The sequence below is a fragment of the Mustela nivalis genome (genome assembly GCF_964662115.1).
Source record: "Mustela nivalis genome assembly, chromosome: 11".
Taxonomy (NCBI): domain Eukaryota; kingdom Metazoa; phylum Chordata; class Mammalia; order Carnivora; family Mustelidae; genus Mustela; species Mustela nivalis.
The window spans coordinates 54299793-54371881 of record NC_139030.1 but is presented as its reverse complement, the minus strand read 5'-3'; the positions used below and the strand labels follow the sequence as shown (position 1 = coordinate 54371881).

At 37.1% G+C, this 72089-nt stretch overlaps 1 long non-coding RNA gene across 1 annotated transcript; it reads right to left on the bottom strand.

Annotated features, from left to right (window-relative positions):
- Nucleotides 1-20965: 20965 nt before the first annotated feature.
- On the bottom strand, nt 20966-50819 carry LOC309844401. Its single transcript, XR_014300664.1, has 3 exons — nt 50744-50819; nt 34674-34751; nt 20966-21497 (listed from the first exon to the last, which is right to left on the bottom strand). It is a non-coding gene; the product is annotated as an uncharacterized lncRNA (long non-coding RNA).
- Nucleotides 50820-72089: the final 21270 nt, after the last annotated feature.

Sequence of the window (72089 nt, the reverse complement as noted above, 5' to 3'; positions counted from 1 at the left end):
GGCTTGATCCCAGGAACCTGAGACCATGACCTGAGCCGAAGGCAGAGGCTTAACCCACTGAGCCACCCAGCTGCCGCTGCCTTCTTAGTCTTTAGTTTCAGGAAACCTGTAGGACCCTAAAGATTGAGGCACAAGGCTGGCAGCACATACACAATCGCTGTAGAAACAGGCTAGATCCTATATTTCCTTAAAACCTCACCCACACCCCTACCCCGCAGCCCCTGTCTGGTGGGGAGTGGGTGTTGGAGTTTTTGAAGGCCTTAGCCTGCTGCAGTTTCCTTTGCCTTGCAAAGCAATAAAGTTATTTCCTTTTTATCCCAAATTCTGTCTCCATGTTATATTTTGGCCATGACACAGAGGTTAGTTTTCAACAACTAACTGGTATCTCCAGTCTAGAAGTAAATACTGAATGACTTCTGTCTTAGGATCCACAGGTTTCTTTGTTTCTGCCTTGGTCTGAATTCTTCCAGGATCAGACCTTGAAACAAAAATGTAAATTCAAGGGGTTTTTTTGGGAAGTGCAGGAAACACCAGTAGGTATGTAGGAGAAATATAATACACGAAAAAGAAGACTGTCATGTACATGCTATTAATCCCCTCAAAGACTGGAGCTTCATCCTACACAGAATAGCTGGCAAAGAATTATTTCACCTGAGGAGTTGGGGTACTGGGGTACTGATCCACCAACTTGAGAGGTTCTATGATATGCTTAGAAGAGAAAGGAAAATACACCAGTAAACCAATGACTCTCAAACATTCTGGAGTGAGCTGATTTCTCTGTTGATTTCTTCTCTGTGAATTAGTTAGGATCAGTAAGGCTTCTGGTATTCTGGGGGGTGGGGGTGGGGGTAAATCTTAGCATAAAGAAACGAAGATGTGGCAGTTCCTGGTCAACTAAAGTTCTTTCAGAGGGTGAAGGACAAGGGCAGAACAAATACTTCTGCCACAGTTTACAGCACCTTCATTTCAAAGTTTTTTTCCTTCCTTTTTTGGCTACAACAATTTACCTACACACAGGTACTGTCCTTGTTCTGGCCTAAGGCTTTTGTCAGTAAAAAGAGGCAGGTTCATAAGCTAATTTCCTTTACCTGTCCATCTGCTTCCCCCAATCCTCACCCCACCTCCACCTTCTGATCCTGAGGCCATCTACATTGTGGAAAGGAAAGGGGAAAAGGGTAAGAAGGACAGAGTGAAAGTTAAAAGAAATTTAAAGAAATATAGGTTAACATCTAAAAGTTGTATGTTGTCATCATCTTACACATCTACAGGGTTATCATGTGGAGAGTTATGTCTTCGGTGGACTCATTGTTAAAGAGCAGCCTAATTTCTCAGTGGCTTAACACAACACAGGTCCCTTTTTCACAGCACAGTCCATTGCAAGTTTGATGGGGGCACAGGAGGTAAAGACTCTTCACCGGGCATTCACTCAAGGACCCAGGCCCATTCCATCTTGTGGCTCTCTACTTCTGGGTGCTCATAGGTATTTTTCCTCATTTGTAAACTGTGGAAGAGTCTGGAGGATTATGTATGGGAGATTTTTAAGGACAAGGATGAAGTGGAGTTCATTACGTGGGCCTACATCCTGTTGGTTAAAATTCAGTCATGAGGTTGACAGAAAAATCCCATATACCTATTTAAAGGAAAAAGGGAGATATACCAGTAAATGACTAGGCAGTATTTGTCATGGTGTGCAAAATGATTTAAGAGTAAAACAATGAACTAGGAATATGAAAACATTATTTGTATTTCTCTACTTGCTATCTCTATGACTCCTAACCTAGTTACTTAATCTGTAGGCCTCACTTACTGACCTGGAAATAGTGACAATAATATGTGTTCCACTTTAGACTCCTAGACTGTGGGGATCCAAAAGGGCACCAGAAATTGCTGAGTTCAGCAACTTTCTCGAACTCCATGCTTGAGACCACCTGCCTCTCATTGCTTGGGCAACACCAGGATCTACTACCTGAACAATCTCTGGTTGTAGAAGGGCCTTGGGAATACTGCATTTTATAATTATTTCAAGAAGTTCTTCTCTTTACAAAAGTTTGAGACCCACTGACCTTGTTGAAATGTTTCATTTTACATTTAAGGACTTAAAAGCTCAGAGTAATGTGGGATAACTCCTCAGACAGTTTTAGTTAGTATGGACTAAGGCTGAAATCCCCAAGTCACAATCCCATGTTTTTCCCTATTTTTCCTAAAGCACTCTGTCCAGTGAGAATATTTTTGAGGATCAGATAATATAAATGCTTAAAAACATGTTTCCTTTGAACTATAGTTTATCGTATTAAAAATATTATTTAATTTTCTAGCCAATGGTCAGAAAACACTCTAGTGTTTAGCTAACTTTGAAAATATTATTCAACATTTATGAAAGATAAGAAAAATGTGGCAACATTGGTTTAGTTCTTGAACTTAAAAATTTCCCTATTATTTTAAAATCATTCTTCCATTTCTAGAAAGTACTCTAGATCAAAGCAGCCATGCTACAATGTGCTTCTCTAAGTCTAGTATCCACCTCTAGCCTGTCTTAACCAGACCTTCTCTAATCCCAAGTTTAAAGGTAGAGCTTGCTTTGAATACTTACACCTCCTGTCTATAGAATCTAAAACCTGACTTACGTCTGTGGTTGATCTTAGGTGGAAGATCTGCTGTTCAGTAGAACATTGTGGGCTTCTTATAGCTTCCTATACCTCCCCTGGGGCAAAGTATTTTGGTGTTTTTTTCCTACTCTTCTCCTATGGTACATGTGTTTCCTTCTACCTCTCCTCTGGAAGCAGTGCATTTTTGCCTGGGTCCTGGAAGTTGCTGGTGAGAGGGTCTGCTGCTTCCCACCCCAACAGTAGATGACTTTTCTTTCCTACTAGAGATGGGTCTAGTGAAGTGAGAAGAGCTTTGTGCCTGTTCCTCAGCAGCTGCTGCTCATCTCTGATACACTCCCTACACCTTTTCCTCTCATCTCAAATCTTTCTTGGGAACACTTGAAGAAGGCCCAGAGACTTATGATAAAGTATGAATTTTCCTTGTTTCTGGGACTCCTAGCTGTTTCAAGCTGTATTCTAGCTTATAGTTGGCCTTTAACAATTCATTAAAATTTTAGCTTACTTCTTTGACTTACTGTATGGTCTCCACCTTTCCCATACTCTTCTAAAGGTGAAATGTGTGTGTGTGTGTGTGTGTGTGTGTGTGTGCATGTGCACGCGTGTCCGCACGCCCATGACACCTCCTTGGAGAAGTTGTTACTCTGGAATTCCAGTTTGCTTCGTTGTTTTGTTAACTCAGCTCACTGATAGATTTATGAGAAGTTATAGTTTTGTAGCTTTTCCATATCTTTTGTGCTACAAATGTGAGATGAATGGTCTCTGTGGCAGAGCTCATGCACAATTTCCCTTATATCCTTTATTATTTCCCTTATATGCTTTATTATTCAGTTGTCAGAATGGCTCTGGAAAACACTTGGTTCTTGGAAGCTACCTATAGAATATAAGCATATGTATCATGACCACTCATATATCTAAAAAGTCAGCACTGTGGCTTATTTAGGAAGATTGTCCACTCCTTCTCCCTGTCCTCACCCTATACAAGTTGTTACAGGGGTCCTATTCTAGACCAGACCAATTCTCAATCATTGCATATCTCTGGGCATGGGGATCTGCTCTATGAGCTTTATGGTCTGCATTGTATAAACTGGGCTCAGAGAAGTAACATGTGGTCTACCTAGCTTTGCAATTACCCTGACTGGGTTCTAATTTCTGAAGCCAACACAGATATGCCCTAGATTAAGTCTAACCCCTTCAAGACCCAAAGCAGCCTCTGTAGCAACGGAGTACCTCATATAGTGTTGCCCAAGCCTTAGAAACATAAAAGAATTGATCTATTAAATTTGCTAGCCAACAATAGCAAGTACCCACAGACCCAGCCAGAGAGTTGGAGTAGGTTAGGCTGGTGAGTCATAAGACTGTGGCATATGAGGTAGTCACAACGTAGCCTAAGATTTTTAATCCTGGTGTGCATACTCTGCCCCTAAATGGCATAATCCCTTGGAGTGGAGGGAAGGGGTGTTGGGCCTAACCCCTTGACTTTATTATATGATCTTTGAGAGTCTCAGTTCCTCAAGGGTTGTTAAGAGTTCCTCATTATCATCATGAGGATGATAATAATAAATAATAAAATAAAATAATATTTATTATCTTATATAATAATAAATGAAAAATAAATTAATAATAAAAGCATTTAGCTCATAACATTATTTGAAGACAAAATGAGTTAGTCCCTGGGAAACATAAGTTAGAGTCTCTAGCATCCATTAAGTCCACAATAAATAAAATTTGGTGTCGCTAATAATTACTTCTTAAGCTTCTCATATTCTAGTTTCTGATAACTTGCTTTATTGCTACTTTCCTTCTGCTTTCTGATCTACTGTAATGACACATCTCTTCACCTTCTGTCCCTTCTAATTTTAAAAAATAAATTTCAGAAATAATTATCCATGAAGTTATTGATAATTATATTTATTCTTCAACTTTCTGTTTAAACCCTTGCTAGGACTGTTGTTAAGAAAATGAGTTGTAGGGACGCCTGGGTGGCTCAGTCAGTTAAGCTGCTGCCTTCGGCTTGGGTCATGATCCCAGAGTCTGGGATGAGTCCCACATCTGGCTCCTTACTCAGCGGAGAGCCTGCTTCTCTCCCTTTCTCTGCCTGCCACTCTGCCTGCTTGTGTGCTCTCTCTCTCTCTCTCTGACAAATAAATAAAATCTTAAAAAAAAAAGAAAAAGAAAATGAGTTGTAAAAATTGTGTATTTTGAAGGATGTGGAATGAGATATATATATAGCAAATATATATCATTTGTTTCATTTCAATGGAAAGTATCTTCTGTAAAGAATATTCTATAAATCTATTTTAAGTAATGAAATGTCTTAAAGCCAAGAAAAGACAAAAGATATTATCTTAAAAGCAATTTTATTAAATAGTAAAATCTGTTAAACTGCATAGTATTAAAATCAGATACTGGAAGCTGGAAGCTATGCAGATCCCAACATTATAGCTAAAAAAGAAAAGAAAAGAAACATTTGTGTCAGGCAAATAATAAATGAATTATAAATGAATGTTGAAGAATAAGGATAACAAAACACTCTCTGATACACAAAATGAGGTTGCAAATATCTCTATTTCTAAATTGATTCACTTATCAAAAATATTGCTCACCGCTACTCTTGTGTCTCTGAAATTTTCTTAGGAATTTTTGGTGCTATTATCACAGCAGAATCTGAGACAGAATAGGTGGGTCATTTCTGGAATGAATGAAATCACTTGGCAATTTCATATAATTCAATGACACATCACTTCTTCGTTCATTTATCAGACATATTGTATATGAAAGTTACAGACACTGTACTACGAGTGTAAAAAGAAGAGTGAGATACAGTCCAAAAAAAATCTCACACAAATAATGTGCACACCAGCAAATGAGTGAAGCGTCAATAAAAACATAGAAAGTGCTGTGGGAATTTGAATGATTCAGAAATACATTTGGGTTTCTATTGAAAGGCATGAGCACACTGAAATTAATTATCAGCACTGAATATTTTATTTCTTTTAATTATTAAGCAAGTCTGTTTTTATAACTGCCCTCTAAACAGGAATTAGACAATAAAATTTAAAATCAGACTTTATATACACGGACAGCTGAGAAAGGAGGTGGACTTGGTGAGAAACCAGTCTTCATGATTCCCAGTTAAGAGGCAACATGAAAAACAAACAAACAAACAAACAAACAAAAAACAACTGAGGAACTCTTTAAAAATAGAGTTTCGTTTCAGTATGCCTAGATGGATTTCTAAAAAAGCTTGGTCCTCAGTTCGTGATCATAGAAAACTGAGATTCTTTTGTAGAATCTGGAACTGCTGTATTAGATGACAGCAAATAGAATTTACTTTAAATGTTTCCAGTGAAGGTTTTCATGAGTTTCATGTGTAATATAAACATTAAAACATGCAGACTCATGAAAAAAGAAATAGCTCAACTCTTAGGATTGTTCCAGTAGTCAGTGAGAGTAAACGGCATTCAAAAGTCATAGGACTTTAGCTGAGAAAATGCTGCTTGTCACACATTTAAAATGCACACAACAGTAGAGGAAGTTGCAGGAAATTTAAGAGCTGAGGTTTGAAACAACGAGGGTTGTGTTTTAGCACAACGAAGGCATAGAGTATGAGCCAGACTTCTTCAGCCATTGAAACACTAGACAAGGAGAGGCCTGGGATCTTTAAGTGTGTAAAAGTAGTTTGTTTCGAGAAATGCTGTATTTCAAGACAAATTTAATCAGACATATTTAACTGGAAGAAATATCTTTACTTCTATTAATGTATTTAGAGATATTAAAATTCAAATTTTAGTTGCATCCTTTCTTGCTTGGATATTTGCTCTTAATTAAAATACTTTCTATCCCTTAATCCTTTCTATCCTTTAGTTTTTTGCTATATATGAAATTCTAAATCATGTAGAATTAGTGAGAATGTAAACTGTCTTTTATAATGGCTTTATTTTCATATTATTAAAATCTTATTAAAATGTAGAAATGTTAAAATATTAAGTGTCTGTAATATGTGATGCTAATATTAATTTTGGAGGGTTTAATTTTTGAAATGGATATTAATTGCTCTAAAGATTAAAGTGTTATTCTTTGATGTTTCTGGAATGTATTCATCCCTTGAGATATGCCATTACACACCTTTCTTTCCCAGAAATTTTGCATTTAGGAACATCAGAGTTTAATTAGCATAGTTGACTTTTTTTTTTCATTTATTACTCAACTTTAAAACATGTTCTGCCACTCCAACAAAATTTCTGTGGCTTTCACAGAAATATTGAAGATGCTTATTTAAAGGACACAATGAATTCAAAACATTTGTGTAATGTACTTATGATGTGCTCAACAATGACTTAGGAGTAACTCAGAAAACAAATTAAGTAAAACATTCCTACTTTTAAATAATTGGCAATATCAACAATAAGATGATTCTCATGAAATAATTAACAGAATGATTAATACTGATAAAAAAGAAGGAACACTGAAAGGAAAGACTCTTGCAGACTGGAATGTCTGGCAAACTGGGAAGTGAAACCCTGAAGAAAAGTAGTATAGATCAGAGCAGATATCCCAAAACAGGAAGATTTAGCAAGAGTTTTGTGAAGAGGGTTTATTTCTGGGATAGTGAGAAGTAGGTTACCATGTTGGATCAGTAATTTAGAGTCAAATTCTGGAGGGCCATAATGGAAGCCAACGGAGGAAAGAAGGAGAAGTTGATTAACAGAAAAAAATGCCACGTAAAGGTCAAGGAAAATTTGGACTGAGATGGGGCCACTGAATTAGGTGAACCTCAGAGTGAAGTTTCAAGAGAGCATTAAGAATCGAAGCCACATTATAGAAGTCTAAGAAGAAAAACAGTTATGATAAATGGTGGCAGCAGGAATAGCCCACTCATCTGAGGAAAAGGAAAATTAGGGTCAAGGAAAGTTGTAGAGTAAGTGTCTGTGTGTGTTCAGGATAGATAACACATTCTATAAAATGTGATCAAATGAAAATAAAATATCTAGCATGAATATATGGAATACGTTGTTTCTCAGACACAGTGAGTAAGTAGAATGATATGATTAATAGCATTAGATAAATTTAATGTGAATTCCTTTGACGCATATATGGTCTCATGTTTGAGGGATACATTTTTGATAGCTGGTAAAATTTAGATTCCTGTTTTCCTGCAACAGGTAATTGCCAGGAATGACTATGTGCCAGTCACGTGTGCAACGCTGAGCAGTGCTGGGAACGAATGGTACCATTGCTATCCTGTTAACCAGACAGTTCTGGGTAAGCATCCTTGTGCTCAGGTTCTGTGGGACGGAAGTGTGCGAAAACTCAGTTTCTATTCTTAGAATGTTGCATACCTGTTGTGTAGTGGATATTCGTTATTTTCAGTCAGTTTAGAATCTTTTTCCCATTTAGGAAAGACTCTTTGCTGACTTGGAGGTGGTTGATCAATAGCCTTTGAATTCCTGTACCCCACCTCCACCTACCACACGCACACACACACACACACGCACACACACACACACACCCCTAACACACAAGTTACCATCTGATCCATGTTTGCCAACCAGATATACCATAGCCCGTGATGGGTGATCAGGTCAAAATCGATAGGCATGTGACCAAGCCAGGGCAATCAGCGTGTCCCCAGGGCATTCACTATTGACAGCTACAGGAAAAGAGTATGGTTTTATTTTCTCTGAGATTGCTGGGCTGAAAGGACAAATAAACATCAGAGAAACATTCCTGGGAATGAAGCCCACTCCAAAAAAAGCAGAGCTGAGAGAGAGAGAAGGACAGAACCCTGAGGAAATCGGTGTGAGTTCCAGATGAGTCAGCGTCCTGTTTCTCAGGTGAGTCAGGGTGTTCCTTTCCTTTTCCTCAGTTGGTTGTCAGTCGCTACGTAAAGGGTTCTGCATCATACAATTAATGAGAATAATTGAACAAAAGAAAAACGTGTATGAGCACGTGTATGAGGCAACTATTGTTCCCTTCCCTGAATTTCTAGACTGCTTTAATTTCTATGGGAAATGCACACCTCACTTCCTCCCACGTGTTATGGCCTTTCATGTATTTATTTTTATTTCTGGTACGAGAACGTGAGCTTTGCGACAGCAGGGATTATTTCTGCTGTTTGTTTTCTGACATTCTGCTGTGTGGTAGACACTGGAACTGACTAGCCCTCAGTCATCCCAAGCTTTTCGCCCTTGTTCATCTATCCTGCAGAGATTGGCAAAGGCTAGACAGTCGCTTTCTTGGGCTCTCTGCTGCTAAGATTGAGAGTGTGTTTTGATTCTGCCTGTTGGGATGTAAGTTGAAATAACGTTGAGAAAAATGTTTTGTTTTCTGCAAAAAGATATGTTTCTGCCATTACTTCTTTCTTCATGCTTGAACAAGGATGTACAAAGATAGTTTTTTGAGCTATGGCAGCCGTATGGTGACAAGGAGGCATGCACATAAAGGAAACAAACAGCAGACTTGCTTAAAATAAAAATTGTACCATGCCTGAAACTACCTACATCCAAATTTCTTTTTACATGAGTAAGTTTAGAATACGTAGGCCCATGTTTATCTAGACCTTCCTTTAACAAGTTGGTGATTATGTACCAAACTTACCGTTTCTTAAATGACCCGTGAACTTCAATCTAGATATTAATGTCTATGAATTTGTAATTTTGAGGTTGGCAAAATTTAGTGTTGGAAAACACATAAGCATTAAAATCAGAGAACTTGGGCTGATTTCTATTCACTGCAGATTACTAATTGGATGATATGACCTTATAAAAGTCAATGATTATGAATTTCTGTTTCTTTTTATTATAGTAGAGATAAATTATATTCCTTAAGTACTTCACAGTTTCAGCATAAGGATTTAGTTGGAAAATGTATATGAATATATTTTATAAAATGTAAGTTGCTAAACAAATGTTAATTAGATATTTTTAATTTAATTTCTCTGTGCAGACCTATAGATATGTCTTATCCTTGCAATGGTAAGCAGCAGAGATCCTCTAAGAGAATATTATTAATTACTTATTTTGCATAGATAAACTTACTTATAAAGTAACATATTTAAGCAAAAATATATTTCACTGTATGAAAACCATGCACTATTTTGTTCGTAAATCATATACTATTATGACGACCTATTTATGGTCCTCCTCTACAATGACAAAGGGGCAAAGGAAATACCTGGAAATGTTTTATTTGTAATGTCATAAAACTCCAGATTCAGTGTGGTTATTTCAACAGAGCACAAGTGCTGACATTTTAAAGTTAAGCATTGAATGATTATAAACCTCACACTATTTTGATACTGTTACTTGAAAAGTAATATGGAAGAGTCCTTGACTATGTCTAGAATAAATACCTAAAGAATCTAATATTTGTGTAAAATTTCATAGGATCAGCTGTTTAAACAACAGCCTGATTAAATATCAATACATGTTTTGCAAGCATTGTAAATTTTACCCTATTATTATATCATAACATAATTTTCCACTAGTAAACAGATTTTCCTGAAAGCAACCAAATTATAGTGTACTGTGTCCTCATCCCAAAATGTAAGGGTATTCTACCAAAACACTCCAGGGAAAACAGCAAGCTTTCATCTGCCTTGTCTAATGTACCAAAGATCAGAAAGTTCTCCTGGTTGGTTTTAAAATAGCTTAATTCTAATCATGCAAGAGAATTTATGTCTTTTCTTAGTCTTATTATTTATAAAACTAAAACTCTTTCCACTATGCATTATCTAAGATAAATGACATTAATATAACAAAATACAAATTCCAAAAGAACACCACATTGATGGAAGCTTTTAGTCCTTTTTTTTTTTGTATTTGTATTCTAATTTTTTAATTTCCTTTTTCTATTATAAACATTTCTTAATTCTTTCAAATGTTATTATAAATGAAAAAGATTAACTTTGACTGTTGGAATTATAATTACCTAGTGCTAGTTACTTAGGGATGAATACATAATAATCAGAGTTGTTTGGGGTTTAGGGAACAGTGTGGTTTTCTTTTTTATTTAATTTGGTAAGATATGAAATAGTAATTTGAATATATTTAAGATGATAAGATCCTCCAAAGTGGAGTGTGTCTTATACCTCTTTTTAACTTTCTTACAATATTAAAACACTAGCCTGACAGCTAGTGGTGGGTCAATACTTGTTTGATGGACCTATATATCAACAACATTCAAAATTTTTCAGTACATCCCAAAGGAAAATCACAATTAAAACAGTAAAAATTTGCAACAGAAATATTCATAGAGTTTTTTGGTATTTTTTTCTTTTATCTTTATTTGACTTCAGAGAGATATCATTTTATAAGTATCTATTAGGAGTATACACTCTGAAATTTTATTCACTCAACCCTGGTTGATATAAATAGGTAAATGAATAAAGGAGTAAGCAGACATTTTAGGACAATGATAAAGAGTTGAGGATGAATTTTCTTCAATATTGATACTAAATTGAAAATCAATAGTGTTTTTGCCCAGAGAGAAACAAAATTAAATCAATTTCAAGACTAAATTGGTGGTGTTGTCTTTTTGTAGTTTTGTAGAACTGATTTGATTTTTATTCATAAAAGAAATTTCTTTTCATGTATTAAATTGTCTTTCAATACCCCCACTTCAATTATCCTAGTAATACTAGATGATTCAAAAGGTAAACCAACTTATTTCTAACCCAGTTAACTTTGAAGTATACATACTGTTAGAATTCTAAAGATAATATTTGCAGTGTATATTATTTTAAAGTAACATAAATATATTTTATAAAGTATGCATTTTGAAAATTGACTTGTTTTTGGACCATTCAGATGCTGTTCTTCAACAAATAGAAAAAAAAATAAAAGAAAGAAAGAAAGAAAGAAAGAAAAAGAAAAGAAAGTGAAAATAAATTAGTGTTCTCATTAGACTGCCAAGAATTCTCCTTATGGATCTATGCAATGCCTCTAATTTTTAATGGGTTGCTTTTATAGCTTTTGGAACGTTGCCATTGAATTTTCCCTTAATTTATTGTCAGACTATTTCTAGTAGATTTCTCTCAGTGGTTTGCTGAACTCTCCCCAGCAAGTTGCCCTGAAGTCACCTGAGCCATAGCCAGCAGAGGACTCTTATGACCCATGTCTGCAGGCTGTTGAGCTCAGTGCAGGGAATTGCTCCATCCTGACCACCAGAGCTCTCCCAGGTAAGGCCATTCCACTTCCAAAGAGTTACTGGACCTCTCCCAGCGCATTGGCAAACTCTGACTGCTGGACGGCTCCCAGTGAACTGGCAGAATATAATCAGTTGGCTGCTGCCATTGGAAATGTAGCCCACACTACTCAAAAGATGACACCTTTTTTTATGATGCAACTTGGTGATACAGGGGAAAAGAATGTAGTCATGGTTATAACCAACCAGTGTTTAGTGTAGAAAAAGTAATTGCTCACCCAAACCCCCAATACAACCCTTAAACCAGTTTCTAAATTAGAGCTCAGTTACAGATTTCCCACACATATTTCTTTTCCTACCCAGTTTTTTCTTTCTCCAGAGCATGTGTCTCAAGTTTAAGCCTACTGTTCTATCATTAAAATAGATTTTAATTGTTTCAGAGATTTTTCTTTTTACAAATAAGGAGTTAAAACCCATGAAGACTTCTACCATTATTCTTCTTACATTTTTTCTTAAGATTTTATTGATTTATTTGACATGAGAGAGAGATCACAAGTAGGCAGACAGGCAGGCAGAGGGAGAGAGAGGAGGAAGCAGGCTCCCCACTGAACAGAGAGCTAGATTCTAGGGTCCTGGGATCATGATCTGAGCCGAAGGAAGAGGCTTTAACCCCCTGAGGCACCCAGGCACCCCCCCCCCTTCTTACATTTTTTATAGATTCACTCATTATGATAATGGAATCTCCACAGTTTTATCTTAGTTTAATTAAAATGGTTTTTTAAAAGATTTATTTATTTATTTATTTTGGGGAGAAGGGGCAGAGGGAGAAGGAGACAGAAAAGTAGACTCTCTGCTGAGCTCAGAGCCCTATGTAGGGCTTGATCTCACAACCTTGAGATCATGACCTGAGCTGAAATCAAATGTCAGCTACTTAATCGACTGAGCCCTTGATTAAACTAATTTCTAACAAGCTTTTAAAAAGCATTAGTCAGGAATTTCTACCTATCCATTTTCTTACCCATCACTAGTACAATTACAAAACTCAGGAGATTAGCAGTAAGATAATATTATTAGTGAATTTATAGACCTTACTCAAAATTCATCAACCACCCCCGTAATATCTTCCAAGCTTAAGCTATTTTATTTAATTATTTAATTTTTTAATTTAAGCCCTTATAGAAGTAGGAACTGGAGCTGTGTGAAGTGATTTTTGCCACATTTACAAAGCATAAGAAGAATAGATGTACATTGGAAATTCTGACACTCAGTGATCTTATATAGTGAAGTACAATAAACAATATTTGAGCCAGAAATATATATGTTGTAGACCAACAAACTGTTTTTGTTAGTGTCATCAAAAAACCTTTTCTGGGGAAGTTGTCTCCTGGTTTGCTCCAGCTCACCTCCACAGTTCAGCAGTTTTACCTTGAACATAATGTTATTCTTCATAATCATATTGACTTAAATAGTTAATTATCACAATTTCCTCATTTGTTTTGTGGCTTCTAATTCTCCACTCTGTATAATCTTGAATATGTTATGTGACACCTTAGAGTCTCAGCTTCCTTATTTGGAGGATGGGAAATTTAATACACAGTTTGTAGGATTTCACTATGATTAAATGTGATAAACTATTTGAAGCACCTAATAGAGTCTAGCACATCAGAGGTTCAAGAAATATATTTTTCTTTTCCTTTCTATTCCCAAAGTGAAAAACTTAATATATGACAGCCAGTCCTACACATCAGCAAAAGAGACTAACTTTAGTGGCATGAATTGCAATCTACTCAAAAGCATCAGCTTTCAAAATGCCTGATTCCCCCTGAAGACTCATGCATTCTATACCCAAAATGCTTGTATTAAGACACACACGTTTTATCTGAGTTGGGGTGCAGGGGGACTAACATTAATTGATTATCATCTTTCAGTTGATGTAAGGATCCCTTATCTGGGAATGGGTCTTGGAGGAAAGTCTAAAGAGGGCAGGTTTGGAAGGGACTTCTGTGGATCCTCGGAGCAAAAAGGTGATCCTCTTAGGCCTGAGGACCTGGAAGAAGGGAAGATCTCTAAAGCCAAAGTAGAGACGCAGAAAGGATGAAAAAGAACCCAGATTAGATAATCAAACTTTTACATTTGTCTAGACAAAGAGTTGAGTATGACCCAAGTTACTATGTGCCTTTCTTTTCTTTTTCCTAAAAACAAAAGTCACTGTGTCTCTTAGTGGAAACAGATGCCTTCTCTAAGTGCTCTAAACTAGATTGGAGGGTGAGGCATAAGGTAGGATAGGACTAGGAAAAAAAGACAGCTGTGGAAAAGCACCATCTAACCCTGATCCAAGCATTAGGTTACAGGTAGTGTGACATGTTGACTCCCAAAACATTTCTTTCTCTCACTTACACTTTGTCATTCACTTGTCCGCTTTTCCAACTGGATTTTAAGAATTTTAGACACACTTGTCTCTATCTTCAGGGCATAGAATAATGCCTGGCACATAACAAGTTTGTTTGGATACTTATTTTTATGTGTCAATGTGACTGAGCCACTGGGTACCTAGACATTCGATCAAACATCTTTCTGGGTGTTTTTGTAATATTTTTTTGTTATTTGTTACTTTTGGATGAAATTAACATCTAAATTGGTAGCCTGAGTAAAGCAGATTGACCTCCCTAATGTGGGTGGGCCTCATCCAATCAGCTGAAGACTTGAATAGCTTGCAAAAAGGCTGACCCACCTTCCCTCTACCTGACTGCTTCTAACTGGGACATCTGCTTTTCCCTGCCTTTGGACTCGGACTAAACTGAAATTCTTTCTGGATCTGGAGACTGCTAACCTTTGGATTAAAGTCTCCAGTGTATGGAATTGCCCTGCTGATCTTGGGACTTGTCTATAGCCATACTCACATTAATCAAATCCTTATAACAAAGCTCTATCATCTATTCATCTATCTATTTATTTATCATCCACCTATCTACAATGTATTGGTTTGGTTTCTCTGGGGAACCCTAATTAATAGAGCAATCAATAATTTTGTGTAGTTATTTTTGAATAAATAAATGGGTGGGAAAGACATTGTTAGGCAAAGTAAATTCACTTCATCCACATAATGTGGGGTTTTGGACTAACTCTGATCCCCTTCAGCTATAACATTTTAAGATTCTAAAGCCTCAAGTCTTCTGCTTATTGTATTTTAAAATGACCAGAAAAAGGAACTACATAATTTTCTATACTGGTTGAGGAAAGGAAAACAAAACAAAAACAGAAACAAGTCTTTGCATTGATAGCAATGTCTATTTGTCACACAATGTGAGCAGACAGATATCACATTTTCATCTTAGAAAACTGTGAGTAAGTGCCCATTCTCTCATCTGACATACCTTCTTTATTTCATGGTATATATCTCCCTGCATCTCATTTTAGGTATTGCATTTCTTAAAAAGTAAATCTTTCTTTTTTTTTTTTTTTTAAGAACAATAGTGCAGTAGATTTTATATAATCTCTTGCACCAAAAACAAAGTGAAAAAATGTTCCAAAGTAAAATAGAAGTATTCTTGGTAACTATGGACATCCGTAGCTTATTTCATTTCCCAGATGTTGACTCCTACTCCGTAGACCAATAATCAAAGGTGATGAATTTTCTTCTCCAGGATGCTTATTTGCCACCTGAGGACCAAGAAGGTATAATCCAGGTAGAACCATAAAAGGGAAATACCTGAATTATATCTTATTGCTTAAAAAAGAACAACATATCTGGCCCTGCTTTGTCTCAGATATTGTTTTAAGAAATTTAACATGTAGGGACACCTGGGTGGCTCAGTCAGTTGAGCCTCCAATTTCGGCTCAGGTTGTGATCCCAGGGTCCTGGGATGGAGCCCCATTGCGGGCTCCCTGCTCAGTGGTAAGTCTACTGCTCCCTCTCCCACTCCCCCTGCTTGGTTCCCTCTCTTGCTGTGTCTTTCTTGGTCAAATAAGTAAATAAAATCTTTTTCTTTTATTTTTTTATTTATTTTCAGCATAACAGTATTCATTATTTTTGCACCACACCCAGTGCTCCATGCAATCCGTGCCCTCTATAATACCCACCACCTGGTACCCCAACCTCCCACCCCCTGCCCCTTCAAAACTCTCAGATTATTTTTTCAGAGTGCATAGTCTCTCATGGTTCACCTCCCCTTCCAATTTACCCCAACTCCCTTCTTCTCTCTAACTCCCCATGTCCTCCATGCTATTTGTTATGCTCCACAAGTAAGTGAAACCATATGATAATTAACTCTCTCTACTTGACTTATTTCACTCAGCATAATCTCTTCCAGTCCCGTCCATGTTGCTACAAAAGTTGGGTATTTGTCCTTTCTGATGGAGGCATAATACTCCATAGTGTATATGGGCCACATCTTCCTTATCCATTCATCTGTTGAAGGGCATCTTGGTTCTTTCCACAGTTTGGCAACCGTGGCCATTGCTGCTATAAACATTGGGGTACAGATGGCCCTTCTTTTCACTACATCTGTATCTTTGGGGTAAATACCCAGGAGTGCAATTGCAGGTTCATAGCGAATCTCTATTTTTAATTTCTTGAGGAATCTTCACACTGCGCTTCAAAGAGGCTGCACCAACTTGTATTCCCACCAACAGTGTAAGAGGGTTCCCCTTTCTCCACATCCCGTCCAACACATATTGTTTCCTGTCTTGCTAATTTTGGCCATTCTAACTGGTGTAAGGTGATATCTCAATGTGGTTTTAATTTGAGTCTCCCTGAGGGCTAGTGATGATGAACATTTTTTCATGTGTCTGATAGCCATTTGTATGTCTTCACTTGGGGAAGTGTCTGTTCATATCTTCTGCCCATTTTTTGATATGATTGTCTGTTTTGTGTGTGTTGAGTTTGAGGAGTTCTTTATAGATCCTGGATATCAACCTTTTGTCTATACTGTCATTTGCAAATATTTTCTCCCATTCCGTGGGTTGCCTCTTTGTTTTCTTGACTGTTTCCTTTGCTGTGCAGAAGCTTTTGATTTTGATGAAGTTCCAAAAGTTCATTTTCACTTTTGTTTCTTTTGCCTTTGGAGACATATCTTGAAAGAAGTTGCTGTGGCTGATATCGAAAAGGTTACTGCCTATGTTCTCCTCTAGGATTCTGATGGATTCCTGTCTCACGTTGAGGTCTTTTATCCATTTTGAGTTTATCTTTGTGTACAGTGAAAGAGAATGGTTGAGTTTCATTCTTCTACATGTAGCTGTCCAGTTTTCCCAGCACCATTTATTGAAGAGACTGTCTTTTTTCCACTGTATATTTTTTCCCGTTTTGTCGAAGATTATTTACCCATAGTGTTGAGGGTCCATATCTGGGCTCTCTACTCTGTTCCACCGGTCTATGTGTCTGCTTTTATGCCAGTACCATGCAGTCTTGTTGATCACAGCTTTGTAGTAAAGCTTGAAATCAGGTAGCGTGATGCCCCCTGTTTTATTTTTGTTTTTCAACATTTCCTTAGTGATTCAGGGTCTCTTCTGATTCCATACAAATTTTTGGATTATTTGCTCCAGCTCTTTGAAAAATACCAGTGGAATTTTGATCGGAATGGCATTAAAAGTGTAGATTGCTTTAGGCAGTATAGACATTTTAACAATGTTTATTCTTCCGATCCAAGAGCATGGAATGATCTTCCATCTTTTTGTGTCTTCTTCAATTTCTTTTATGAGTGTTCTGTAGTTCCTCAAGTACAGATCCTTTACCTCTTTGGTTAGGTTTATTCCCAGGTATCTTATGGTTCTTGGTGCTATAGTAAATGGAATTGATTCTCTAATTTCCCTTTCTGTATTTTCACTGTTAGTGTATAAGAAAGTCACTGATTTCTGTACATTGACTTTGTATCCTGCCACGTTGCTGAATTGCTGTATTAACTCCACATTTAAGAAGGGAAATAATCAGGATTAGAGCTGAGATCAATGAGGTAGAAACCAGAGATACAGTAGAACGTATCAATTAAACTAGAAGCTGGTTTTTTGAAAGAATCAATAAGATCGATAAACCATTGGCTACACTAATCCAAAAGAAAAGAGAGAAAGCCCAAATTCATAAAATTATGAATGAAAAGGGAGAGATCACAACCTACACCAAGGAAGTAGAAACAATCATCAGAAGTTATTATCAACAGTTATATGCCAATAAGCTAAGCAACCTAGATGAAATGGATACATTCCTGGAAAACTATAAACTCCTAAAATTGAACCAGGAAGAAATTGACCACCTGAATAGACTGATATCTAGTAATGAGATTGAAGCAGTGATCAAAAACCTCCCAAAAAACAAGAGCCCGGGATCTGACGGATTCCCTGGGGAATTCTACCAAACTTTCAAAGAAGAAATAACACCTATTCTCCTGAAGCTGTTTCAAAAAATTGAAGCAGAAGGAAAACTTCCAGACTCTTTCTATGAAGCCAGCATTACCCTGATCCCCAAACCAGGCAAAGACCCTACCAAAAAGGAGAATTTCAGACCAATATCACTGATGAATATAAATGCTAAGATTCTCAACAAGATCCTAGCAAACAGGATCCAACAGCACATTAAAAAGATTATCCACCATGACCAGGTGGGATTCATCCCTCGGCTACAAGGATGGTTCAACATTTGCAAATCAATCAATGTGATAGAACTAATTAATATGAGAAGAGAGAAGAACCACATGGTCCTCTCAATTGATGCAGAAAAAGCATTTGACAAAATCCAGCATCCGTTCCTGATTAAAACGCTTCAAAGTGTAGGGATAGAGGGAACTTTCCTGAACTTCATCAAACCTATCTATGAAAAACCCACAGCAAATATCATCCTCAATGGGAAAAAGCTTGCAGCCTTCCCATTGACATCAGGAACACGACAAGGATGCCGACTCTCACCACTCTTGTTCAACATAGTATTAGAAGTCCTAGCAACAGCAGTCAGACAACAAAGAAAAATAAAAGGTATACAAATTGGCAATGAAGAAGTCAAACTCTCTCTCTTTGCAGATGACATGATTCTTTATATGGAAAATCCAAAAGTAAATAAAATCTTAAAAAAAGAGAGAGGGAGAGAGAGAGAAAGAAATTTAACATGTATTTATCCATTTAATTCTCATAATAACTCTAAATATTATCATTATTATCATTTTATAGATGAGAAAACTGACACACTAGAGAGGTAAAAGTAATATGTTCACCACTCTTAGGTGACAGAGCTGGGACTTACATCCAAATAGGGGCCAGAGGCCAGGTGCTTACTTGCTATGTTAATGCTACAACTTGGCAGTCTTGTTTTGATTCTTACTGTGTCTTTTGAAGCAGGTTTGAATGCCTCCATTTTGCAGATGAGGAAACCATCATCAAGAGACCTGCAACAGGTTGGAGATGAGATACAAGTATGGATTCTTCTGATGTAAGAGTCCACATTCTTCTCTACCTTGCTTCATACATTCTGTGTTTCTTCTTCATCCTTCATCAGTATTCTTTTTTTGTTTCATGTCTCTTGGTCAAGTAGTAACCTGCCTAGCAACTTTCCATAGGATTCTTTGTCCTGGAGAAGGCTTATGTTTTCTACAGAGATTTTCTAGAGATCCACTGAGCTATCTCAGGAACTGCCAGCATCAAGTGGTGGTGTTTTGACTACAACCATCTTTAATGCAATCATTTATTCACCCTTCAGTACTATTAAGCATCTCTGATATGCTCATCTATATGGAACCACTCAGGATCTTAATGGGTTCCCGGCGCCATGATAGTCATTGTGGTTACAGGGATAACTAAGGTTAAGTTCAGGTTCTGAATAGTTCATAGCAGAGTAGAAGATCTTCCTGACTCAAAGAAAACCTCTGTTTGAGTACAGCAGGTGGAACAAACCCTGTTGTATCCCCTGTTCCTGTTTCTCGGCTAATCCCAGAATATCATCTGTGAATGGCATTTTGCTAGTCCCACAGTGATAAAAGAACAAAAGCAAAGGTTGCCATTAGTGCACAAAAGTGGCCGTTTGGTCACTCAGCACTTACTCTGTCATACTCTGGAGAAGGCAAGAAAGTAAATAACAATAGTAGTAGTAGTAGTAGTAGTAGTAGGAATAAGAACAAATAATACCTCTTTCATAAGTTCTTTACACTTCTCTTTTAAGCCAGCCATAAAGCCCATTTATAATTTTTATTGGCTAAAAGCAGAAACAAAGATACAGAGAGTCTCAGCAAGTTGCTCAAGGTCAAGTGACCTGTGGTGGCACAGTAGGATTTTAAGTAAGGAAGTCTGAGGCCAGAACTTACCTTCTTGGCCACTAAAATAAAAGATTTAATAAGAAAACGGTGGTCTCATCTTGCCAGAGTCTTAAAATAGGAGACATAAAAATATTAAAAATGAATTTGTGAAGCATCATAAGAGAAAGTAAAAATAGAGTGCCAACTAATTAAGATCATCATCTGGACCAGAAAGGAAACTTTATTGGTTATCGTGAGGGTGTTGGTACTTTACCCATTTCCCAGACCCTGCCTGCACTCCCACAGACCACTGGAGAGCCAGGTGCTTGAACCACACAGAGTTCAGGAGCTCTTCTTCCAGCCCCATTCACACTTTCTGAGTGATTACCTTTTATTCGTACTTTTTTTAAATGACTTATTTATTTATTTGAGAAAGAAAGCATGCATATGAATGGGGGAGGGGCAGAGGGAAAAAATCTCAAGCAGACTCCCTGCTGATCATGGAGTCAGACCCGGTGCTCCATCCCCGGACCCATGAGACCATGAGCTGAGCCAAAAACCAAGAGTCAGACGTTTAACCCATTGAGTGACCCAGCACCCCATCTCAGTGATTACCTTTTAATTCAGTCTATAACCAGTAGATTGAAACCCCTTGAGGACAGGCACTCTTCATGTTTCTATCTCTAGCGCCTAGGAGAGTGAGACCGATTTAAAGAACTAATAAAGGATAACATAATTAGAAACCATACCCATTTTTACAGTTGAGGAAATAGTCACAGAAAGCCTATGGGTCTCATTCATGTCACATGACAGATACCTTAGAGAACGAGCACCGATCCCTGGTCTGCTCACCTTTACATCTTGTGATCTTCAGATGGGCTCCAGTGACATGAACATAACGTGAATGAGGTAGAATAGAAATCTGTGTCAGAGTGGAAACAAGTGGATGTTTTAAGGTCATTAAACTTCCTTACTCTAACTGGAAAAATAAAGTCATGGGGCTTCTGTTTGTCCATTTTATTTATTTATTTATTATTAGCCTTGGGGACAGGAAAAATAAGAAATGGAAGTGAGCAAGATCATTAAAGTAGAGCGCAGCTTGGATTTGCATGTTGTAGGTGAGAGAGTCACCACTGCCTATGTCCAGTCACACTTTGCACATTTTGCTTTGAAGACTTGGCTGACTTTTCCTGGCAGAGGTCTTGTGTAAGGGAAGCAAACAGAAACAAAAGACTACCTCCACTGCAACAAGGCTAAGTGAAATGTGTGTCCAGCCCAGGCTACCCAATCACAAAAGGATATGTGATTAGTTGACTATTTTGATATGCCACTGGTGACTGGCTTGAAGTCTGCTTTCCTCATGGGAGATTAACCTGAGATCTGCCCAGGCCCCTTGAGGCTGCACACTTCTCCGCAAGACTGCTGGCATGCCCCGAGAGTAGTTGGACGTGGCCGCTCAGTCTAGCATCATGATGTGCAGTATCTTGCTCAGCTGACTTCATCTCCCTTTCCTCCTCAGAGCCGCTCTGTGATGATTCTGAGGTGAAGAGACAGATAATTGAACAGTGAGATTGAGTCCTGTGTGGTAGAAAGTTAGAAAAGATATTCCTTCCTTATAAACTTGGAAGTGAAAAGAAAACCCAACAATCAGAACCTTGTATGCACAGCAAATGAAGCCAGAGATGTTTGCGAACAGCCCCGCTCTGTGTGAACCAGAAGGCTACTGGCCAGAACACTCAGAGACAATACTTCAGATGCAATGCTACTATCAAGTAGTAACTTATTTACAAAACTGCAATCTATTAATTTCACACCTGCTTACTCAGTATAAAAAGAAAACCACACCCCTGGGAATAAAAATACATTATGTTTATTTAAAAAATAAATTAATTAATTTAAAAAATTTAAAAAAAAAATTTAAAAAAAGAATACCACAAATCCACATATGAAAATGTACTTGAGCACAAAATTCTATATTCGTTTTTCTCAATTTTTCCTAATTTTTCCAGGAAAAAAAGAAATCAGTCTAAGCAAAACATTTCTTTAGTTCTCTATAATGACCATTTATATTGCCTAAATTACCAGGCAAATCCTTGATCTTCTATCTGCTTCTGGTGGGCTACATCACATACAGTACTTACTATATTTTAAGTTAACCAAACATAAACAGAAGAATGGCACATTGAATAAGCCATTTATTTTGAAAGAATGAATAATGGGACAAGACACTCAATTGTTTAAACCATATATACAGACTTTACCACTCAAATCAAACAATTTTTGACCAGATTATAGTCAAAGTCATTGTGGAATATGCAAGATAGAAGAGACACAATTCCACATAATCTAACTCAATAATTCAGCTGACTTACTTGTCAAGTTACTTTTTTGTTCAAGAAATCTAGTTAATCTAAGACAAAATAGATCACAAATTACAACAAAAGAAGACCAAACAATATCTTGATCAACACTGAAAACTCCCCATATCCCAGTATTAACTTTATTATTGAAAAGTAAGCATACGAATTAACACAGACATTTCAGTGTATCATTTAATTTAATAACAGATATGTTATATGCATTTTAGTAATGAATTCCTTCTTTCTTCCTAGAACTTGATCCCAAATTTTAGATACACATCTTTAGCATTGACTTCCCAGGTGGCAACACAGTGTTTGAAAATATCCTGGTGGACCTATAAACTGTGGTATGCCCAAACAACACAAAATAGATGTATCTGCCTTAATGCATGGCCACACACTTAGGGGCTTAAAACAACACACGTTCATTATCTGTGGGTCAGAGTCTGACATGGGTCAGATGGAGCTAAAATGAAAGTGCTGGCAGAGCTGCATTCCTCCCTTGAGGTTCTGGGGGAGAATCCTTTTTTTTTTTTCCCCCTCCATGCTTTTCCCTACTTCTAGAAGCTTGCATTCTTGGCTCATGGCACTCTTTCCCCAGCTTTACAGCCAGCAATATCATCTCACTCCCCTGTTTTGTCCAGTTATATCTCCTGAACCAACCATGGAAATGTTCTCACTTTTAAGAACTAATTTGATTAGGTTGGGCACACCTGGATAATTCAAAATAGTCTCCCCATCTCAAGATCTCCACATTTAATCACTTCTGCAAAGCCTGCCTCACCATGTACATATTTTTGGGTGTCAAGGATGAGGATTTAGTACATGCACATTTCTGAAGAGTAGTTTCCTACCTACCAAAATAGAGCTTTTGGGTTTGTAAATGCTAACTTGTGAATATACAGGACTCTTGAAGATTTTAATTCATTTTTACTATTCATTCATTTACTCATACATTTAGGAAACATTAACAAAACAGCTATGGTAAGTAATATACAAATGAAAATACAGACAAGTTAGTGTACTCACTATTATGTCTTCTGACCTTTGATTTTCTTTTTTTTTTTTTTTTTAAAGATTTATTTGACAGACAGAAATCACAAGTAGAGAGAGAGGAGGAAGCAGGCTTCCCACTGAGCAGAGAGCCCGATGCGGGGCTCGATCCCGGGACCCTGGGATCAGGACCCGAGCTGACCTTTGATTTTCTACCGAGAGCCCTGTGTTAAAACTCTTTCCTCTACCTGAGATACCGTCTCTTGTGTAACACAAATTAAGTTCCTAAATAAATTCATCACGATTCACTTTAAGGGGCGCCTCCCTGGCTCAGTGGAGCTTAATCTTGATCTTGAGGTTGTAAGTTCGAGCCCCATGTTACAGATAAAAATTAGTTAAAAATAAAATATTTTTTAAAAAGACATTTCAAGTCCTACCTCTTCCATAAAACCTCCCCCCCCCGCCACTATCTCAGCTGTAAGAATTCTCCTCTAAAATTTTATAATACCTTATTTTTACAATTTAAAAATATTTTAGCTTGTTTGTAGGTATTAGTAAATATCCCCCTCTCTTTTCAGGGATTATAAATTCCTTTAGAGGGTGAACCATTCATATTTGAATGCAGAAGGAACCAAGAATAACAATCAGTTTATATAGACTTACCTTGCATATTTGTGGAAACTTTCTTTGTAAAAATATATTTGCTCATGGCATAAAATAGTAGAAGATATCAAGAAATTTAGGTTTGTTTCAAAGTTTTACCATATTTTTACAGGAAGAAAAATTGTAAGAAAAAGAGCAAAATAAATTAATTGGAGGTTAAGACCTTCATAGCAAGAAAAACCATGTGGTTTGCCAATTTATGAAGCCAAAATGGAGAATTATGGAGAAATTTCCCTGCAGATCTCTTGCTGCTGCCAAAGCTGACAGCCAAAATGAGGTTTATAGTCACTCATATTTTTCAACAATGTGCCTCACATTGCCAATATAGAAATGCTCCTCTGTGACCTTGAAAATGGCCTCATCTCTTTATCAGTTTTCCATCTAGTAAAATTAGATTCTTTTCCTTTACAGTAAGTTTTTACCCAAGTTTGCAAAATACAATTCCATTGATGAAACAAAAAAAAAACTATGCATTTTTCCCCCACTTTTTAAAATCAAAAAACTGAACCAATAAAGAGCTAGAGGGTGTACTTGAGACATGTACTTATAAATGATTTCATTTAAAGGATCTCTACAAATACCCATTCACTTTCATGTTCATTCTAACAGCTGTCTCTGCTTTGCTTACCCATTAAAGACTGGTTATGCCACATGCTCTGCTTTCTTCAACATCATTTTGAGTAGGTTTTAAACTTTTATTCACTTAAAAACATTTGTGTGGGTGTTGATTATGAATCTTTTTGAAATATGTCTCTACATCATGAAGTAAATTTTAAAATGCAAATTCTATCTTTAATTTTAAAAAGAAACTAATTAACTATTTGATTTTGATGCATGTTCTCATCTTAAAAAATCTTTTAAAAAAGGTTTTATTTATTTATTTGACAAAGAGAGATATCACAAGTAGGCAGAGATGGGAGGGAAGCAGGCTCCCTGCTGAGAAGAGAGTCCAATGTGGGGCTCTATCCCAGGACCCTGACATCATGACCTGAGCTGAAGGTAGAGGCTTAACCCACTGAGCCACCCAGGCTCCCAACATGTTCTCATTCTTGCTTAATTTAAAATCTGTCTTGGTAAATTTCAGCCAAGAAATAATTTGTTTTTATAACGAAAGTAAGAATTCAGAAAAGGTATCGGGAAGCTAGGCAATAATGACTGTTTTGATCCACATCTGAAGATCATTTTTAGGAGCTCTAATCAAAAAGAAATTGACCTCTGAACTTTGATGTCAGAACTGCTTTGGGCTCAAATCCCAGCTCTTCTACTAGCACAACATGTGGGTCCTTTAACTGTTTATTCTTTAGTTTCTTGATCTGGAAAATGGGAATAAGAGTTCTTCCTCGTTGGAATGTTAAGAGCAAATGAAGGGAAAATGCCCAGAAAATTTAGGCAAAGTGCCCAGATGGTTCTTGACACACAAGGACTAATTAAATCGTAGGTACTTCTTCATCCTGATGATAAAACAATTCCTTTCCTTGTAAACACACTTTAAAGTAGCAACAAATTAACATGAAAACATGATCTTCACCAAATTTGAACTATCTTACTATTGATTAGATTTATGGAAATTTATTACAGAACTTTCTTTGGGTTAGAACTATCTTGTTATCAGTTAGATTTATGGAAATGTATTGCTAATTTTTCTTTGGATTACATTTGATTTCAGCCAGGGAGATCATTCTATTTAATATATACAGGTAACATAAACCTGGATTTGGAACACAACAGTACACAAACATCAATGACTTTTCATAATAGAAACAAATACTGATAATGAAACCTCCCAGATCTTCACAAACATTTTAATATCATCATCTCAATATGGATATTTTATTAACAACATCATCAACAACCACAAATTTCAGAAAGAAAACCAGCTTGCTTTATCCATATGAAGTTAATTAAGTGTCTCTGATCTTTTGGATATCCCAACTTCTACTTTTTTAAAAACGTTAAGGTAATGTATCCCCTGTTAAGAGGGAAAAAAGAAAAAAAAAAAAAAGAAACCTGTTTCTTAATTTAGAAAGAAAGAAAGAAAGAAAGGCCCAACAACACCAGTTTTTATGTTGTGCCCTATCCAGCTGACACTGTCCTTTTGGAAAGCCAATGACTTGTTAGTACCCCTAGCAGCAGTGTGAACAGATGCGTCCCTGACAGGCGATGGATGGTCAGGGTCCATCTGGCCAGTGCAGCTCGGACAGAAATGATGTATACAGCTTCATCAGCGAATGACTGTCATCAATCGTGGGCCATGGGTAGCGTAAATGACAGCTACGCCGCAGCTGAGACCCCAGGTGTGAGCCTGAGGAGGACTGATTTAAGAATGCTGGGTAATCAGGAATGTATAGGCTCCTGGACTTTAATTTGTATCTTTAACCTCCTATAAATATCCCGCTATACTGTAGCAGGTATGTGTTTTTTAGTGTCTTGTCATGAAATTAGCTTCAAGATGAGGGCTGTTCTTTGCTCCCTCTTAAGTACTGATGACTTCAGTTCCCTGTTTCCATTACCAAATGCATGGAGTGTCCCGGCTACTGCACGGTGTGCCACACAATTTAATTATTACCTCATTGATTTTTCATGTATTTCAATTTTCTCCTTTAAGTCATAGCGGCTGTTCGGTTGGGGTGAGGCTTGTTTTTCTTTCCAAGATTTCCTTATGGAATCATTTGGAGTTAAAGATGTTTTTGTTTGCCTCTTCACCCCCCCCCCCCATTCTGCCTGCACCCCTCCTCTGGAATGTCTAACTGTGGCAGTCTGGTGGTAAACTGTACATGCAGACAATCCAGAAAGGAACCTTCCTGGTTTGCACCAGATCTTAAAAAGAGAACAATATTCCACTGCTTACTCACCAACAAAAGGTACCTGATTTTTAAATGGTCTCTCTTTAGTATGCATTAAAGATCATGCATAATTTGCATCTATTAGCATTTATTATACCACTGGCACTGGGGAAAGGAAAATGAAAACAATTATTGTATCCTCAGAGGACATTTCTTTACTTATAACTATTTTACAATAAATCATTTTTGCTTATCAGTTTACTGGATATGGCAAATGTAGAAACACTGGAGACCAAGGGGGTTCTAAAAGCCCAGGAATTTACAGAGCAGCCCCACATGTTTTCACTGAAAGCTCTTCAAATACTTCTAACTCATTAAAATGAATTATGTCAATTACCACCAGTAGATCTGGAAAACATTTGAATCTGATGCAAGAGGATTTTTTTTTTCTTCCAATACCACAGAAATTCAGTTTTCTCTAATAGAAGCGAATTAATGCAGCTTAGACAAAATCTGGATGGAAAAGGGGCCAACTTGCAAGAATAAATCTCAAAATGGGAATAAAGTTGGATCTCTTGTATTCTGACCATGTATTATGGTGTGAGAGGCTTGGAGAACTCAAGAGACCATCTGGTCTATTCCACTGATTTCAGCAAGGGTATACCAAAAGCATCCCAGACCCAAGAGAGGTTATTTTGTTTTTAATATACTCTCAGTGAGACTAGCACAAGAAATAATGTTGTGAACTCTTTAGGCATTCCTCTTCCCCCCTACCCCTACCCCCAAAACACAGATATTTCTACACCACTGGTCTTAGTGATATCCAAGGTCAGTATCCCACTCCAGAAAAGAAAGAGTGCATCCATTTTTTCTTTTATCTCTTATAAAGATGCTCTAAGTATTATTTCAGTGGCCAAAGTAAAACTCGCTATATCCTACAAAGAATTGTAAACAAAAATTTATAGTTATGTAAAGTTAGACACAGATAATATCAGAACAAAGCTGCAATATTTTGGAGGCAAATTTTAAGGACGTGAAGTGTCTTATTTGTGAATTGTAGAATAACATTAGAATAACGGAATCATCACAAAAATTAGTACTCATGATGGTGTTGAGAGATAAGGGAGACAGAGGGAAAGAGGAAAGAGGTCTTACTGAGTTACCAAAAAAAAATAATAATAATAAAATGCTATAGATACTTAGTTTTCAGACCTGAATAACATCCTGAACATAGCTTTAGGCATAGAATAGCATATCTCTCACTATTAAAGATAACACATCAAGTAATGCCTGCAGTTTGGAATCAAGACTGAACCAATCAGAGATGTCTCTTTATACTACTGAGCAGAAATCTAAAAAAATTGGCTTAGGATGGCAATGATAAGCATAAATAAATGAAGAGTTACTTCAAATATAATTAGAGCTGCAGTTCTCAGCACTGATCTGCATGGTTCACAAATATTGTCATAAGCTTAGATATTCACCAAGAGTTAATTTCTTACAATAAAAAATGTGATCTTGACAATAAAAGGTATCAGTCTGGAGGTGGGGCTGTACAAGCAGACAATACAGAAAGGAACCTTCCCAGTTTGCACCAGATCTTAAAAAGAAGACAATATCCCACTGCTCACTCATGACTTCATGAGTTTGCTAACTATTGGATTTGGCTTCAGATAGTATTTACTATTCAGACAGTCTATATATTTCAGTATGATAAATGTAGCTTTTAGAGGACATAATATAAAAGATATTTGTAGATAATCAAGTGCTTGTACAACTATTAGTAACCTTGGGTTTCTATAATTTCTACACTAAAGATTCTCCATGTCTATCTATCAAAAAATATTAGTATTTTTATGTAAGACTTCAAAAGTGACTCATTAGCTTTGGACCAATTTCCTCTCTCTGTCCCATCACTAAGTTGGAGAATGATTTTCCACCTGTTTATACTCCCATACCTACAGGGACAAGAGTAGCATACCTTCTGTACTTCTACAGGGATCCACTGTCCTTCCCATGCACTGTTCTCTCAAAACCAAGTTCTGATAAGAATCAAGGAAATAAGACAGAATCTTCCAGAAACACAATTTAAACATTTTAGTTCCTTAGTAAATGCTCTATTTTTGTATTTTTGGACCTTTTCCTTTTTTTCTTTCTTTCTTTTTTTTTTTAATTCTGAACTTTCATGAAAACTGCTGCTGTATCTCAGATATGGTTTTTTCCCTCTCTTTTTGGAATGGCTTTCCTAATCTAGAAAGACCTAGTAGGATTTAGTAAGTTTAGCAAGAATTCAGAGAAAAGGAGACATTAAGGTCATACAATTCTGTTTCTAGTTCAGACAACTGACATCTTAGGGACACCCTGGTCACCTGTAGGTGAAAAAAAATAGGGAGGAGTACAAGAATGGGGAGCTAGGGGTGCCTGGGTGACTCAGTGGGTTAACCCTCTGCCTTCAGCTCAAGTCATGATCTCAGGGTCCTGGGATTGAGCCCTGCATCAGGCTTTCTGCTTAGCAGGAAGCCTGCTTCCCCCTCTCCCTGCCTGCCTCTCTGCCTATTTGTGATCTCTCTTTCTGTGTCAAATAAATAAATTAAAAAAAAAAAAAAAAGAATGGGGAGCTAAAGTATCTGTTAATAATAATGTGTCTATTAGCCTGTGTCTCACTTGGGAACATGAGGTAGCTAAGGAAAGATTTGGGATTTCTGTCAGTACTAATGCTCTGTTTCTCTATTTAAAAATGCAGAAACATCCATTTTTCAGAAGAGGTGCACTGTTTCAGAATCAAGCCCTGAACCCTCCTTGTGATGATACCAGGTGGGTTCTAGGTTTGAGGTCATTTAAGGACCAGTGAGGGTTTTTGCATCTGTACTGAGGTTTATATCTTCAGCTGATCATTTGAAATAATTTATGGGAATGTGTATCTGCTCCTTCCTTAGGAAGGAGTTGGAAAATCTCTATAGATCCATTCAAGTCAGCATAGACTTATACATCAATTACTTGAAAGAAATTAGTGGAAGTTTAACAGAAACAGAAAGTATGAACTGTTTGATCACTTCCCTTAAGGAGAAATTCTGGATATATTGTGAAGATATTATCTGTCTACGCTTTTTCATGTAGGCAGGGACACGGGAATAAGCAGTGGGCAAGCCTGCCGAAGTAATTTTCAAGAGAGGAAAATGTAAAAATTTGAAATCCTTTTAGTTCAGTGTTTATTAAAAAAAAATCATAGAGTAAAGTAGCCATATGTGGATCATACATGAAGTATAGGCAGAAGCTTTCTGTTTTACTTCATCCTCAAATTCAGGGTACTTACCATGAGGTCAAACACAATGTAGGAGCCTAATCAATATTCATTAACTATATGATCAGTTTTTGTTTTTTTTTAAACTCCAGTTATTTAATTCATTGCATCAAAGACTACGCAAATCTTGTATCAGGTCATTTTGTTTAACTCTGTAAACAGACAAGCTAAGACTAATACTAGGGACTGATTGCAGAGTGAGCAGTCTCACTAGTTCAGAATGATTATTTTTGAGTCCTATCCTAAATGGTGGCCAACCTTAAGAAATGAACAGAGCTGGCAATTATATGGGACTGAGCACAGTTCTCCAGAAGATGGCAGCTATAATGCAAAAAAAAAAAAAAAAAAAAAAATTGAAGAATGAGACCTTTACATTATTTGGGATTTAATGATTTTTTAAAATAACCTCAGAAAAACTTTTAATATTATCCAATATCAGAAAGGATTTCTTTTTAAATGTTGGACTTGGTTTCTATCTATTGAACTATTGAATACATGTCATTCTCCAGTTTCAGAAACTTAAGCAAATGAACCAAGAGAATTGGACACATTTAACAGTTCTTTTTTATCAGCCCAAAACCCTTTAGCCAAGAGTCAGTGGAGCCCAACATCATGGCACATTTCCCCACAATATACTCACACTCAACCAGCACCTAGGAGGGAAAAGTGCGAGGGCTGTTGAGCACTGAGAATTTTTCCAATGAATCACAATTATGTGAACACCTGTGCTAACTAAGTTTGTGCTGATCCACTGTGAAAATTTGCAAAGTGCTCAACAGCCCTGAGAATTTCTCATTTATTATCTCGGGTGGGGTGGTCCGCGGCTGCACATTAGGTTGCAGTGTGAAGCATGTAAGGACACGCATTCAAGACCTCATCTAGGACCTTTTCATTCTACCTGCAGGGTAGAGCTGCAGGGCACTCTGCCTCTTAACAGGCCAGAGTTCTGCTTCTGAATTTCTGCCCAGAAAAGTTAAGGGCAAACACAAGAACCCTTCATCTGCAAATGAAATGATTGTAGAACATTCAGTACATTTACTTACATGTCGAGAGGAATTTACCGTAGGATTTACGTTGGGAAGAACCTGGTGATCAGTGATATCTTTATGAATATAAGCTCATCATGTATTTTAACCAACTGAAAAAGTGTCCAAACTCTAAAGGATGAGAACAGACTTTACTCCTAAACATGACTTTTGAACTACCATTAATTTATTTATTTTTCTTAAGAGATAAAGATATAGTGAAACTTGCTAGATCCCAAAGAATCTGTAAGCTAGTTTATTTTTAGAATCAGTGAATGATGAGAAAATAATTTGTGAATGAAGTAATCAGAATAGCTTGTCAAAGGCTGGATGTAAGCAGTGAAATTGAAATCAGTGACTACACTGAACACTGGGGCAATTGTCGATTCCACAATAAACGTTCCATATACGGCTGGGACAGTGGATTTCTTTGAAGGTGTTTTCTGTCTCAAGAACTATAAACTACTGTGTGGTCTCTGAAATGTTAATGCAGTGTCGAGAAGAGAGATTTTCCGTGTAAACAAATTGATATATTTAGCAAAGATTCTTGAGTGAAATATCCATTCGTTACTTGAATAATTAAGTTTAATAGGAGGCAATAAGCTCAAGGATAGGGGAAAAAAAAGAGTAGAGATTACCCCGGGAGTGTAAAGTTTTATTTATTAAGTGATATGGTAGACTCTGGAACGGCATCATTTCTAACAACATCGGGTTCTTACCAGTGGGAGAAATGCCTAGAGAATGCTGGGGCTGGTGCAGTTGTCACTGAAGACCGTTTGGTGCTGGATAACAGAGGAAATGATGAAAGGCCAGCACTGCAGCCCTCTGGCAGTGCTGGGTTGTGAATGTTGGTGGGAGGCACTCGGGAGCAGAATCTAGGCTGAGTACCCTGGCTTGATGCCAAAGATTTTCCTCATAAATACTAACATCTGTCTGCAGCTGGACTTATGACACCCATCTCTAATAGAGGCAAGTGTGAGGTTAGGGGAGCATATGAGGAGGGGAGAAAAGCATTGGCAGGTTGAACTAGATCCCCGTGTCCCCTGTCACCTGCTTTCACCTAAAGATTAGATGTATTGGGTTTTAGGAGTACCAGCCATATGCTAAGCACTTAACACACATTATCTCATTTAATCTTCATAACAATGTAAAAGAGAAGTGGGTTTTATCCTATTTTGCAAGATTAAAAAAAGAATGAAAGCTTAGGTTAACTGACCCGCATTTATGTTAAGAGTTAGACTTGAACCCTTGACTAGCCAACGCCAAAACTCAAGACTTTAACTACTACACGATACTGCCTCCCAGTGGCTGGAATTTGGTAAACAGTGAGCCAAGGTCAGCTACTGAAGTTGGTGTTTTTCTTAAGGGAAACTGATTTCAATTCCTCAAATTTAGCTCAGTATCTCAAAGATACATAGAAAGTGGCCTTGCTCATCAGAATTACTGAGATGTTGACTGTCGCTTATATAAAAGTGGCTGGTTCCAACCAAGTTCCAAGTGTGATTGTGAGCAAACAAATAGATGACTGTACTGTTTATGAAGTAAATATTTTGAATTAATTCCTACACAAATGTAAATGTGCTTGTTGTTTACCTGAGCATAATCTGTGTAAACAGACTTCCAGCAAGCACAAAAATTCTGCAGTTATCAGCATTTTAAACTATTATGAGTGTTTCCTTTAGTTGCCAAAAAGCATAAAATAAAAAATATAAAGAGACAGATTAAAAAACTCAAAAAAAGAAAAAATAAAACACATCTTTCACAAGGATATGAGATATGTATTAGTTCATACAGAATGTCTTGAGGTGTTAAGGAAATTTGTTTTTTGAGTTTTAAATTAGAGGAAAGGCAAAATATATCTGTGTAAGAAGGGACAAGACTTAGTTGTGCACAGAAAGGCTTAGCCAAGAGCAAAATCCTAAAGTAGGTACTTTTCATGTACACACCTAACACACACACACACACAGAGTTGTTCTTCAATGGCCTTTTCTCAACTCTCAATATCCTCTCTCCTCAACTTCCAAAGTATTCACTATTTGGTGCTTCCTCTGGTCCCCTATTCTTCTCTACTTCAAAATCCCACCAGACAGCTCTATACAGTATAGATTTTTTTCTCTTCACCCATCAAAACATAACAGTGAACTATTCTGTTTTTCCCCCAAGCTATTGTTAGGTAACTGGTTAACAACTTATATGAACATATTCCTACTAAGATCTCAATGAACGATAAAAGTTTAATGTGCTATTTTCCTTACTCGTATTTATCTCACATTATGAACTCTTCCAGATAAAAATGCCTCAAGTCAAAGGAATTAAAATTCCAAATGAAGGGCATTTAGGACCCTGTAGCAGGTTGGTAGAAAAGAGATTTCTGCAAGGCTGCTTTTGCCGCATGTTCCTTGAAATATGTTTTGAAGGTTGATGTTTACTTTACCTGTATTTAGAGCTGACCATAGTGAACAGGTGTATTGAAAAATTATCATCCCTGAGAAGAGAGGTGACTGATAATGGCATTAATGCTGCTGGTTTTTACTTCCTACTAAACAATGCTTCAGTATGCAACTTGTTAACACATAAAAGGTTATTAGTGACCTTGAGTCAACCATCTTTGCCTTCTCTAGACATCTCATAGCACTGTAACATTTTAAATTTATAATCGTGTTTACTTTTTAAATCGAGTTTTAAAGTCTCTAACCTAGATAGAGAGATTGAAATGAAGATACAAAAGAGCCTGCAAATGCTTGGATTGATACACATATCACACCAGTTATAACTCATCAGTTAATGTACTAAGATAGCAGAACCATTAGTATCTATCACATTAATTCATAATTCAGGATCTTTAAGTATCTGGGAATCATTGACATGGTACATTGCTATGTCTTTACCACCCACCATGTCACTGCATTGTTTTCATGATATTAATTGAATCTGGGCTATAAGCTCTAAAAGCTTCTGGACGAAGTTCTTCATTCATTATGAAGAGCATATAGTTTCTGCTAGCTCTGCCTTTACTAGACATGGCAGAAGTCCCCTTCCTTCACCCTGACTTCTCTCCGCCACTACGGCTGACATCATCATGGACTCTCCACATTCACCTTACAGGACTGCCAAAGGATGAACTGTTCCAGGGAGGGGTATAATTTATTAGAAAGGCTCATTGTGCTGTCACTGTCCTACTTTGTAACATTTAAAATGTGGTTTTAAACTACTACAAAGGTTTTTAGTATGAAAATTAAAACATCCCAAGCCAGAAAGGGACGGATTCTTCTCCTTCATCCCTAAATTATACAACATAGGCGGCCTTGTTCTCAGTTGAACAATGCATCTATGAATTGTGTTACATTCATATTCATGATGGAAACCTACACAGACATTAAAAGAAATGAACCAATTCTACATGCATTGACACAAATAAATCTTGAAGACAATGGTTAGTGAAAAGGCAAGTAGCAGGGTAATGACATTAACTTAAGTCTGAAAATCATTAGAATAGTTTATCATTTATGGGTATCTACATATGTAGTAAACATATACAAACATGGATATGAAAGTTACACACCAATTTTAAGACAGTGGCTATCTTACCCTTAGGGAGGTGGGAAAATGGAAGTAAAGGAACTTCATGACATCAGTTGAAGGGACAACACAGGTTTCCAACACTCTCTGTAACATTTTAGGAGGAAAAAAAAAAAGACTTCAAACAACTATGTAAAACTTTTTATAATGCATTAACATTTGTTAGATCTTAGTGAACATGAATTATTATTCTCTGTACTTTATGTGTTTGAAATATTTCTTATGTGTTGGAATTATTTCATACCAACAATAATGAGAATGATAAAGGATACTTCCTGTTTGAAATGGACCTAGTTAGTAATTCTCGATACCGTCTCTTCCAACTATTCTCTCACATTCCCAAGGAGAGATGAGAAAAGATGAAAGGCCACAGTTCAAACTAAGGCAAGCCAACAAGTAAACTCTAGAACCTTGAATCCGGGAGGAGCTCATAGTCAAACTGTCATGGGGCTGAATGGAGAAAAACTTGGACAATATTTAGGTAATAGCGGTGTATGTCTGTCTTGTCCCCTAGTGAACAAAAGTGTGTATATGTAGGAGAACTGTGGGTGTGTGGGTGTGATGCCCTAAACAAAACTTTTTAAGAATAAAATGAAACGTGCTTATTGGAATATTTTGAAATACAGAATGGAGAAAGTAGGAAAGAGGCAACCATGATTACACTGTGTAAAGCTAGCCAGTCCTGATTTAACAGAGCTATTGTTGCTTTAGGGAGTAGAAAAAAAAGGAGACATTCAATGACACTTCTGTAATTGTACAATGAGGAGGTGATTATGCATATACATGATATATATGTGTGATATATGTATATGTATATGATAACTATCTATCAATCTATATAATGACAGATTATTTTTCTTTTCCACATGAAATGTTTTTTCAAAAATCTTTTTATTGCCGATTCTTTTCTTAACTTTAGTTCCCTATAGAAACATTCAGTGTCTGGAGAATAAAAAAGAGGGGGAATAAGGCTTTTTAAATTAAAAAAAAAAAAACACAAAAGCATGGCACAACATTGTTGGAAAAAACCAACCTTACATTTTGGGGCTCTGACTTTAAACCAAATGACTTTATCTGCATAAAGGGACATTTGTGGAAAGAACTAGAATACCAAAATGAATTTCTGGATGAAGAACTTCTTCCCCTACTTTTATATCGAGGATTTTTTTTTTTATGATCAGATCATATATTCCTCAAAAAAAAAAAAATGGTTTTAAAGGAAACTCTGGTCCACCTTTATCTCTAATGGCCCGGTTGGGAGTTGCTATAATAATCCTTTTGCTTTTATGTGGCCATCTGGAGGCCTATTAAAAGGAGTATCTAAAACAGACTCCCCAAGTGTGCTGAGTTTGTACGTGTTCACCAAGTCACCAAAACAGGAGCATTTTTCCTACTGCAGGGAGAAATGACCCTTTACAGAGAGGGGTGGGGTTGGGGGGTGTGGAGAGAGAAAAGACACAGAACCAGCAAGAGGCACAGCTTGACCTTTTCCCCTTGCCATTGTGCACAAGTAGTAAGAATAGTGGTTGATTCTGGTGCATGTATTTCAAGGGTACAAAGATCTACAGCAAGGTTTCTTTACACCTCTGGGGCTCTGTGATGAGATGGAAGAGGTTAGGGAATGTGGGAACGGGAAACATTGAGAATTTAATGAAGCATCATGTTTCAACTGGATAATATTCCGTTTTGATTTGTGAGGAAAGCAAATATGAAATATTGAAATAATATTTCAAGTTCCCAGTTTTGTGGCTCAAATGGATATATTTTTCTTGCCTTTCTGAAAACTACACCTTTCATCAGAAGTCTAATCCAACAGAGTTTAGGACATAAGGGTAGGTTGTGAAACGGAATTTGATAAAAGTTGGCATTTGTCTTCAGTAGATTATTAAAATCACCACAGTAAGAAATCTGCTCATAAAGACGGAACAAGTTAGCAGGGGCTGGATATCATTTGTCCAAAATAGAGTCTTTTCTCTATACTCATTAACCATCTCGCCCAGGAATGTGGTTGAATCCTATTAAACCTGATACATCAAAAATTAAAAAAAAAAAAAAATTAGTTGCTGTCTCCAACTGCACGACAACTCAGATCTAGGACCAAATAAGATGCATTAATTGCTTTACTGCTTCACCGCAAAGCCACTCTTAAAACATAATTCCTTAATGAAGTCCGTTAATTTGTTCACGGCAGTACACAAGCTGTTCAAAATGACACAGAATTGCACTCTGTTTTCTAACCCCTGCAGTTTCTTCTGTTAGTCACTCTGTCTTGTGTTGTTATCCCATGGATAGTAATTATTTTATAGTGGCTGTAATTAGGAGAGAATTAGGCTTGGTAAACAAAACCTGCCTTCTCCTGTTAATAGCTAAGGATAATAAATTTGGCTCTGACATTCACTATATTTGGACAAGCCTTGGCCTACTTCCAGTTTTCCCAATAAGAACTTTATTATATAATTATGCCTTGGAGGGGCTCATATTACAAGGTAATTTTTTTTTTGTAAAGACACATATTGCATGGCTTCCAGCCAGTAAATGATATACTGTAATATATGCCTCCAATAAATGTTTTAAACAAAATCTCTCTAAGCAATATTCCGCTAGAGCTACATACTGCTCTTCAGCATATATTATTTACAGAATTTGTTCCTTGAGTTTTTCATAATGTAAATTATTTTTTTACTCACATTGTCTAACATGACAAGTCGCTAAAAAGGGGGCCTGAATTGTTTCTATCAGCAAATGACATATTTGGGTCTTCAACGTCCCATACCCCAGTTCCTGACGGTGGTATCCGTCAGAGGGTACCAAAAAAAGTGTGTGTATTCTTTTGTAAAGACTGGCTGTTATTTTGCACAAGTGATGTTATATTTTCTTGAAACAATTGATTTCCTTTTCCATTTTTAACACAAGTGAAATAAAATTATTGTGTCCCACTGCAAGCCAGATCTCTGATGATTCATTTGCCTTTGGTTGAACCCGGCCTGAAAAGGTCACTCAAACTTGTATAGATCCACAATAAAAATAACATCACAAAGTGCTAAAGTGAAGAAAACTACACTGAAAATAGGTTCAAAAGCAGAATCATAGATATAAAACATTTACTTAGAAAAACTCATGAGAAAAGAGACGTAAGTGTCATTAATTTCATAGCAAGAAAAGAGGTCCATGTAAATGTAAAGAAATGGAAAAGAAAGACAAAAGATACTGGTTTTTTTTTAGTATTTAAATTCATAGAGAATAATTCTTAATTTTTTTCATATCAGCATAAAGAGGTTACAAAGAAGGACAATAGGATTTTCAAAGGTATTTTGGAATTTTTTTCCCACACTCAGACTATATTCGAAACTGATGTAAAGTAGAAACAGCTCATACATGTAAAATCCACCCCCTAACCCTCAAGAGATAAAATAGGTCTTAATGACTTGCAAACTAAAGGCAAGAATTTTGTCCCTGGGATTAGCTCAATATCTGCCTCGGTTACCCCCATTCCTTTAGCATGTGTATCAGCACCCCTCTTAAAGAAGGAGCTGGCTGGTTTCTGAGATGGCTATTAACATTGATTAGGACTCCCCATTTACTTGGTTAGACGTTCAAAGGGCCCTGATGTGGAAATTCATATGTATTGTGTATATTCAAAAAGCCTTTCTTCAAATGAGATTCCGTCGTGATTCTGGTCTCTCTATTCCCCTTTCTGGAAAAGAGCATAAGGGGCTGCATTTATTCTTCTGCTAAAATATAACCCTCACTCTCAGCAGAGGGTGACTTAAGTTGTGTTACATATATTCTAAAATCAGAAATTTCATTGACCTCCCTTCTCCCCACTTCTGCCCTGGGGTTGACCACAGCATGGAACCGAGAGACATCTCTAATTATTTTTACAAAGTTCTCTACTTATTTTCTCAAAGTCTTGCACCTAATGAAAAAAAAAAATTGATGTGTGTCTATTATATTTCTGTTTGCTAAATAGCACAGAGTTTCGGCATTGAAATTTAATGCTCCCTTTAGGAAAAGTAATTACAATTATTGTTCACTTCCAAGAATACCAATCTCTGACAGTAAGTTTAAATTATCAAAAATGCATATTCTAAGCTGACATGATTGCTGGGGAAATTATTGGTAATTCAGTTCAATGGAGCATTTATTGAGTATCTACTACATCCACTGAAGTGTCCTGAGAACAGGAAAATTTTAAGTAGGCAAGATTTATTTTCCTACTAGTTTAAGTAGCTAGAAGCCCTTAATCCAAGAGCGTGCTTATCCTTGAGAAATTCCAGAAGGATGTAGGGGAAAATCCTATCTCCCACACTGACAGTGGCTGCTACTACCGCTGCAGCTTCTTTTCTTTGCTCTTTAGAAGAAACAAAAGCACAGTAAGATTAAGTTGCACACTCAAAACAATGCAGTAAATCAATGGTGAAAGATTGTCCAGGACCAGTGATTCAGAAGCCAATCCTCTATGTGTAGCTCCTGTCCTGTTCTGCTCTCTCCCTGTCATATTAGAATTATGCTGATAAGCTCTCTAATTAGAAAAAGATACTAATTTTACTACTGCTGATCAGTAGGTACTAAATCTTCATTCCTTGTATTAACAGTAATCACAAAAATAGAGCAAGAAAATGGGGAAGTATGGCAGGTTTACACATGCTAACATATATTTTCCACCTAAGAAAATGACCTTTATGGAACTCCTATCATTAAATGACAGTTTTCACATTTTAGCTAGAAAAATAAGTTATGTCTCAGGGTGGTTTTGTTTTTGTTTTTGGTTTTGGTTTTCGGAAAGTCCCTTTATAAGGACGCATAGACTACCATTATGTACTTCGTGAGTGGCTGAAATAATTATCTTGACTAGTCTGTAAATACACTGTCAGAGAGATTCTTTGGATTTTGAAGGCACATATTGGCATTCAAATCAAAGACTTTTTGTCTACATAATGAATTTGGGGGAAAAAAAGCACAAAAATAATGACTTGAAAAATGACAGAATCATAGACACTAGAGATTTGGAAAGACCTATGACGTCATTTTATTTAGCTGCTCTCACATAGCTCTCTGAGAGACTTTTGTGCACTGACATTTAGCATCCTTCTGGAATTGTGTGTTTCACTTCCGAGGAGACACTTGCACTGTACCACTTCAAAGAGAGAAACCTTAAGTCTGGACGTGCTAACACGCCGTGGTCCTACCCCTGTATGCAACATACCAGCCAGGTGAAGATCTTTTCTCCCTTCCATGACCTGTTATGTCCTTGAGACTTCCTGGTAACAAAAGTCCCTTCTAACTTCAAAGCGTATGACAGTCCTATGGAGTTGGGTCATGATTTGGCCACTCTATTAAGTTGTTTTAATCCATCCTCATAAATCAATCCCTTTAGCTCTTCATCATGGTGGTGACGATATTGTGACATCTTCCCATTTTTTGACAGATTCTCATATTGGAATCTCTCTTCCCTGAGCAGAATCCTAGGTGAGGACTGGGTCTTGGCAAGTCCTGAAGAATCGTAATGTCCCATTAATGTTGCAGGTATTAGTACACTAAGCTGTGGAATGCAGAAGCTCCTGAATTGAAAGAAGGAAAGAAAACCTCAGTTGTAATGTTTTGCTGACCTTTCATCCTGTACAGGGCATTCACGACGGAAAGCAACCCATCCTCACACAAGGCACAATAATATATGGTCTGGCTAGAAAAGACCAAAAAAGTCAGTTTGTATCAGAGCAGTTAACTTGGCTTCCACAATTCCTCCCCTGCTGCTCTCCTAGTCCCACTTTGGCTGTATTTCACTCCATTAACTACAGCAATGGGTATGTGCTCTCAATAAATGTGTGTGGGTGTGTATATGTGTTTGTATTTGAAAAGAGTTTAGGCAGACAACTCCAAATAGCTCCAAAAGTGATTATACAATTAAAGAAACTATTTCCCTGCTGTTGATGGTTATTTCTTAAAATATTATCTGTCAACCTAGGCCACTGAGATTGATGTTCTGAATATATTTTTCTCTTTAAACCCTAAGGAAAGATCGTCTTCTTGTGCCTGCCCTAACTTCATCACTCTTATCCTAGATCTTTCTTCTAGTCTGATTGTGAGATTAATTCCCAGAGGGCTATCAACATCCACTGCGATGTTAAAGAAACCGGTTCAGGTTCGGGTCTTGTAAGGTTCTGAACTCTCTGCAGACTGTTCTGAGCACTTTGAACTGAAGTTTTGGATTTTTCTATTAGCCAGTGGAAATGGTAAAGGAGCTCAAACACAGTGATTTCCAGCTGCGGCGAGCTTGGCACAATCTGAGCTCCTTAGACAGGGCAAAGAGCAATTTGGGGTTTACCTGGGAAGGTTAGTATAGTCACAGCATGTTTTAATTTTTGCTGAGAAAACATAGTATTTGGGGCACAGACTTAGTGCTTGGAAACTTGAGCCTTAAGTAAGTTGGACTAGGTCTGTTTTATATTGACTGTTGTGTGCCGTGTGATGGAGCACTCAAAAATCTGCTTGAGAAGATCTGTGGTCATTACTCAGTAGCCAATTAAATCAAGAAAGTTCAATACCTTTGTCCATTGAAATTTTGAGAAAATATTGAGAAAACCAACATAATTTCTTAAGCTGACTTTTATATAGAAGGCCAGGCATAGGCTTTGGGAAATGGACCTGAAATGTTTTCCTAAGGTGCTCAGTAGGAAATGATGATGAGTAGTACGTTGGTGTCCAAGCTTTGAGGAATTTTGGGAGACATCTTTTTACCTAGTAAATGACTCTCCTCTCTCAATTCAGCAGTTCCTAGGTGTCTTTTGTAGGGAATAAGGCCTTACACATCTTAAAGTGAAGTTTACACTACTAATATATCCAGCAACATTTTAGTTTAAACTAAGCTTTAAATGGCTGATCATTTATAATGTATGGGTCTTAAGGAGGGAGCATAAAGGCCCCAGAAGAGATGTCATTAAGGCAGGAACAAGAGACCTAACATTCTAAAGACAAGCTTGGCATTTTTCTTAATTGCAACTTTCTCAGATCAAGGATTGGGGGACTTTGAGGAAATAAAAATCACTTTGCCCTGAACCTCAGTTTCTTTATCTGTAAAATGTGAGGTTAGAGGTGATGTGTCCAGTAGCCTTTTTATTTTCCCCTCAATATGAAAACCACACCTCCTTCTTTTTTTTTTTAAGATTTTATTTATTTATTTGACACAGAGAGAGAGAGATCACAAATAGGCAGAGCAGCAGACAGAGAGAGAGGGGGAAGCAGGCTCCCAGCTGAGCAGAGAGCTCCATACAGGGTTCGATTCCAGGACCCTGAGACCATGACCTGAGCAGAAAACAGCAGCTTAGCCCACTGAGCCACCCAGGTGCCCCACCACATCTCCTTCTTAGGTAGCTTCTACTCTTTGGACTACATGCATGAGAACCTAACCTCACTGGCCCAGTCTGCATCTCTTTCTAAGGAAGCTTAATTTAAGCAGAAACATACCGAAGTAGGAGAGAGTCTGCTACATGGTGAAGGAGGCCCGTGGAGAACATGCACACTGACTCCTCCACTGCCGAGGTCTGTACCCCATTTCTTTCTTCTTGGAACTTGATAGCCCAGCCACTCTTTCAATTCTATGAGAGAAAGCATTCATGTTGTGGGGGTGGTGGTTAGGAAGAGCAGAGGGAGAAAGAGAATCCCAGGCAGGTTCCATTCTTAGCAAGGATCCCCTGGTGGGGGACGCGTGGGGCGGTGGGGGGGGGGCGTGGGGTGGATGCTAGATTTCATAAGTCTGAGATCATGACCTGAGCTGAAACCAACAGTGAGAAGCTCAACCAACTGGGCCACCCAGGCTTCCTTGTTCGTTTGCCTTCTAACTCAGTGCATAACTCGCAGCAGGCTAGTCCCAACAAACGGGGCATGGGAGGTAGGGAAGGGGGTGTGGGAGGTGGTAAGGAGGTAGACCTGGGTTTCAGTTTCTGGTTTATTTTGTCCTATCCCCACCACCTTCAGCAAGTTTTTGAAAACTCCTGTTTTAAAACGCCTCTTTTAAAGAGGCCATAACAGCCACCACCTTTTTTTGTTGTTGTATACAAACACGTAGAAGCTGATATTATTACTATTAATAGGGAGAGACGTTTGCTGAAACAATTGAAAAGTAGATTTCAAGGGTGTACCCAATAAATATCGATGAGGCATTAATACGCGTCAGAAAATGTTCTAGATGTATATCATTTCCATTTCATTGGAAAGATTACCTGTACTGATCTTTCTCCCATGCTATATAAAATAGTGACTGTAAACTTCAAAAGGGCTATGCATATGCTAGTATATCTCCCCCAGATACCTGTCATTCTGTCCCTTAAGGAGGTAAGTTCAGTTCCCCCTCTGGGTCACTGTGCTTGCTGATCCCTCCGTCATATGCTCTTCCGCCAGCATTTCAAGTAACTGTCTTCTTTCCTTTATTCAGATCCGGCTTAAGAGGCATCTTCTGGATGATCAGTCTTTCCCTTTAGCACTTATTTCTTCCACTGCACTTATCCCTACATGAAATTATCTTTGTTTAAATGTTCCTATTAGTTATATATATCCCTCATATCCCTCCATCAAATTATAGTCCCCGTAAAGATAAGGATTATATTTTCTTTGCCTTAGGTCCCAACATGTCATGGTTGTTTTATTATTAATTATTATTATCATTATTTTAGTGAATGACTGTAATTTGGGAGAATGCGTAGTTGGTACTTGGCAACTTCTCAATCAATAGTTTGGACTTCTGGAATACTGGTCTTTAAATCCTAAGCCTTCACATTTCTCTCAGAGAAGAAACAGCATGGATGACCTTCCTTACTTGTGATGACGTCTGAGGAGAAGCCAGCAGAAGGCAAACCGAGGTGGGATGTGCTCATTAGCTGCATCTGCCCTGCTGCTGGCAGGCACCGCAGAAGGCGAGTGTGTTGATGGTTTGAGGGGAAAATGTGGGGTCCCTGGCGTGGTGAAAAGCCATCCTAGTTCTGCCTACAATGCCCGTGGGGTTCATTCGCTTGAAAGAGTGACATCGGTGCATTCAACTGAAAGTACCAGATTCAGAGAGACGAGCCCTAGACACAAGTGGCAGCCACATGTTTGTCCTTAGCGATGGTCCTGGCTGCGGACCGACTCCAGAAACGCGTGAGGCAGCCTGGGAACTTGAAAGGCCAGAGCAGCAGTTATCTTTTTTCATGTTTTTCATAACAAATAATAGCACATTGTGAAGAAGCACAAGGGAGAAGGATGCCAAGCAGGGCCCCTGAAAATAAAACCAAGAATTCCCGAAGATGCGCAGGTTAACAAAGGGAAAATGCAGCTGTTGTGAAAGCGGTCTGTGTCCAAAGGTCTGCCTGGTACCTGGCGGACGCCTTCACTTAGCTCTCGCTGTCCCTGAGCAGAGGCGAGAGGGATGCCGGTAATAACAAGGACGGTCCCCGATGACGGCAAGTCTAATTACAGGAGGAAAAAAAAAGTGCAGGGAAAGAAAGAGTTTGGTTTTCCCAAGACGTCATTTTATTACCAGCCTGACACGGCAACTTTAAGGGTCATTTCTTTACGGTCACTAAAATACCAAAACAGTCGGAAAAATAGCACAGAGGCCATAGCCAAAGCCCCTGATGCTTCATTTCTGAAAACATTTTCCCACAATGGCAGCTTTTAAAAATTGTTTTTCTCCTTTTAATTAAAGAAACAATTTTGTTCCTCTGGATGTCTGCAAACAGTCACCAGGATAAAAAGAAGAGGCAGAGTGGGAGGGGACAAGTGAAGAAATAAACACACACGCAGAGAAAGAGAGACAGGGAGGGACAGACACCCAGAGGTTTAAAGCATTAAGAAAAGAAAAACAGAAGGCCATTTTGGGGGGAGAAATTTTCTGTAAAGTAGGAAAAGTCTTGCCATGTCTATTAAATTAGATTTTTCTTGAATGAGTAATAATCTTTTAAAATGTCTGTCCCTAATCATGAAATATGCTAAAAAGGGAAAGATAATGAATACTATAAATCTAGAGAAGGTTCTTTTGAAATATTACTATTTTCCCACAGATTATTCTAGGGGAAGACATTGATTATAGTTATCACACAGTTGTAAATGAATACAATGTCATTTTTCTCTTTTTTTTTTAAGATTTTATTTATTTATTTGACAGACAGAGATCACAAGTAGGCAGAAAGGCAACAGAGAGAGAGGAAGGGAAGCAGGCTCCCTGCTGAGCAGAGAGCCAGATGCAGAGCTCGATCCCATGACCTAAGCTGAAAGCAGAGGCTTTACCCGCTGAGCCACCCAGGCACCCCAATGTCATTTTTCTTAACATTAATGATAATCTCACTTTTTAGTAACTCAGACAGGACAACCTCAATTAGTCTGAATTCATGAGGCTTTACCATGTACTCAGTGAAGTGTTTAGAAAGAGGAGGCAAACTATATGTTAAGTACATATATTAAAACTACAAATACCCTCAGAGAGTAAGTATCTACCACAGAGTTGCTTGTAACGCAAATTTCTGCATATCAAATCTTGCAATTCCATTTCTTCCTTCACAAAATATGACATGCTTCTGCTGAGAAACTTGGAGTCACAGAGCTTCAAAATCACATTTAATGGTACTGCAAACCTTCATTAGTTGCACATGAAATAGCAAAGTGATTTTTTCTGGTAAAATAACAATTATCAGCACTCAAATTACATAACACAATATATATTTTAACTGTAAATTCCTGAAACCATGTTTTTTACTTGCTTGCTTTTGTTTTTCCTCTTGCCTCAATTGTACCAAAAGATGTGGCATAAAAATGAAAATCTTTAGACCTTTTGCTGTAGTGGGCATATTATTTCATTACCTTAGGCAATGGAGAATGGAGCCATGTCAAAAAAGCACATTTTTCTTTCTCGAGCATCTTGATGAAGTAAGTTCTAAATTTGCTTTTTTTCTCTCTCTGATGCTGGCATTTCATTTTCCTTCTATAAAATTAGGCAATTGATTTCTGCTCTCAAGGTCTTATATGTTAAAAGCATATATTTTAGTTTGTAGACCTTTAGAATATTTTTACATTACAAAACTGACTCCTATCTGATCTCCCTACTTTCAGTCTCTCCTCCTCCTTCCATTATTCTGTGCAGTAGGTTTAGAGTAATCATTTTTTTTAAGATTTTGTTTATTTGTTCATTCATTCATTTATTCATTTATTCATTCATGCATTCATTTATTCATTTATTGGAGACCAAGAGAGTGCATGCATGAGCAGGATAGGGGAGAGGCAGAGAGGGAGGGAGAGGGAAAGAATCTCAAGCAGACTCCACTATGAGCATGGAACCATAAGCAGGGTTCAATCTCACCACCCTGAGATCATGACCTGAGCCCAAACCAGACTTTCAACCAACTGAACCACCCAGGTCCCCTGTAAGAATAATCTTCTAGAAAAGAGGTAAGATCATGTTACTAGAATATTTTTAAAAACCTTCAAGTGGATTTTCATTGTTCTCAGAAAAAAATCCAAGTTCATTTCCATGGCCAATGAGGCCCTGATTGAACTACCACAGCTGCACCAGCCTCTTCCCCTACCACTCAACTATTTCTTTCACTAAGCTCTTTACCTATCCCAGGCTGGAATTCTTACTTCTGCCTGGAATGACTTTTACCCTCCTTTACCTTTGAGTCTCACTTCAAATGTCACCTTCCCAGAGAGACCTTCCTTGGCCTAACTTCTAAAGAACCTCCTTCAGTTACTGTGTCCTCCCCTTGCTATTTCCTCCAACTGCACTCTTCACAGTCTGTCTTTTTCTTGTTTCATAATGTGTTTGGTTTATATTGTCTGCCACTCCCAGCCTACTATTAGAATAAATCTCCATGTAAGGAAAGATCTTGTCTGTTCTGTTCGCTTCTATATCCCAGAACCCAGCATGGTGCTTGATATATAGTTGATACCCAATGAGTAAATGAGTTAATTCCTTGATGACGAGAGAGCTCTATCATTCCTTTATGAAATCATTGAACTTCCAAAGAGGGAGAGTGGTACAAGGTAAGACTTCACAAATCCTGATCAGATCCTATGGACAAAGAGATCTGTAAGAATTTTTATTTTTACTAATAAGATTTAACCTAGCTTTTTTTCCTAACATAGCTTCTTGCTGTGTTTGAGTTCTTTTGTCAAAGAGCTACAGATGTCTGTGACTTTCAAAATGGCCTTATTCTTGATACGATGAAGCTCAGGAAGCATAAAGAACTGGTGTAAGAGCTAATTTAACACCCATCACTACTCATCAGTGGTACTGCTGCAGTGATGATTACCATTACTCAGATTTAGAACCCAATCCCTTGTAGACAGCATCCCTAGTTATTCTAATAAATAAAAATTCCAATATTACCCAGAATATTTCTGGCAACAGTTTTTTTTTTTTTTTTGAGTGAGATTTTAGAGAGATGGAAGGTACAAAACCAATAATGAATAAATTAAAAATTTTAAAAAAAGGTTTTTTTGTTGGCTATATTGAGGTTTTGATGAATCTAACCATACCTTAGAGAATAATCTAATAGCCTATTCATATCTTAGGGAATAGAATATTCATACCTAGAGAATGTATAATAGGTGTGTCTGTAACTCTAATGAGAGGACTCATGCTGAGCCCCTAGACAGCTTCTGATGGTGATTGGTTATCAAAAATATCAACTACTTGATTCAAGAGTTGAAGATTTGGGCCAGCTCTACCTCTCTGGAGCCCTACCTCTCAGGAGAAAAGTGGAAGAAAGGAGAAAGGGGACCAAAGATTGAAACCTTAATACAACTCTGGACACTATTCTCCCCTAGATCTTATTCTATGTGTCTCTTCTTTTGGCTGGGCTTCTTGATCTGTATCCTTTATAATAAAACCATAATTTTAACTATAGTACTTTTTTGAATTGTTATATTCTAGTGAAGGGGTTGTGGAAACCCCCACATTTTTGGCCAGTCAGAGGTGCAGGTGGCCTGGGCACCCCCCAAATGAAGCTGGTAACACATTAGGGTGGTCCCCTGGACGAATGAGCCTTTAACCTGTGAAGCTTGATGCTAACTCTAGGTAGTTAATGTTAGAACCAACTGTACTACAGTACACCAAATTGAAGGTGAACAAAATAGTTACCTATTCCTTTAATATTTTAAAACTAATTTAAATTCTCCAATCCCTTCATTCTTCAGAACTGCAGAGATTTCACTTCCCTCTCCAGTATTTCTTTTATTTGTATAATATATTTATTATGCTTAAAAGCTCCTAATAATAGAGTGCCTTAGTCACAGGAAGATCAAAATCCACTTGCATGGTGTAAAAGGCAAGGATGAAACAGAAATAGTTACTGGAGTTGAGGAATGATAAGGAGTTGAATATAAAAGAAGGGGGGGTGGGGTTATGGACATTGGGGAGGGTATGTGCTTTGGTGAGTGCTGTGAAGTGTGTAAACCTGGCAATTCACAGACCTGTACCCCTGGGGATAAAAATACATGTTTATTAAAAAAAAGAAAAAAATTAAAAAAATAAATAAATAAATATTTTTTTTTTAAAAAAGGCAAAAAAAAAAAAAAACAACTTAGTTTTGGGCTTCCTAGAAGCTAAGGCAAAAAGGAAACATGAATTAATAGTCAAGTAGGATGTCATATCAATACACAATCTGATTGTGCATTTCAGTGGAATTCATTGTATTTTTTTAAATTTAAATTCAATTAATTAACGTACAGTGTATCACCCTTTTATCTCCTCTCCTGACTCCTCTTCCCTCCAACAACTGTCAGATTGTTTCCTATGATTAAGAGTCTCTTATGGTTTGTCTCCCTCTCTGATTTCATCTTGTTTTATTTTTCCCTCCCTTCCCCTATGATCCTCTGTTTTGTTTTGTAAACTCCATATATGAGTGAGATCATATGATAATTGTCTTTCTCTGATTGACTTAGTTCTTTTAGCATAATACCCTCTAATTCTATCCATGTTGTTACAAATGGCAAGATTTCTTTCTTTCTTTCTTTTTTCTTTCTTTCTTTCTTTCTTCCTTTCTTTCTCTCTTTTTTGATATCTGAGTAGTATTCCATTGTATATATATTCCACATCTTCTTTATCCCTTCACCTGTTGATGGGCATCTGGGCTCTTCCATAGTCTGGCTATTGTAAACATTGCTGCTATATTTCTAATGGCTTGTGCAGAGGTACTTATGGCTGCTTATGGCTGCTATGTCTTTTAATAATTTGAACTAATGGTTCCAGATCAATTTATATTTCTTTGTCCATTCAACAAATTTTATTGAGCACTAAGTAAGGACTAGGCACTGAACTAGATACTGGATATTTGGGTATGTCAGTTCATAAGACAGAACAGTTCCTAAAGACAGAAACAGTCCCTATTCTAATGGAGCTCACAGCCTATTGGCAAAGGCCAAGATACTCCAAGGAACAGATAAATGTGAGTGATTATAAATTGTGGGTTTTTAAAAATCTCTCCTTATGATTTTTCTCTTTCCTCAACGATGCACTTCAAATATGGTTATAACTCTTTCCCCTTATTTTCCAAGTGACTACTGAGAGCATGCATGTATATCTTACAAACTTTTACTATTGGTTTGGGGATATTAATGTGAAAATAATGCACAGAGTTTAAAACAACTTAATCTAACTATTGGATGTCGTTCTTTCAAAAATTATCCATTATTACAGAATTATTCATAGGAAGTCCATTCTGGGCCATCTTCTTCCAGTCCCTAACATACCATCGTGTTGCTGTGGCCTGCTTTCTCCTTTCAGAGAACCCCACTTCGTTCTGTTCCTCATTTCACTTAAAAATCCCTGCAACTTTATCTTGAAAACCTTTCTTATAACTCATTCTCTTTCTTTCAGATAATGCCCAAGGAATGTGGCTACCTGTGCATAGCCAACAGATTCATTAAGGTGTATCCCTATATAAAATAACAGTCTTCTTTTTATTACATCCCCACTCCACCATCAAATGCAAAAATATCTTCAGGGTAAGAAACACATCACAATACTGGAAATGTACTACAAATATCAATACTGAAGTCTTTATTTTTCTTAAACACTCCTCCTTGTCTATTGCATTATTCTCTTTTCTTCTGTCCAAGTACCAAAGACTGCTCAGAATATATTTTAATTTTTAGTTTACATATTTATTAATAGAAATGTAATTAGTCATGTGAGCAAAGATTATGGATTTTATTTATCCTGGTTTTTTACCTCTATTAACATGTTATTTAGACATTTGGATCTATTTCTATCTCTATATCGATCATCTATTTGTATGCCTATCTTTATATAGAAGAATATTATGTTTATATATGTGTGTATATACATATGTATATAAATACATATATATAATTATATTATGCTATGGAAAGCTTGATATTGAAAAAACAAGTGAAAAGGTCATAGGGATAGCTTCATTTTATTTTATTTTTCTTCCGTTAGGTATTGGTATGGTTAGGTACTGTATGCAAAATTATTTAAACCATCCTTTTTTAAATGGCCAAATAAGTGATCGAATGTTTATTTTCTTACAGAAATAAAATGTTATTTGCCTTACTTGATTAATTAATTTTGCATAATGTAAACCTAGGTATTGACTTAATATTCCCTCTACCAAGAACACTTCCTATTGAGATGACGTCAAAGGACTCTGCAGTGTGGACAGACCCATAAATCTACCTAGTTTCATACTGAGATGAAGATCTCCAAACTCAAATTCGGTATAGGTCATAAGCAGTGTAATGAATCACATTCTCCAAAGGCATTTGACCTGACTGCAAATTATTTCCGTGTTTTGTAGATGCAATAGACTGTCTCAGGAAACTCTGTCCCTCTTGCCTATAATCCCTGGGGGATAATGTGTGGGCATTCTGGGCCCAGGTGGCATGGCTACTGGATTCTGACTTGGGTATCCTCTCCTGGACTACAATGTATCCAGTTTTATCGGACTACATTTAGCTTTCAAGAAGTTTTGAAGTGCCTGTCATGTACGCAGCACTTGAACAAGAGAGCCAGGAGGAGAAACCATCATTGGATCTTTAGAAGTCAGTTGAAAACTACCACACACCCAAAAAAGGAGACAAAAACTCACATTTAGAAATTCTCTTCTCTTGTGCAGGAAGTGGCTCACTACAGTTTCTTCTCAGTGTAATACTCTAACACAGTTGGTTGCCAGACACCGCTTAGCTATTATCATACAAAGCAAATAATGTTTAAACCTAGCAATTTCCTGTTTGTAGAGAAAACACAGAGCATATAGGAAGAGAGGGGCAGATTTGGCATCGGTTAAGACTTTAATGCCAAAAAATGAAATACTAATGTAGACCAAAATAAACCACTATAAAATCTGCCTGTCAAAACAGGACTTATGTCTGTGCTCTGTAGAAGCAGAAATAGCCTTTGAATGTTTTCTCCTACATAGACTTCCACAAAAGCTGTTAACAGCTGTGGAGACAGTGCCGAATGAATTTGATGTTGGAGTCAGACCATCAAATCTTCCCCAAAGAGTTTTGATTTATTAAGGTTAGATTACAGCTATATCTGATTTTCTTGTTAATGTACAAATGGGGACAAGATGTCATTTTCCCACCGCTCTCTTTCCATTTACGTACTTTAAATGCACTTTAAGGCAGAGAATCTTTAAGTGAGAGAGCAAGCTTTACTGACTTTGGTATGTAATTGTTTACAATCCGTTAAAAGAAAGTACAAAATGGATGGTGAAAAAAATTAGTCCACTATTCCATTTCTATAAAACCAATTCTTATTTATTTCCAAATAAATCAATTAATGGAAGATACGTGATTTAGAAAAGGAACTACATTATCTGTACAGCTTCTCTGAAGGCATCCAAAGATTAAGGAAAAACCCATCCTGCTTTTGTTCTGTACTCTTAGGTGAATGTCCCCTAGAATATTTGAACTTAAATGCAATGTGTAAAAATTAAGGATAATTAGGTTCTAACTCAGTTTGAGCCATTAGCTAGCTGGGCCATGTTCAGTGAGCCCTTAAACATGTCTGGGCTTCAGAGTCTATTTGAAAATAAAGGGGTTCAGTGCATTGTTTTCAGTTGTGCTCTGGGGTCTAATGAGTATATTCATGAAGGTTACAGAAGATGGGCTCACAGGCAGGGTTCTCCAATTCTACTTCAACCAAAGCAGCCCTGCTTCTCTTAGAATCATTTGTCTTGCCTTTTAAGTGATATTTTGTTTGGCAAGGATTTTGACACTGAAAACGATTAGAGTAGCACTTGAGGGCAATGATATCTACCTCTCTTGAAGTATAGGGCCCTTCCTCTATGGCCTCTAGCTCCTTTATCCATGTTGAGCTACTAGTTCCCAAACAATTCATCTTCTCTCCTTTCTGGTGAAGGACTAGAGCTGGGTAAAATTAAACCAAGTAGGTGGGTTTCCCTTATGAGGTGATCCAGATTTCATTTGCCCAGGAAGTTGTGAAAGCTGTCTAACTCTTGGAAAAGAACCATCAACTGCAATAAGATAGCTTTAGAGATTTCGTAGTGGTTTATTTTAGACTGCATTAGTCATTCATTTGTGGCATATCAGCTCCCACTAATGTCAAGTTGTGCTCTGGGACTTTTGCAAAATAGATCACTCTTAAGCATATTTTCTAGCTCTCACGCTATACGGAACATTTGCGCAGGCTCTTGTCCAGCCCTACACAGTTGAAAAGATATTTTTTGCTGCCTGAAGTGCTATTAACTGTCTTTCTATTGCCAGATGCAGGACCCATTCTCGGCTCCATCTTTTTCTAACTTTCCAAGACACATGTCAATAACAGCTCTCTATCATTGATACAACTCTTCTCAGGCCATTGTTGGTTCCTTATCTTCTTCCTTTCTCACAGCTGCTTCTTTTGCTTTCAGCATCAATATTAATTGGTGCTTTGGTTTTTTTCTCTTGCTATGATTTGATAACAGATCTATGCTTAACCTGGGTTCCCTAGCCTCTTTATTAGTGCCTTGCAGGGTTTCATACCCATGTAAGATGATGCCTACTTGCACATCTTTGCCCTGTCTTCTTATCTGGTTTCTAAGTGCCAATTTCTTTTTGGCCCAACACATCTTCAATAGATGCTACAGCAACACCTCAAATTCATCAGTCTCAAGCTTAATTCAACTCTCCCTACTCTCCAGACCCACTGTGTTTTTTTCTCTCTCATCCAGCCTATGCAAATCTATTTGTGGCACCATAGATTTTCCTAGAAAAGCAGTCTTCAGACCCCACCCCACCCCCCAACTATTACATCGAGTATTCAAATTTAATAGAGTAAACTAATAAAGGTGCTAGGATGACAGTTTTAACTGAGGCAAAGTTTGGAGTCTCCTTATCAACTAACATTTTCCTTCCCTCACTTTTCTCCGTATTCCCAGGAGGAGATAACGTTTGGGACCTATTGCCTTAAAGTTCATAATGGATTGTTGTTTTCCTTCACCTTCTTTCTCTACTTTGTCACCACGCTTCATATTTTTAAAATTTCATTATAACTTCTGGAGTTTTTCTTTTTAAATCACATTTTCCATCCTTGCTCTGTTAGCACTCATAGGTAGCTCTATTCGCAAGATTCTTGTCCTGCTTTACTTACAACATGGGTCTCATCACCTGCTTATTTTCAAATTAGATTTTGAGTGGATTAGTTTTGTCTCTGATACAGTAAGTATTTTAAGGGATTATTTTTTCCATCTGTCCATCCATCCTTCCATCCATCCACATCTGTCCCCTCATCTCTTTATCTATTTATTGAGTATACCATATGCCAGGCACTGTGTGGAGCACTGAACTGGAACTATAATTAAGACAAATAAGATTTCTGCCTCCATGGTGATATTCTGGGTTCCTAACTCTAACAAACCTTGTATTTGGAACATAGAAAACATGCATTTAATATTTGCTAATAAATTGAATAGAAACTGATTAAATATCTTCCTGTTTTTCTAAAACAAGGTCTTTATGTTTTCTTCTTATGCACCTTTTTATTAGGGTTAGTTGAGTCTAAGGCAGTGCTCTTAACAATAGTTGATTTTGCCCTTACCTCCATCCCTGACCCTACCCTAGGACATTTGGTAGCATCCGGAGACATTCTTGTTACAACTAGAAAAGGGTAGAGGATGCTCTTGGCACCTGGTGAGTAGAGGCCAGGGATTCTGCTTAACAGCATCCTACAATGAACAGGACAGCCCCCTACAATAAAGAATGATCCAGTGGAAAATGTCCATAATCCCAAACTTGAGAAATTCTGGTCTAAGATACTGAAGTCACATAAATTCTTTTTCCTAAACAGTAAGCTATTCGTTGTTCTTACTATTTTTACCAAATACCAGCTAGGTGTTCCTATTATTATTTTTACCCAAAATCATGAAATACTTACCCTTTTAATGCCATACTTTGGGCTTCTTTGCTCTTAAACCCAGGTACTACTCAAGTTACTTTTCATCAAATAGGAAAAATGACAGATGCTTTTGGATATTAGATGCTCTGGCTGAAGGCAACATAAAAACCTAACAAAATAGGCCTAAATAATAAGATATATATGTTTCCCCTTACTTTAAGCAGGCCAAAGAGACGAGTAGTTCCACAGTTGGACTTAGTAGCATAATATGGAAATCAAAGGCTTAGGATCTTTCCATCATTCTACTTCATATATTCATCATGTTGGCTTTGTTCTCAAATGGCTTTCCTCCTAACTAAAGAATCCCTAGTATCTTTCCAAGCAGCGTATAGAGATAGAAAATATAGTCAGTGAGAGAAGTGGGACTAATCCCTCCTGTGTATACCAGTTTAAGAGCAAGAAAATTTATCCAAAAGACATCTTTTGTCATATTGTGTAGAAAGGAGTCCCATACCTATCCCTAACCAATCTTAGGCAATAGGAATGAAATGCCATGATTGGCTCAGACTAATCAGAATTCATCCATGAGTCATATGGGAGATGGACAGACACTTGAACAAACTTGGGGCTCTGCCAGCAAAGAAGGAGGAAGGTTGTTGGAAAGGAGATTACAAGCGGACACCCATTTTAACTATAAGATCTATACTTGAGGTCCTGAGAATGCATTGCCATTGTAAGTCCCAATGTGCTTTTCAGAAGAACAAAGAAATTAACCTGGGCAATTTGGCTCTACTCCAAATTGAATAATTGCCTTCAGTTTCTAAAGTTGAAAATGGAGAAATTATTCTTTTTTTAAAAAATATGTGAAAACACATTTCTACTTTAGAAGTGATTGTCATAACCAGGACAGGGGGTAAAGTAACTAAATCACCTAGGGTGCAAAATTTAAAGAGGTACTCACATTTTAGAGTGCCCCCTTTAATTTTGTGCCCTAGACCCCTCACTTGCTTCACACTGGTCCAGGTTCTGATAACTATATTATAATGTGGACTTTGAATGGCAATAGATTGGGGTTTTAAATATTTGAAGATAGACTTAAGACATCCAGCCTACAATGCAACAATTTTTTTTTTTCCTGTAAAACACCTTGAAAATAATTCCCTGCTCATGGAATCCTGACTATTGGGTATATAACAAAACATGGCAATAGGTGTTTTTTTTTTTTTTTTTTTCCGAGCCAGGAAAACTTGGTTATAAAATGATTTTAAAAATACTTTTCTCTTGAAGTCTTGACATGATCAGCACTGGGCGTGACCTAAAGATGGAATGAGAAACTTGAACGGATGACTGTTTCCTTAGCAACAAGAGCCATATGTTTCCTTTGAAACATGAAACCATAAGAAACTGTTCCCCTATATTTTTCTTTCCTCCAGTTCAGTGGTTTATACAGTAGTGGCATAAAATTTTAATATTTATTCAGCAAAATATTTATTGAAGACCTACCATATGCAAAGCGATAATTATATTTTAAAAATTTAAATAGGACTCTTTTACCTATTATCCATTCAGCTACATTATTAGATGTATGGGCAACTCTGTAATGCAAGTAATCTACTAAAATCTCAGCTCTGACTGCATATAAGAATCACCTAAGCAGTTTTTAAAAAACAAAGATGCTGAGACTCTAACAGAATATGGTTCTGTTGTGCGCATCCAGCATCGGCATTCTTTAAAAGGGCCCCCAGGTGATTCTAATGTGCAGCTAGGATTGAGAAGCACAGCCCCAAGAAAATTTATGGCGTTGATAAATCAGCTAAACAATTTGAATTACATCAGTTGGAGATTAGAGTTTATAGAAAATTTCGGAGGGTGTAGTTCAAATTCTTCCCTGATTTACTGTTTTTCAGGACAAGGTTTCAACAAACTAATAAATCAGGGCCCCCCAATTAGTCACTTGCTGTATCTACCTTGTGTTTTTGGATAGGGAGAGAGCCGATGACAGGACTAAAGCTGCCACCAGACCCACCCAAAATCTGCTTCCTCACAGCCTCCAGAAACTGTGTCTAGGAGAATAACAAACCTAGAGGCTTCTGTCTTAGCTATGTCTCGACTGGATATACAGCCTCAGAGGCCTCCGGAAAAGATGGCCTCCCCTCCTGTCCCGTTCCTTCCTGCCACAGCTGAAGCTCTTAGATACAAAACTTGGCCACGGTCAGGTGTGAGTGAGGGTGTAGAGAAGATTTGGTCTTCTAGTTCTAACCCAGAGTCTGGGCCAAATCTTGGATGAAGACAGACAAGACTCTAATTCTCAACTCAGTTTTCATCTTTGTTTTTAATCAAACTCCCGCCAAGTAATAAAAGACAAAAAATCGTGATCTCTCTTGGTTCAGATGCCCAAATGTTAGGAAGCTGCTCTTTTTTTTAGATTTTTCGATTTTTACAATCATTCATTGGTTTATTGTCCTATTCCCCAGGGTTTTATGGAGTACCTACCGTGTGCCAGGGCTGTGTTAGGTAATGAGGGTGCAGATGTGGGAACTGCCTCGTTCTAAGCCCCACAAAACCTACATAAGGATGCAGACAGGTGTACAGTGTGTTTCATACATGTGTGATAGAGGTAAGTCTGGGGCTATGAAAATTCCAAGAAATAACCTATTAACTGAAATTGGAGGATGAAATTGGAAAATAAGTCAGTTAAATCTAAAGAAACAAATTGTACAGAACATAACATACTACTTTAACTTACTATTAGTAAATGAGCTACTAAAAATGGGTATTAAAAGCCAATGGAGAGCACTTTGCCCTTAATTGGTCCAGCAAATATTTATTAAGCACACAGTATTGAGAACAGTGTGGACAAGGGAATAAAACAGTTGACATGGGAGCAGAGTCTCTATTTTTTTTTTTTTAAGGTGAGATTGTGTTTAGTAGGAATGGCAGATATTCATAATAATGACAATGGTAACAAATAATATTGGTAAAAAAAATAAATTTTAGGTGCTCTAGAAACTTCCTACCAAATGGTGGTTCATGAAATAGTTAATATTGACCTCACCAGAAAATTCATGAGAAAAGCAAGTCCCATCCCAGACCTACTAGATCAGAATCTTTGTTTTAATAAGATCCCTGGGAGAATCATGTGCACACTAAGGTTGACAGACAGTGATCTGTGATATGCTAAATGTTTTACATAGATTACCTCCTTAAAATTGCACAGCAACCTTAAGGAGGTTTGCACCTCCCTTTGATGACACCTGGAGAACTGGAAACTTCACTAAGGTAAGTCATTTGCCCAAGGTAACACAGGGAATAAAATGACAGAGTCTTTGGAATCACAGCAGGTTGACTTTCATCCCCATGCACTCTGTGTCCACAAATAAAATAATACTTAAAAAGTAACAAGAACTAATTCAACAAGTAGCTCAACATCTGGATTTATTCTACAACTAGAAAAATCAGAGACTAAATCATTTTTTTAAACAACCATAGCAATTTATCTGCATGATCTCACAAGGAGCTGCATAGCACATAGAAGCTCTTGGGACATAGGAAAGTCACTATGGGCCCTGTTACAGTCAATGGCTCCAACTGCTTCTGCACCAGAACTTCCCCAGAGGTTTTGAGAAGTTGAGGCTGCTAAATCACCTGCAATGATCAAAGCCCTGAGATGAATTTCCTGGGCTAGCATTCCTTGGGCACTGGTAGGCCTGTCCAGATTAATACCTGAACTACAGTTTATCTTCTTTCTGCAGCTTGTTGAATTGGTCCTAGATAGTATGCAACATCTGAAATGGCCACTCAAAATTCTATCAGTTGCCTGGATGGAAGTAGGGGAAGGAAGAAACTACCATGCAGCAAGGGAAAACAATTCCAAACAATCCCTCAGCTATCAACATCTGAGGAATACATTCTTCTGGCAAAAATCAAAACAAAATAGTTTTCAAAAGTGTCTTATCAGTTAATGGCACAACCTTAAACTTTGGATTTCCTAAGGTCTTTTCAAATTCAAGAGGTGACATGCGGGAAAAATATGTCAAATTCACTTGTTTGCTTTAAGAAAAGACAAGGCAGCTCTCACCCAGTTTGGATGACTGTTTTGAAGTCCATTTCAAAAAACAACTTAAAAGAAAGATGACTGTAATCACAGATGCGATGTGGCAAAATTCCTTAATGAAAGAAGAAATTTTACCCTTTCCAGGTTTGGAGGAACTTAGGCTGGATCATCCAAACAATTGCTTTTGAGACCACACTGTCTGGTTCCACACATTTCATGTGTAGAGGGACTTTCTCCCTTATGATCACAATCTCCTGTAGTTAATGTGTCTCTCTTCCATCTGGGTTTGCTGGTAACATCAATAAGGTTATAGCTGACTATTTCTTTGTTAACAGACAGATTCAAAAGTTTGATTTGCAAGGTATCTCATTGGTGCCAGATCACATTAAATTGTTTTGCCTTTTGAAGGGGAAAAGGAACCACTTGAATTTTTTTTTTTTTTTTTTTTTGTATGGCTGCAGTGGGAATATCCTGTAGGTGGTTGATGGTGCAATTACATAGAATTTTTCTGTGCTTTTAAAGATGCAACTAACATGAGAATAGCAATGGGGAAACATCAAGTGCTCAGTGTGTGGTTTGCTGGAAAAATTATTTTTAAATGTGAAGCTTTAGGATCCTAATTCTCATTAGTATGGTAAAAATAGAATGACAGCCATCAAAAAGGATATGAGTGATGGTTTAGAGTGAGTTTTGCCAACTTAAATGGATTGTGGTGGGTGTGGTGTGCTATGTTGATGATTTCAATCTATGTCAAGACTCTGAAGATAAAGAGAATAAGAACTCAGGGATATTTTTTTTTAATCTCTGTCATGTAATAGTGGTTGGAGGTGGAGGTAGGGGTAGTTACCCACACGCCAGATTATTAGCCATATCTGACCCAATAGTTCATTTCTCATTTGACTACAAAGAACTATAATACTCCCCTTTTTCTCAAAGGCTCCTGCTCTATTGTCCCTATTGTGCTGTTGCCACCCCTCCCCCACTACCCCATCCCCACATAATTAAGTCAGGAAGCCATCAGTGGCTTAACAAGAAACAAGTTGATCCAATCTGAACAGTGAATGACGATTTAATTCTCTTACTGGGCTTATGCCTAGAAGAGTTTGAAAAGCCTTTTATATACCAATCATTATACATAAAACTTAAATCTCTATTATTTTTCATGGGAAGAAATCCAAATAAGTCATTTGGATGATATGATTGGAATGAAATGCATCTTCCTCATCCCCACCATCCTGGCCAAAATTGGTTGGCCAGAGGCAAGAACTCGCCACTGATGTGGGACAGGCCCTTACGTGGTAACCGAAAGAGATTTTAGCTGCCAAGTCTAGAGGGTCACGTCTATACAAAGTGACCTGGGGAAAGTCCCGTAATCAGTGGGTGCTGGAGGACTGACATAGGGGTGGGATGGCCTGGGGAGGGTGTTGGTACATGGGTCAGAATCCAGAGTCACATAGTTTTTCTAAATACTATGAGTTTCTATCTTTCAGGTCCCTACTATATCAGTTTTCTGCTATTTGCTGCCCAACCACTGAAGTAATTCCAAATATTTGAGGTTTTTGTTTTTGTTTGGTTTTGTTTTTTTTGTTTTTTTACAGTTGTATCTCATTTCAAGGTAACTTACCTCTAATAGTTCAAGTAGTACTACCTGGTATAACAAATAAACCACAAAATCTCAACAAATTAATTCAAGATTTTTTCCCCTCATTCATGTAAAGTTCAATTGGCCATGGAAAGAAGTTACTATTCTCTTCTGCCCACCTTTCCTTGTCCTGAATTCAGACACATGGCCATGCCCCATTACAAGGGAGGTTGGCAAATGGTGCCTGCATGATTAGAAGGAAAGGGCACAGTTTGAACATCTAGCTGGTGACACAAAGGCAGAGAGAGTTCCCCTAAGCAGCTCACCAAGTTCATTAATCCTTGTATGTGGATTATACAACACGATGTGTCTTGTCCAGATAGTTTTATTAATTTATCTTGACAGGATAGTTTTCTTGCTTCATGCTGCATCTTCAGCTCTTGGACCTAGGAAAATTATGACTATTCTTCTCTATATTGCTTTATAAAGCCCTCAGTAAGGGTTCATGACAAAAGAGATGATAACGTGTCTTCAGTGACAATGATAACATGAGACATTCAGTGAGTAGCACCTGTCCAGTTCTGCACACACCTCACAGATTCTCATTGTGCATTTATACCGCTCTCAAAATTGAAGACTCCTTTTTATATCATCTTAATATCATGCCAAAAAAAAAAAAAATGGGCAGGCAATACCTGAGCATCTCAAAGCAACCTTAACAACAGCATGTTGAAGGATGTCGGACCTAGTAAAGAGCAATGTAATGTAGCAAAATCAAATTCAAACTGAAATCAAGTCTGATTTCATTCTTTTTTCCCCTCCCATTAATTCCTTTTTCTCTTTCTGTCTCTACTCCTCCTATGGCTCCTCTTCCCCCTTCAGCATTATATGCCAGAAACAAATGCTTGAGGAAAGCCCTCTTAATTGCCAGGTGGCATAACTTTGGAATCTCTTGAGAATAAAATGCAGAAAATCTGACACTGTGACCAAGATTATTCTCATGTTGATTGAAGCATGTGCATGACATGACTTGGAATGGTTTGAGACATACCTAGCCAAATAGTTTCATAATTCTCTGTTGGAGAATTATGTTCCTCCAGTGTCTCCAGTGTATCATATATGTACCATGTCCTTAGGGAAGCAAATGAATGGTTCGGGGCATCCCAAGACTAGATTCATCATATTCCACAGGACTTGGAAGACTAAGATATGCTTACTTGATGTAAGTAAAGACCTGACTGATTACCCTTCTGACTCTTTATCGGTTATAGGACAAATAAGTTCTGAATTGGTGTTGCACTGTCAATATGAATGAGTTCATAAAAATATGTAAAGATGGCATTAAATAATTTTTGTGACCATATCATTACTTTAGGAAAGTTATGACATTTCTCAGTTAGATAATGTTCTTCCTTGGAATATTTATTCATTTAAAGATAAAAAGTGTGAATTTTCTTTCTCAGGCGGCATCTGGCCTATATTCAGCCCCTTAGTGTTACTTTAAAAATGACCCTGAACTTCCAATCCTTGACCAAAATCTCAGTGAATGTACACTAGAGATATAAGATATACTCAGAGGCTTGTTTCATTTAAAACTGATTTTTAATGTCTTGATTCTGGAAAGTAAAACTTAAAACATCTTGTCAAGTACTTGTATGATGGTTATTAAAAATACATTTGTATTTCAGCGTAGATTTAAACCATATGTTCTTATTTGCTCCCATTTAGCACATTAAACGACTATTTTGAAACAGACAATCAAAATCCAAAGCCGCAAGAGCACTCTCTTAAAAATAGTTTCATATGTTTCTACTTTTAGCATAAAGTAACACTTTTTCCCCACCTGCCAGCACTGAACACACCTGGAAGGGTTTATATTTAGCCGAAATCTAGAACTCATAAAACCAAAATTATATTAAGACTTGGCAAGTTTTTATTTGTTTGAAGGAGGACCGAGTTAGAAGTTAGAAGGCTGCCTTAAATTTCTTTTGGCCATTTTTCTTCTCTCTCTTTCTCTTTTTTCCTCAGCTATTTAAACAGTTAGAAGATTGGATATCAAGCAGCATTTATCTAAGTATTTTAAAACTGTGCCAAAATAAAAGCTAATCATTTTGTAATCATTTTGTAATCAGTATGCATAGAAGAGAGGAAGAAGCAGTAAAGCAGTTGCTGCATGTTTGCTGACAAAATATTTAATCCAAACATTTAATTTCAATCTGCCACTGTTCTCAGTCAGTATAATTACTTTAAGCAAATACCATGTTGGAAAAAATGGTCCCAGCCACTGAAATGTAAATAATACAATATAATCATCACCACACTCAAATTCATATACTATAATTTATTTGGATCAATTTCATAAATATGGGTATAATAACTGTTTAAATTATTATAAACATGTGTATCTAAGCTACACTTATGGTGGTTGATTTATTCTTTCTTGTTGGTTACTTATGCCTGGGATAAAGACTTGCCAAACAAGTCAAATCACGCCGACCTTCTCATAAAATCAATCAGTAAAATCAATCAATGAGAAAAATTAGATTTTTAGATTGCTGCTATTATGTCACAGTTAGATAAAGCATATAACTTATCAAATAGACAGAATTATTTATCCAACATGTATTTGCAGAATATGTTAAATATAAAGTATATTTAAAATAAATTTTGTAGAAATATTGTAGAAACAACAGATATAGATTCTACCTTAAAGGTCACCATCAATAAAAGTGTTAATTTTTAAAAACAAGGATCAATAAAAATATGACAGTATGAAAACAAACAAACTACCTTAGAGCAAGGCTTTTCTCTTACTTTTTTTTTTTTTTTAAATCTTTAGCATCTACAAAATATTTGAAGGGACAGGGCATGCCCATTATGGTGCCCAGTCTGCTCTCAGCCATTCTTGCTGAATCTGCCTTACCCACTGTTTCCCCACAGGCTAGCGGCGCTTAAAAACTCTTTGTGAAGAAGAGGCCAGTTATTGGACTAGAGTGGCCAACTGACTCAGACTAGTCAGGAACACATTTGATAGTCTGATATATAGGACTTTTTGCATAGAGCTCTGAACCTATCAGATGTAGTCTCTCTAAACTTAAACAGTGATCAAGAAATGCTTATTTCATTAATTAAAACAGTATATTTTAAAAGTCTACTTATAGGGGCACCTGGATGGCTCAGTGGGTTAAAGCCTCTGCCTTTGGCTCAGGTCATGATCTCAGGGTCCTGGGATCAAGCCCCGCATCGGGCTCTCTGCTCAGCGGGGAGCCTGCCTCCTCCTCTCTCTCTGCCCGCCTCTCTGCCTACTTGTGATCTCTGTCAAATAAATAAATAAAATCTTTAAAAAAACAAACTAGAACTTTTAAAATCTTATTTTGATACCTGGGATTTGTCTCAACATAATATAGGAGCAGGAAAGTGAGTGGATATTTTAGATGAAACAAACTTGGTCCTGTGTTGATAATTCTTTAATTTTTTAATTTTTTAATTTTTTCAGCGTTTCAAGACTCATTGTTCATGCACCACACCTATGCTCCATGCAATATGTGCCCTCCTTATTACTCACCTTCAGACTCACCCATCCAAAACCCTGTTTGTTTCTCAGACTCCACAGTCTCTCATGCTTCGTCTCCCCCTCCGATTTACCCCAATTCACTTTTCCTTTTCTTCTCCTAATGTTCTCCGTGTTATTTCTTAACGCTCCACAAGTAAGTGAAACTATATGATAATTGACTTTCTCTGCTTGACTTATTTCACTCAGCATAATCTCCTCCAGTCCTGTGTTGATAATTCTTAAAGCTGGTGATGAGTTTGTAAGAGTTTAACATACTCTTCTCTTTACTTTCTGTATTTTTAATAATTTTCAATATTAGAAAAATTTAACATTCTGTTCTTATAGTTAGAGTCAGCCCTAGGCCCCTGCAATGTAGAAACTTTTACTCCCTAGTCTGTTAAATATATGTTCGCATAACATTCCTTTGTTTGCCAGAGATACCCCTGCTTGTGTACTTCCCTTTATCAGATAGAAAAGCTAAGAGAACTATTAGTGCCTTTGCCTTCCCGTAACAAAACACCTAATTAAATATAATATATATAATAAAGATCTTTATCTATCTCAAAATAAGATGTCTAAAGATAGATATTTCTAGGGACAATTAAAAACATCATTAAAGACATTTTGCCATCTTTGCACTTTGCCCCTCAGTGAAAATTCATCAAAATTTAGACCTCAATTGGGTTGGTTTTTTCCACCTCTTAAGATGGCAACCAAAATTCCTGCCGTTATATATACATATATAATACCAGATAAAAGGAAAGAGGATTTTTTCTATGTTTGTCTTTCTACTAATTCTTCTTTGTAAGCCCATAGCCAAAATATCTTAATGTCTCATTGCCCATTGACTAGACATAAGGGAGACTGGAAAATTAGCAGTTGATATTTCCGTTTCTACAATTTAGAGAGGTATCCATCTATAGATAACATGCTGAGGAAAGTCCAGAGAAATCCTGTATAGACAACCAACAATGAATGGTTCCTAATAGATCTCAGTTAATGGCACAAACAAGGCATCTGTAGCAGTTCTAGTAGCCACAATAATGGTGAATAACAAACAGCCATACAATATCAGTGCTATAAAGTACACCTTTTAAAGCACATTTCTGTAGGGTTTGATTGATCTAAATTAGGCTTGACGGGCATCATCTAGCCTTGTTCATGAATCTATGGTTAGGGGCAGGTTGGCAACTTATCTTAGCCGGTTGTGGCTGATCTTGGTTGGTCTGCTCACATGACTTGCTAGTTGTCTGATAGATTAATAAGGACAGTTTTTGTTGGGGTGATTAGGGAAATGGCTCTGTTCTCATGTCTGCTATTCTAGCAGGTTAATCTAGGCATATTCTTAGGACTATGGGAGAGGGACAAGGTCAGAAGCAGGAACACACAAGATTTTTTTTCCAAGTTTATGCATGTATCATATCTGTTAGCTTGACAGTGGCCGAAGTATTTCCCAAGTTCTAAGATGTCAGGACATAGACTCTATCTTTTTTTCTAAGAGAAATGACAAAGAAGCACGGCAAAAGTTTCATACAGTAAACAGCAAAGAATTGGATCTGTTAATGCAAATAATCTACCAAACCAACCTTTGGAAAAGCTAGATATTAGTGGATAGCCCTGATAATCTTCTTATTCTCAACTCCCATTTCCAAAACACTCAAATCCTATCAATGTTTTTTCTTAAATGTCTCTCAAATCTTTCCTCTGCTCTCCATTTTATCACCAATACTGCAGGGTCTTAATGAGGATTCTTCAGTAAGATCTCAGTTGGGGCCCCTGTGCAGTGGCATACAATAACTAGAATGATCTTTAAGAAATATGTATCCAAATGTGTAATACTTGAACCTTTCAATGACTCAACATTACTCTCCAAATAAAAATAGAACTCCCTACAAATTCCTGAAGCTTTTGGACCCTACTTAGTTCTTCCATTTTATCTTGGACCACACTCTCCACCTTTTTAATTCCAGTGTCTTTACAGTCCCCAGTGCTTGCTCTCTTCCCTTCTGTCATAGTTTCTTTGCACATGTTGTTTTTTCTTCCAGGAATACTCTTCCATCTGCTCTTTGCCTAAATAACTCTGACTCATTCCTCAGATCTCTGCTTAAGTGTCACTTTTCAACAGTCTTGCCTGACCTTCTTTATTGGAACCAATCACTCTAATACAGATTCTCATCATAATATAAACAGTTTCTTTGTTGAATTATCCTAATTAAAATTTTATATTAGTCTGTGTTAACCTTTTTAATAACCTTTATATTTTAAAACAGTTTTAGAGAAATGGAGTTGTTGTAAGGATAGCACAGAGGGTTCTCATAGACCCTTTACCTAGTTTCTTCTAATGTTAACATTTTATATAACCATAGAACATTAAGGAAAAATAAGAAATTAATATTGGTATAATATTAAATTATAGACTTTATATTTACATATCATCATTTCTTAAAATTTATATATTTTTCAGAATCCAATCCAGGATATCGTGCTCTAATTTAGCTGTATGTCTTTAGTTTCTTATAATTTATGACATTTTCTCATGCTTTCTTTGTTTTTCATGACCTTGTTGATTTTCAAGATTTCTGGCCAGACATAATTTAGAATGTTACTCAATTTGAATTTCCCTGATGGTTTCTCATAATTACATGAGGATTGTGGATTTTTGGAAAGAACATCATAGAGATGAAGTATAGTAGTTCCCATTGCCTGATATCAGAGCATATATGTTATCAATGTGAGACTTATCACTGATGATAACTTTGGTTATTTGCATATAGTAGTGCTTGCCAGCTTTTTTCGTTGTAAAGTTAGCATTCTTCTTTCCATACTCTACTCCTTAGAAGTGAGCCACTAAGTCCAGGCCACACTCAAGTGGAAGGGAATGAAGTTTTATCTCTTGGAGGTAGGAGTATACATACAGGAGTAAACATATGTGAAAACCACCACAATAATTATTAAGTATTTGGGGGGAATGTTTTTGTAGTTATGTAAAGATTCTCCTTAAGGTTCTGCCTACTAATCTTAGCATTCATCCACAGATCTTGCAAGCAGAAATTATTACTGTGACATTCTAATTGTCATTATTTTATTTCTCTTATTTCTTCTATATTTATTATCTAATATTATTCCATTTAGTATAGAAGACTTCTCTCCTCTAGTTACGTATTCATCACATATTTTTTTTTAAATTCTTTGGACTGTAATCCAATACTATCATAATTTATCTTATTGCTCAAATTGTTACAGCTTTGGACATTAAGAGCACTGCTAGGCAGGCTCTTAAGTCCTTTTTATATGACGTCATTTTTTTTTAGTGTTTCCTGTATGACTTTATGTTTTCATTTTTTATTTAGTGTTTTGTTGAATGAGATATACAATTGAATGATGCAAAGATCAAAGCTATATATAATATACATTGAAAAATATAATAATAAAGTAATACATAGTAATATAATAATAATTTTACTAAAATTTGTGTTCTCTGAAATTAAGATTATGGCTCACATTTTTTATGTTGCATTTGCCTGATATGACTTTGTCTGTCAGCCTATACTCAACCTTTCTGAATCTTTGTTTTAGGTGTATCTTTGTAAACTTTGGATCTGCTCTGGGAGCCAATCTGAAAATTTTTCCAGTTGGACAAGTGTGACAGCCACTGAGGTACTTCACACAGATCAGATCTCTTGCCAGGAGAGAACCTAGTGCAAGGAGTGGACTCAGCTAACTGCCTTGGCTTTTTGCCCTGTGAGATTTACAGCAGCACACACCTACATCATGCTCTGTCCATGCTGCCCCCAGTCAACAGCTACCACAGCTAGAGTACTTCTGCTCAATGTGAGACCATGATATCGATCAATTTTTGCTGGGATCTCACAGAAACCTAGATGAGACTTTCTCACAGATGCACTTCACAGACCGAGCTGTTTCCTGCTCAATCCCATTTCCTCCACTCTTTCCTTCACAGGTGTCCAGCCTGCCTCCTGGCCTCCCTTTGGAGTCCTGCTCACATTTCCCTTAAACTTTCCCGTGTTCCCTCCATTAATCTCTTGCATTTCTAACTCCACTTTGGAGTCTGCTCCCTTGAGGACCTCAGCTAACAATGAATTTCTTTTTATATTTATCAACAGGACAGAGAATTTTGCTCTTAGTTCTCTCTCAATTCTTTTCTAGGAGTCTACCAGTTTATGTTTTCTCTCTCTCTCTCTCTCTCTTTTTTTTTTTTTTTTTTGTTGTTGTTGTAACATCTCTTCCCCGAATCCTCACATTTCTACTTGGTGGTCTTTATGAATTCATTCATTTTAAATAAATAACAAAATTTTTAATCATAATTTTCAACTGTTTCATTCATTCTTTCGGTGAACATTCTCTGCTTCTATGTTTTGCTCTTTTTTACACATTTTTTTCTTTATGATATCATTGCATTGCCACTTCATCTTTCACTACTCATTATCAAATGCCTTTGTTTTTTCCAAGACACGATCTAGGCAGAAACACTATGAATTTCTCCTCTTCCCCTTCTCTCGCTTCTCTTGTGCCTCCTCTCAGCTGCTTTTAAAAGCCTTCATACATGTTTTGAATCTGCAAATAGACCTTATTATTACTCTGAGATGGAGTTTGTAAGTCCCTTTGTATTCTCCTGGTTTCTTTTTGCATGGTATCTAGGAGAAGAACTTGCAAAGTGCTGACATAGGCAGCCCTATTCACACTAGGAGCCTTTTCCTGCGTAGCACCTTCTTCCACTAGCAAGGATTCCCAATCACGGCAGTATTGACAATTTGGATCAGATGATTCTTTGTCGTGGAGCCTCTCCTGGGCACTGTAGGAGGGTAAGCAGCACTTCTGACCTCCATCCACTAAATAAGTGTACGTTGTGATGATCAAAATATTCCCATCTATCATCAAGTGTTCCTTTCGATGCAAAGTTGCTTTCAGTAGAGAACCACTCCACTGGACCAAAAATTCAGTGAGCATTGCAGTGTCTAAACTTTCTAATCCTGATACGTAGCATATTAAATAAAACTGTATATGTTTTCATCATTAGGAGAGTGGGAAGATAATATTGCAGAAAACCATTCTGATTTAGTTTATGAGAGAATGCAAAGCAACTGCATTCTCTATACATGCTAAATTACGAAGCAGATATAAGGCAAAAACACAGTAAAGCATCTGCAAGCTTTTGCTAAGGGTCTTGATTATTTTGACAAAGCATGATTTCTCTTTAAATAAAAAATCTAAATTTCATGTCACAAGAGGAAATTTAAAGAGTTGTCTGGGAAGATGGTATATAGTAGTATATTTTAAATGACAATGAGTTACATCATTGGAAAATGCATTGTATTTTAAAACTCTTTTAAAAATATTTTTAAAACAACAAGCACTAAAACAGCCTTGGAACTTTCAGGAGTATTGTTCTCTGTTACTAATGTGCCCAGTTAGTGGCAGACTGAGTAATACGTAGATACTATAACATAGTTCATGTAATACATGTATCATTCACACTTCCCCTACATTGCATAGTGGGGGTTAAAGAAAAGATAGGATATTCTCAACAAATATTGACTTTTTTTTTTCAATTACTGAGTCATAAAGAACTCTTTTCTGACAACATTTTCCGTAGGTACCACTATTTAAACCTCAACCACTGGGTGTAACTACTTATTTCTCATTGATTCACTTGGTTGAGTGGTAGCTTAAAAAGCTCAAAAATCAGTCTTTTACTTGGAGTTCTATAAATGGACCTGGAACAATTCCTAACTGACAAAACTCAAAGCTTAATTATAAATAATACCATGCCTCAGAAAAGAAACTGAAGTACTTTTTTAGGTTTGATTATGACAAAGTCATTGAAGGATTTATAAGAAAACCCTAGATGTCTTGTCAAGAGATAGCAATTTCTAGGTCGAAGGGAAATGTTTGTTTATTGCATTAAGGATGAAAGGAGTGGAAATAGTGTGTACTATAAAAATATAGAAACAAAACTTTGAAATATGTCAGATGAAAATTATGGTCAGTATAAAGACAATTACTATAAAAACAATGCCAAATTTGTGAGTTCCTTGAAAGGACAAACTATGTTAGGTGCCTTTGTGTTCTTTGATGACAGGCTGATATTTAATGGGCATTGAATAAATGTTAGCAGAAAGAATTAATAAATATGTGAGTTAGTTTGTTATGGATTTCTGATAGGACATTTCCAAAGAGAAAGTACATTTAAAAGCAACTTCATTTTGAAGTTCTTTAATACAAATAACCCATTTTTTATATAAAAATTAGAGATCACAAAATTAACAAAATTTCCCATACCTTACTATCTATATATAACCAGTATTAACATCCAGAAGTATGTATCTCTAGATATTTTTCTTTTTGCTGCAGACTCCCTAAGTGTTTCCAAAAAGATTGAAGAGTTAGAGGAGAAATAAGTTGTCTTAAACACTTACTGTCATTCACTTGCAGAAGGCTGGTAGGTGGGGTTTTGGTGAAGGTTTACTCTGAAAAGAATGCAACAGGAGAAACCATGCAACCCCCCCCCCCCTCCTTGGTAGACTTTCTCAGTGCCCACAATCATGATTTTCCCTTGTAGAGGAGAAGTTAGCCTTACTTGCAACCGATACAAGAAAAGAGAGACAGAGATAAAGGACTCTGTTTTTCTAAAAGAATAAGGAGCACTAGAATTTAAATTTCTGGTTAACCATAATCAAGGTTTGCTAAGAAATAAAGCAGTATTCACTTGCTCTAAGTAAGTCAAATGGAAAACAGCTCTTAAAACTATTGACCTTGTTAAACAGATTTTACCCATTTTCTTTGTTTTCCCCTTTCAGCAAGACTGTAACTGAAGAATGCCTGGGATTCACATCTCACAGTGCCAGATATTGTAGAGTCAAAAATATGTGAACAAGCACAACTAGAAAATATCAGGCATATGGCATGAAACACATTTTCATTCATTCTCCAGAGGGGAAAATATCCATTTCGATGGAATGCAAAATATTGTGCTCTGGTTTACTTGCCAAATAGAGAAATGTATGAATTTTAGCAAGTAAACCAATGACTAGTTTGCATTGGGAAGGTTTAAAGTAATTCTTCTATAAGCAAATGATTTGAACAGGTTAGGTGTTTGGGTGTCGGAATTTAAGAAGGAGTTTCTTAGAGCCTGCCTGCTTTTCCTTTTCACTTGCTGACTGAAAGCTTTTGTCCTGATGAATTTCACTCCTGTAGCACTCTGGATTTCTGCAGAGCTGAATGCCAAGGAGCAAGTGCTATATTCATATACCTTGATACGCCTTTATTTTCCAGAGATTTCTGGACTATTGTGTGTTCACTGTTTTATGAAGCATCACAGGTAAAAGAGATATTCATCTCTTTCTCTATTAGCATCTGTTTCCTTCTAAATAGAATTGTGAGCATTCCCCATGTAACTGGACAAGACTGGCAGATATAAAGTATTCAATAACTCAGCCTGCACAAACCCTCAGCAATAACAAGTTTTAATTAGTTAACTGGAAGCCCATCATCCTACAGTAAACACACCAACCGAACAAAACCTGTTTCAGAAGACCGCATTAGAGTCGTGTTATTTCCAGAAAAAAATTACAACCATAATTCTCAGAAGGAAAGGGTGTGATTCTGTTTACTTTTTAACCAGACTTGCCCATATTATAGGTCAAGCACATGTGTCAAAATGACTGTCTGCACAGCAGTGACTTCTCTTACTTATCAGATTTGTTTACATTGGTAAATAAAACTCTTCTCTCCCGAAACCCAGCTCAGAAGACTGCAACTCTAGTAGTGAGCAGGATAGGAACAAACCGACAAGGGCAGGAATAGTTCTCTATTTATTGCTCCCAGCAGGTGTCAGATACCATAGTTTCTCTGCAACCATCAACACCCTGGGGCTTTTTAGTTCCACATCCAAGACAAGGAAGAAGCAGGATGGCAACTAACCCCAAGGGATTAGGTACCTGAATCCTATCCCGACTACTAGCAGACTCCAGCTGCGTTTAAATTTTTTTTTTTTTAAAGAATTTCTGATGCTCAGTGGTCACTGATTACTTCCAGATTTTAGTTCTAGCCCAGTGAAGATTTGCCACAAAAAGTTTATCCGTTATTGTTAAAGTTACGATTGCTACAGGAAGTGTCTTCTCATAAGCCATTTCCCAAAACATGAACTTTCACAACAGTTAAACAAACAAACAAACACAACACAAACAAAACTGACCTAATCTTTAAAAACATATTCCTGGCACTGATGGAATAGGGAGAGGAAATGTGTGGACAAGATATGGAATTTGTTTGGGATTCTTATCAAATACCTTTAGAAACCAAGCTGTCATTGCTGAAGTCACTGCATTAATGCCTTTAAAGGACATGAATATGTGTTCTTTATTCTTAAGTCTAAACTGACAGAGAGGGTTACCATTTGGAAACCAGGATAACAGCCCAACCATGAAAGGGGCATAATTGTTCAGATTTTCTCTCCATCCCACTGCCAAGTGTCTTTAGAACCATTTTCCTTAATAGCAAAAGAACAAAACAAAACAAAAACACCAAAAACAACCAAACAATCAAGGCACTCATAACATTTCATGGAAAATTTGAAGCAGGGAATAAAACCATTTAGTAAGATAGTAGGGTGTATATATGTGTATACCTTATTAGCACCTGGTCTTGTAAGGAAGTGTTGACTCACTATATTGTACACTTGAAACTAGTGTTACATTTTATGTTAGCTAACTGGAATTTACATAAAAAACTTTTTAAAAAAGTATTGAAGATACCTGATTGACATGTTTAGATAAGTGATACTTTAAAACACCCAAATGCACTAACTGCTGCCTTCCATTGTTAAGACTTGTGTTGAATCTCTCACACTAATCTACTTCTGTTGTTGCTGTTGTTACTTTTAGAAT